At 42.8% G+C, this 72,089-nt stretch overlaps 1 protein-coding gene and 1 pseudogene across 1 annotated transcript; one reads left to right on the top strand and one right to left on the bottom strand.

The window, feature by feature from the left end:
• Nucleotides 1-13,650: 13,650 nt before the first annotated feature.
• Nucleotides 13,651-14,856, bottom strand: LOC117525878 (annotated as a pseudogene).
• A 3,650-nt stretch (nt 14,857-18,506) lies between these two features.
• On the top strand, nt 18,507-62,743 carry LOC117525824 (perforin-1-like). Its single transcript, XM_034187751.1, has 8 exons — nt 18,507-18,513; nt 27,989-28,257; nt 28,511-28,590; nt 31,611-31,656; nt 34,225-34,727; nt 34,830-34,924; nt 59,771-59,875; nt 62,049-62,743. Exons 1-6 carry the CDS (start codon nt 18,507-18,509, stop codon nt 34,849-34,851), a joined length of 927 nt encoding a protein of 308 aa, XP_034043642.1. The 3' UTR covers nt 34,852-34,924; nt 59,771-59,875; nt 62,049-62,743.
• Nucleotides 62,744-72,089: the final 9,346 nt, after the last annotated feature.

Here is a 72,089-nt window from a genome sequence, read left to right as displayed (position 1 = left end):
CAGCAGGGCATGTTCCAACTTGTCCTTAAGGCTTCCAACGGAGGTGTTTTTCCTGTGGCGGGCACGCCGCGCCTTCTGCGAGCCGACGCGCCAATCCGTCCGCACGTCTTTCATTAAAAAAATCTCCTTTAACAGTGGAATGTCCGGATAAACTGCTGATTCCGACCTCTTCTGAAAGTTCTCTGTTCTCTCACGACGTCCTGGGTCAACAGAGGCTTAAATTTGGAGGTTTTCAGCTTGAAACAGGATGACGATGTCGCCTCGGAGCGCTGCGCGACATCCCGCTCCGTGGGAAGTCCTTACAGTGATAGAAACAATCCAAAATCTCTCATCAGCCGTTAAAATTTTCACCGAAAACCAGCTGAATTTCTTGAATGGTCTCCACTCGGATGTGCCTCAGTTTTTGAAAAAATTTTGATCAAGCACATCGCCAGTCTCTCAGCAACTTCTCAGACAAAGGAATTCCAACAAGGGGGCTGGCCCACTCCTTCCACAAGGCGTGCTCACAGGCGAATGACGTCACCGACAGGCGTGAAAAAACTCTCGCATACCCATGAGGGTTCAAGCTTGGCTGATGTAATCACACATGATTCAAATCCATATGGTTTTTTAAAAAAATAATAAGGTCGGATACTTTTCTCACAGACCTCGTACTATTAGTACATACTCAGTGTGCCCTGCGCCATTACGCACAGCGATCAGTGAAAGCAGGAGCAGACGGAGAGCCTCTGATGACAATCTCACATGCTCAAACAGAGAGTGTGTAACTATCAGGATTGCTCCACTAGTTTGCATGTGAATGTTACTGGATAACTCTGTTGGTTTCTCTGCGTAAAGCACTGTTTACCATATCAATGAACAACAAAACGCATAGACCATTTTATATATATTGTTCAAAATGTGCGTTTGTGTTTATTGTTTGAACCTTTTTGTTGTACAGTCTTTCACACAAGACCTCAAATTACCTTTATAAAGTGTCATAACAGTTGTGTATTATAGTTTGCTGTGTGTTTTGAATAAATGTGTGTGGAAAATTATTTTTCGTTTTATTTCTTCCTTGCCATTTTTGATTGTAAACCTTTATTACACTTATAAAACACAACAAAACATATATATATTCTGAAAGCACAGGTTGTCCTGAAAAAAGAGACATAAAACTTGATTGTGGGATGCAGGGAGAGCTGTTAACAGCAATAATAAAGCATTTATGCCAGGTGAGTGAACTGTCCAAAAAATGCCCTCGGACCCTAGAGGGATAAATTCCCCAAACAATCACCTATTGCAAATTAGCGTTAGCTCGTCTTGTGACCAATTTATCACTTATTTATAAACATCCTGAAGTATCAGTATGAGAGATGAAATCACACTCAGAATTTAGAATGAAATCACTGTGGTTTGTTTTTAGAAACATGCACAACTTTATTTTGTGTTTAAAATATTACCCCAGAGTTGGGGTATATTATGATAGAATACGTTATTTTGCCCAAAGCAAAGTAGGGGGGGGCCGGGTGTAGATCAGGGGTCCTCCAGGATCAGAATGCAAAACACTAATGTTAGATTTCAATTGTATTGCCATTAATTCAGGGACAAGAAAAAGTGTTTGCAAGTGACAAACTTTATTTGTATCAGAAGTAACAATCATGATAGGATAAAAAAAATAATAATAAAAGGATCAATCTGTGAAGGCAGCAGGGGTTCCATCTGTCAGAGCAGTCACTACCCTTCCAGTATTTTGTGGTACTTCTGCCTGCTTCAACATTGATCTCTTGCCAGAAAACCTCTCACGTCTACTCTCTCCTTGTCAACATGTTAGAACCCGGCGTACTTGTGTCTTTACGGCAGTGACAGATGACACTCTGGCGGGTTGATTTTACTTTGTGCTCACAGCACACACTCGATTGCTTCGGGGATGTTCTGCTCTGCTTTGCACTGATATGTCACACCTCATAAACAGCAGTGTGCCGGCAGATATACCTCAACTGCACCTGCACTTTTCCTTTCTGATTTCACTGTAGCATGTCAAGACTGTTGGTCTCAAGATGTTTAGTGAAAATGGTCCCAACTCTTTACCCCAGTAATACTAAACAAAAACTTAAATTCAACCAGCATTCTTCATATCAGTTTACATCAATGTCTGATTTGCACACAAGATAACAGATTTATTCAAATCAAAATCACACACTGTTTATATATTATTTTGGATTATTATAGATTGTCAACATATATATATATATATATATATATATATATATATATATATATATATATATATATATATATATATATATATATATATATATATATATATATATATATATATATATATATGTTAGAAAGGAGCAATCTTAATGTTTTATGACACTTTCATGGGGATTTCAAGGAATTAAATATTTTTTTATGTTGGCTGAAGGATACTGAAGTAATTTGACTTTGGTATCCCTCTCCAAAGTGGTGAAAACTTTTGGGAGGGGTTAAAATGGGGTCAACAGAACACTACAATCTTGTTTAAAACATTCCAAATGACTCCTCATACATTAGTCAGGTCAGGCATGGGAGCATCATGTGCCGGTGTGTTACCACATCCACTGTCTTGGGTTCTAGATGGCAGCCACCCAGGCACACAACCGGTCCACCTCCAACTCTTGAAAGTAACCATCTATCTGCTGGAGCCAGATGAAACATGGATGTGCACTTGGCCTTCTCCAGCCTCTGGGGTCATCAACACTCAGGCACCAGAAACGTGGCACATGGCCAAAATGTCACAGTATTCTGTCCCAGTGCAAGTGACACTTCTCATCTGAGCCTGTCTCCGGTCGTTTCACACAGACAGAATTCAAAAATATTTATAACTTGTGCAATATCTAACCTTGTACTAAATCAGTCTGATTGGAAGCGTGGAAAGGTCAATCCATGTTTGGTCAAAGTTCAGATTTACCAATACTGTTCAGATGATACAGTCAGAGTTTGGTGTCTAATTATATGTTTTCTGACACAATATATTCAGCTGAGCTGCATCTAAAACAAAAATAAAGCCTTAACCTTGAAATTTCAAAATGGACACCAAAAGGAATGTTTTGAAATTGTAAAACAGTAGCAGCCATATTGAAATAATAAATCCCTTCGACTGCTCCCTTGTTTTCACTGGGGGTCACCACAGCAGACACAGGGTGGATCTGCATGTTGATTTGGCACAAGTTTGACACTGGATGTCCTTCCTGCCACCACCGCTGCTACCAGCCACATTGAAATATTTCCCAGAAATTATAAAATGAATAACTGTAGTAGCTTTTAAATGCAAATATCAGTTTATGTACAGCTGATAACATTATTGCTGATCCAAAAAATATCCAAATAGGACACTTTATTTTTTCTAAAAGTGTAAATTTTAACAATCTTTGATGGCCATCTTGGAATTTTAGGTGGTGTTTTTGTTTTTCCTTAGAAAGAGGCAGGTTCAGGAGTTTAGTCATACAAAATCTGATGTTTGTGCCACCATTTGAATGATTTTTCACTAAATCCGTTGCACTGCAGAGGAAGGTGTATATGATATATTTTTGGATTCTCTGAGAATACAGTTAATCTGCTTTACTTTTAAACAGGATGGGGTCAATTCTCTGATGACCCCCACTTGAGACCTACAAACAAACAAACAAACAAACAAACTAAAAAATGCTCACCACTCTGAAGAGGGACACTCAAGACAAACTGGTTCAGTTTCACAACCAAAAAACCATTTTACAACTTTGGCTCATGAGAAAGTGTCAAAGAACATTAAGATATCATCAACTCATTACTCATAAAGTTCTGATGTCATACTTGATTTCAGAAAAGCGATTTGTGAAAGTGTGCAAAAACAACAACAACAAAAAAACCCCAAAACAAAACCAAACCACATTTGTCATCATGGAGATGGTTTGTACTGGTCACACTTGTTCCCAGTCAGGTGGGTGTTGCAGGTCAGCGTGTACTGAAACAGAACGCTGCCATTACTAGAAAAGCAGGTGTAATAATGTGTCCCTGCAAACAGGGACCGGCCACATGACATCAGGAGCTTATCCTTGGCCACGTCTTCATCCCAGACCTCAATCCTCAGCTTGACATCTGCCTTCACCTTCATGAAAAAAAACATTTCATTATTATCCAACACTGATTGTCATCCATTTTTTATGTACATATGTTATGACCCTAAAAAATAAATAAATCGCAATCTCCTATTAAGATTTTAAAAGCAGTGTATCATTGCATATTAATCTTGGACCCATTGTGAGACTCTATACTGGTGCATTGGGTCCTGGGTTCCTCCTGGTGCACAACAATGCCCAATTTCATGTGATGAGAGTATGCAGGCAGTTCCTGGAGGATGAATGAGTTGGTACCATTCACTCATCTGACCTAAATCCAATAGAACACCTCTGGGACATTATGTTTTGGTTTATCCAATGGTGCCTGGTTGCACCTCAGACTGTCCAGGAGCTAAGGGATGCTCTGGTCTAAATCTGGGAGGAGATCCCCGGGACACCATCCATCGTCTCATTACGAACACACCCCAATGTTGTCAGGCACGCTTACAAGCATGTGGGGGCCATACAAACTACTAAGTACTATTTTGAGTTGCTGCAATGAAATTTAGGTAAAATCTACAAGCCTGCCACATCATTTTTTGCTTATTCGATTTTCAGGGTGTCTAAAGTCAATCCTCTGTAGGTTGACAATTTTTATTTCCATCAAACCATGTTGCATCCTTTCTTTTCTAACACATCACCCAGTCCGTATCAGGAAACAGCATGATTTTTTTTTTTCCATTTGAGATCTGATGTGCTTTCAAAGTGTTCCTTCATTTTTGATATATATATATATATATGTGTGTGTGTGTGTGTGTGTTGGTGATTCTTAGACTACGGGCACTTATTATGTCCTTTTTTCAGCATCATTATATGCAAATATTGCCGTTTTGTGCTGTCCCACACCCAGACTTTTGATCTTCAATGATAAAAATGAATGGTAAAGAAACGTTTTTTTCTAATGTTTTAAAATATCTCTGAATAAAATATCAGTAAAATAATCAAAACATAATTGGGGTATTCAATGTCATACAACTGTTGTGATTTTTTTTAAACAAAATGTAGTTGTCCCACACTATTGCCGTAATTTCCACCACAACACTAATGTCCCTTTAAACAGTTTGTATGAAAGATTGTTTGGGTAGTTTCTATGGAGATAAACAGTGATATCAGAGCACATGTATATAGCGCCAAATCACAACAAACAGTTGCCCCAAGGCGCTTTATATTGTAAGGCAATGGTGTGGTGGAAATTACATTTACAAGGCCAATAGTGCCCGTAGTTAAAGAATCACCCATGTATGCACATCCATTTTCAGATCTCTCCAGAGATGTTCAATCAGATTCAGGTCTGGGTTCTGGCTGGGCCACTCAAGGACATTCACAGAGTTGTCCTGAAGCCACTCCTTTGATATCTTGGCTGTGTGTCCTGGTGGATCCAAGCTTCTTCCATTTATGGATGATGCAGGGCACTGTGCTCATTGAGACCTTCAAGTCAGCAGAAATGTTTCTGTACCCTTCCCCAGATTTGTGCCTCGAGACAATCCTGTGGTCTGACATTCACTGTCAACTGTGGGACCTTATACAACAACAGATGTGTGCCTATTCAAATCATTTCTACATCAGCTGTAGAAACATGTCAAGGATGATTAGTGGAAACAGGATGCACCTGAGCTCAATTTTATCCTTCATGGTAAAGGCTGTGAATACTTATGTACATGTGATTTCTTAATATTTTAATAAATTTGCAAAAATCTCAAAGAAAAGCTTTTTCACATTGTCATTATGGGGTATTGTGTGTAGAACAAATGAATTTCATCCATTTTGGAATAAGGCTGTAACATAACAAAATGTGTAAAATGTGAAATGCTGTGAATACTTTCCAGATGCACTATATGTTGTACGGCTTAGACACAGTGGCACTAACAAAAAGACAAAGAGGCAGAGCTGGAGGAGGTGGCAGAGCTGAAGTTGTTGTAATTCACTTTGGGAGTGACAAGGATGGACAGGAGTAGAACTGAACATTTCAAATGGACAGCTTAGGTCAGACAGTTTGGAGGTAAAGTCAGAGAGGCGAGACTGAGATGGTTTGGACATGTGCAGAGGAGGGACACAGGGTATACAGGGAGAAGGATGCTGAGGATGGAGCCACCACGCAGGAGGAGAAGAGGGAGGCCAAAGAAGAGGTTTATGGATGTGCTTAGGGAGGACATGCAGGTGGATGGTATGATGAAGGAAGAAGCAGAGGACAGGGTGAGACGGAAAGCAATGATCTGCTGTGGCGACCCCTAATGGGAACAGCCAAAAGAAGAAGATATAAATAAAAGTTTGTTTGTTCCTGTCTTTGAAGGCACTTGTATGATATCTCTTGTTTTTTTGTTTTTTTTTTTGGGGGGGGGGGGGGGGTGCAGATTTGCAAAATGAAGTTTAATACTGACCATTCCGAAATGAAAAGTTTGATTCCAGTTAGGGTACTTTGAACCAATCACACAGGTTCTGTGTTCGATTGCCCCAAGATTCACCTTGACATACCTGCAAAGAAGGAGAAATAAAAATAAATTATTAAGTAACTTCACAGTTCCTGCTGCATGCTGAAGTCTTTGTCTACATACGCCTGAGTTGGACCCCAAACGTCTCCTGACAGATCCCAGGCATTCATGATGGTCACGCTGAGTTCCCCCACAGAGGCGCTGATAGGACAGCAGTTGGGAGCCAGGTTTGGGATTCTGTTCCCACACTGCTGTTGGTTTGATGATTTACTAATTCCGTGTTTTTTGTAAGTAGTCCTCAGTGGCAGCTTTCAGTCAGATCTGCTTTGTGTGATCATCATTGTTTGACACCAGCTCATAAATTGGCCTGAGATTATGCAGAACAACATCAGGATGATCCTTGAGGGTTTCCAGCCATATCTCATAGCCCACTGAGTCATTGTGGGTAAGTGAGAACTCCCCCGTCCAACCAGTGCCTCCAACCACTTCTGTGTAGTGTTGGTGGAGACCACCGCTGTACGAGACACGGTCACCCTGGTTCTGGAGGTACATTTTGCAAGAGCTGCTGAGAGAGGTCGCTGTCATCTTCCCAAGGCCAACACCAACACCCAGGGATAAACAGTGGTGTACCTGCAGGACACGAAGACAAAGAAAGTCATATTTATGTGCACAGACACACAGTAAATACAAGTCTTAGTACCTGAGTGGAAAAACACATTATAGTGCACTGTAGCTTCTCTAATATGTTACCAAGCTTTGGTTTGGATCCATTTGTTGTCTTTTAGAGTGAGAGCCTACGATGGATGATTTTAATCTGATGGGCGATCCACCCCCCCCCCCCCCGGTTGCTATGGAACAATAGAGAAAATAAAATCTACTGAACAAAATCCTGGTATTGCTTCTCATCTGGGCCTTTCCATGTGGAGTTTGCATTTTCTCCTCAATTTCAGTTTCAATTTATTTTCATTTATATATATATATATATATATATATATATATATATATATATATATATATATATATATATATATATATATATATATATATATAGCGCCAATTCACAACAGAGTTGCCTCAAGGCGCTTCACACAAGTAAGGTCTAACATTACTAACCCCCAGAGCAGCAGTGGTAAGGAAAATCTCCCTCTGAGGAAGAAACCTCAAGCAGACCAGACTCAAGGGGGTGACCATCTGCTACAGACATAAATTACAGAACAATTCACAAAAAACAAATATACAGGAAATGCAGAAGGTGCACAGGACAGGAGGGTCTTCAGCACAAATACCACACCCATCTCTGGATGGAGCTGCACCTTAAACAGAGAGAAAAAGCAGAATCAGGAATCAGAAAGACAAGAAATACAGTATAATTTGCCAGCATTAAACAACAAGAAAAACAGGAAATACTAAGGTGATCACCGGCCACTAGCCCTAAGCTTCACTAAAAGTTGAGGGCAGCGGCATGCGCTGTTTCCTAATAAAATGAATTAAAAGAGTAAAAAGAAAGAACTATACTATGCCAGTATGCTAGCCATACGAAAGAGAAAATAAGTGTGTCTTAAGTCTGGACTTGAAAGTCTCCCCGTGCTTGTGTGAGTTCCCTCTGGGTGCTCGGTTTCCTATCAATTCCAAAGACATGCAGGTTAGGTGGATTGGTGACTCTAAATGGTGATTCCAATCTGATGGATAAAAACATGTATTTCCAGACAGCAGTGGATCATAGAGTGACTAAAGACTGGGGTTTAATGTAAACTGAAGAAGAGTATGGTGAAAAACGTACGCAGTCTGTGTTCCCTTCTAGTCATTTATTTATTTTTTTACCTTGTAGCCCATGTTTGACTGTCACCCATGTTGTTTCCTCATCGTACCAACAACTTTGCACTTATATGCAGCAATATTTTGTCAAACCCTACAGCGTGTGTCTGTGTGTGTGTGCACACACCTGATCAGAGGTGAAGCCGTTAAGTGTGGCCAAACATGTCCATGCAGCTGTGACCCGTTTGAGACGCCCTCCAAGATCAACCTAAAGTGGAGAGCAGTAACACAGCTGAATTCATGATGCATTAAAGGCAAAATAGTGATACAACAACAGAGTGACATTGGTTGATATTTATTTACAGATATGCACATATTTGTTGGAGTAGCTTGACAGCAGTGAGCTGTGAACACAGAATAAATGCTATAAAAGCAGCTTTATGTTCAGTCTGTACATAAAACAACAAAGACTGCAGTACCATGCTGGTGATGGACTCAAATGTCACCACACTGCTGCTTATGCTTAATGTTTGTGCAGAGTTTGATCCAGTAGATGTTAAAATAAGACTGAACATTACTTTGGTATTAATGGTCAGGTTCTGCCTTGTAGTTATCCAAAAGATATTGTTTTGTGTAACATCACTTCAAAAACGTGCTCCATCATGTTTTTGGGGTCCCTCAGGGTTCTGTGTTTCTAAATTAAAGGCTTATTTGTTTTCTGTTTCTTACAACCGACACTGATTTAGTGGTATTGGTTTGCACTTTTGCTCCTTGTTTTGACAGTTAGAATTTTACTGTTACTAAATCTTATCATTTGTTTTCTCTGTTTTACTTTCATTTCTTTTACCTGTTAAAACAAAACCTTTTTATTGTTGTTCTACATTGCCGAGGTCACCAAGTAATATGGACCCTGCTCCTGTGAAGCACCTTGAAACGACCTGTGCTATTTGGTGCTATACAAATGAATTGAATTGTAATACATAATTTCAGTGATTGTGAGGAGTTACCTTATAGATGTGTGGACACTGTTATTCAGGTAATAACTGCAGCTGTTGTATGCTTGCCAGACCTGGACTGACAGGGGGAGCTAGAAAAGGTTAAACTTCATTGTTAGAATTTAAAGTATAATACATGTACTTTGAGGACAGTGAGAGCTCAACTAAGGATCACATGGTGGAAGCTGAAGGAGGAAGACTGTTGTGTGAAATTCAGTGAACAGGTGAGAGAGGCACTAGATAGAGGGGAAGTGATTTTAGACAACTGGAAAAGTACCGCAGATGTGTGATGAGGGAGACAGCTAGGAAGGTACTGGGTGTGACATCTAGACAGTGGAAGGAAGACAAGGAGACTTGGTGGTGCAATGAAGATGTCCAGGAAAGCATAAGGAGAAAGAAGTGGGCAAAAAAGATTTGGGATAGCAGGAGAGATGAAGAAAGTAAACAGGAGTACAAGGAGATGTAGCGTAAGGCAAAAAGAGAAGTGACAAAAGCTATGGAAAAGGCATATAGCAAACTGTACAAGAAGTTGAAAAGTAAGGAAGGAGAAAAGGACCTCTACCAACTGGAGAGACAAGGGGACAGAGCTGGAAAGGATGTGCAGCTGGTTAGGGTGGTAAAAGATGCACAAGGTAATGTGCTGACAAGCAGGGAGAGTGTGCTGAGAAGGTGGAGGGAATATTTTGAGGAGCTGATGAATGAAGAAAATGAGAGAGAGAAAAGGCTGGGTGATGTGGTGCAACCTGGTCTCATGGCAAGTCGTGATTCAGCAGCATGAAATATACATTAATCTATTGGTTTGTGATATTGTGATGAAAAGCGCCTCATTTTCGTCACAACAGCACAAATTCATTCTAATTCATTTCGTGATGTCTGCACGAAATTTCATTGTTTTTGAGAAAATGTCTGAATGGTTCACTGTGCAAAATGAATTTTGATGGGATTAATCCTTTGGACTAAAAATGTAATTACATATTAAAATATTTTTCTTAAAATATTTTTTTTTTTAATGGATATGCATAAATATTTAGGAAATGTGGCTGTTACTTTGATCAACTTCACTTTTATATCCATCCACACTTACTCCAGTTAAGGGTCACGGGGAGGTGGAGTCTATCCCAGCAGTCATAGCGTGTGAGGCAGGCTGCACCCTGGACAGCACACCTGTCTGTCACAGGGCCACATATACACACACACCTACTGTCAAAAGTGAAATGAAGTGAAGTGAAATAAAAATTTAAAAAGTCAACCATTACCTCTCATGGTGGTTGCAGATCTTGCGATGCAGGTGATGAGGAGACGACTGACCCACGACACTGGGACCACACAGTACTGTACTTTATAAGACCAATCATGTAGGTGGTCGTTCCACAAGTAATGGCTTTGGAATGACATGTGAGTATGATAGACAGGTACGATTAAGATCAGATACAAAAACAATTTAAGATCAGATTTTAAAAAAAATCAATGACATCAAATACAAAAACAGGAAGAACAGAACAGAACAAAGTGTTTCAACCAGAAAAGAAAAAAAAAATCCATCTTCGTTGCCTCCTCAACACATCCATCCATTTTCTTCCGCTTTATCCGGAGTCGGGTCGCGGGGGCAGCAGCTCAAGCAAAGCCGCCCAGACCTCCTGATTCACACACACCTCCTCCAGCTCCTCCGGGGGAACCTCAAGGCGTTCCCAAGCCAACCGAGAGATGTAGTCCCTCCAGCGTGTCCTGGGTCTTCCCCGGGGCCTCCTCCCAGTGGGACGTGCCCGGAACATGGTCGAGGGCGGGTGGCCCGGCGGTCCGGTCCATGCTCACAGCCCCTGGCTGTTGGGACGTGGAATGTCACCTCCTCAAGACAACTGGTGCTTAATGTGTGTTTGTTCTCTGGGCTTGTGCTTGTGTGATGTTTCAAAGCCGACACCACAGTCTGTCCTCACATATGGACCCCAGGAAGAATGGTCTTCACTAAGGTGATGACTAATGGGGATCCATAAACAAGTGTGGAAGTGTCAGGCCTGTGATGTGCCCCTCTGTGTTGTGTTGGACAGGAATTTTTTTTTTTGAGGGGCACAAATAGTTTAGCATGTCCTGCACTATATTTGTACATATGTTTTTGAGATTTACCATTTATATTTGCATTCTAAATCTTATTTTTGACATGTGATTGTTTTCTAAATAGTTTAGCATTAGCATTCCCTATTGTACATATGTTTTTGAAATTCTAAATCTTATTGTGAAATCTGTTTCGTAAATAATTGTACAAAAAAACCACCTGAAGCATTTCCTGCATTTATGTAAATAGTTGTATTTAACATATGTTTTTGAAATTTATAATACATTTGAAGTTATGAAAATGGTTCGTTAAACAAGTTTCACAACAACTCACAACAATCGCTGCAGGGTTGTTGTGAGTTTTAAGATCCTTTATGACTTCTAGAGCAGACCGCATATGATCTGCACCTAATTTTGATTTGTTCAATCTCACCTGGTCCAGATTTATGAGATTAGGAAGCAGGATGTAAATCTGTGGGCTGAATACTTTACAAGTTTTATAATCTACGTTAAGAAGGCTGATGGTCTCCATCGAAATACGACCAGGAACCTTTGAGCAAAAGTCAAACAGACTTGCTTGAAAGATATAACAGATAGAAATTCTGAGGAGCTGTCAAGTCTCTGTGTGTGTGTGTGTGTGTGTGTGTCCAAGCACAGTCATGTGAGAGGATCTTAAAACAGCTGATGAGCTATGTTATAACCACAGAAATAGATGTAGAATTAGTGAAATAACAACCAAAAAAAAAAAAAAAAAGACTTTGCTGTACATACATGTACCAAACTATACTGTGAGAAACTGAGGGCTCTGCAGCAACTGATTGAATTAACTTTGTTCTTGTCAGACGACTTTATGTGCAGAATGTTTAGGATGAGGATATTGTTTATGTTCAGGTACCTGAGCAGACGTTTCACATGAGCTCTTTTGTTGTTTGAGAGCTCGCAGACACCCAACAGGGTGTGCTGACATTTTATTCGTACTGTATCCTAAACACAGGAATCAAGATTGATGCCAAACTCAATTGTGTGACTGTGGTAAAATGATTAAAGTGTTGACGATTGTTTTACCTGAAAGTGTAATTGTTGTGGACTTGTTGGTGACTGTTTCAGGTCAAATGCAGAAACCTTTTGAAGACGCATCTTTTGCTCTCAAAGTGGGAGAAATGAGCGGTCCCATTTTTACTGACTCTGGAGTGCACGTCATTCTGCGCACAGGTTGAACGGGCAAGACAGCGCCCTCCATACGCAAGAATAAACCATTTGAAGTAATCCTTCATTTTAACGCCATCATCTAATCAAAGCCGATGGACTCAGTTATTGTTTGTATTTCCAATCATGTTATGTGTCGGACGCGGTCGGAGCACCGACCCAGCACGAAATAAGCAGAGCACGGTTCAAAAGATAACAGAATTTAATAATCATAATGAGTGCAGTGATAAACAACCAAAAATGTCCGCGGTCTGGTGAGGTGAAAACACGGCGCGCTCTCAGCAGCACAAACGGTCCGGAGCCACAGCAGTTCGGACCCAGGGACCCCGCCGACACCCCCCAGGTGGCCGCGACAAACCGAGTCTGTGAAGAAAGAAAACATGAGGTGAGTCCAACTCCACACAGAGAGACACAGCTCAAAGGTGCACACAATCAGCAAACACTTCCTGGCTTAAATATATATCAGCTTCTCACCCTGCAGGCACGGAACAACTCAGTTCAAATCTCCACTGCAGCAGAAGCTGATTAGACAATTAGCATAACGTGACAGCTCAATAACACAAGGTGTGAGGGACACCAAATCCACTGTCATTACTTCATAAAGTCACCAAAACCAAATTACCTCAGGAAGTGTGCTGAAGAGCGTGAGACCTCACCCAATCCTCCTTCACAGACTGTGGCGTCAAACCTGGAGCGGTCTCTGCGTCCGTAATGCTGAGATTGTTCTCCCGACACCGAGTCTCTGGCAATCACACACTGTGCATTCAAGGTTTAAGTGCAGCAATCTCTGATCAAGACAGAATACACCACAGCTGTGAGTCCTGATGACCTGCACGTGAAAACAAGCCTCAGGTGTTCAGGGTGAGGTCCTAATGCTCAGCCACTCAGTCCTGAATGCATACCACCTGGTGGGAGAAACAGAAAAACAAAAACCAAGCCAGCCAAACACCCCAGCACACAACAGTACCGCACCCTCACGGGAAGCCTCCTGGCGACCACACGAACCTGGGCCAGGAAAAACACCCCCCTCCAGGGACCATGGCTGGAATGTCGGCTGGGAGCAAAAAAAAAAAAAAAAAAACCACACACCTCCTGCAGCTTCAGTCTCAGCTCCGTGTGCTGACGATCCAGCTGGGAAAGCCTGTCTCCAAGAGCCGAGCGTTACTGCGCTCTGAAGACAGCTCCGTCGTCAGCTGCTCAACCTCATGTGAATTTCATCATGCGGTCATTGACCCTCTCAATGTTGAGCTTCTCTTCTAGTTTTTCCTTCAGCTGGATGATACGAGCTTCCACCCGCCTCTTCTCTGCCAACGGGGAACTCTGTGTTGAGACTATAGATCTCATCCTTTCACTCCCTGAGCCTGTCTGCAGTAGACGGCTCCTCCTGGATGTGTAACATGTCTCCCTCCATGGCTTTAAGCGTCTTATCACTGTCTTTAGCATCATTAACTGCTTCATCCCCGCACATTCACAGCTCTTCCAGTCCTCTCATCTGGTCTTTCATTCGGGCCTGCAGTTTCTTCAAGTGCTATATACATCCTCATCTCCTCCAGTCGCTGCTCCATGGCACGGTTGGACCTCTTCAAACTATGAACTCTTTCCGAAGTCATCCGTCTCGGTCTTGAGCACTTTATTAAATCGGTCAAGTTCATCTTTCAGGTCTGTAAGAGTCTTTAACTCTCTTGCCAGGGTCAACACTTTTGTCTCCTCCCTGGCCTCCGCTTCGGCACGATCATACTCCTCTGCATGTAGAGTAGCAATACGTTTGTCTTTGGCCCACATCTGGTCAGACTTTCTTTTTTGCTTCCTCTCCAGATTGGAGACGATCTGCCGAAGGTGGTCCTGGTCCACCAAGAGGTCATCCATTTCTCTTGCTGCAAACGGATCTCTCTTATCCAGTTTGTCCATAGGCTGAACTTTTCTACTCCAGCTGCCGCTGAACACCGTCCAAATTCCCACTGGACTCCTTTGAGGCCCTCTTCAGCCCCCTCTACTGACAAGGCGTTCTATCCTGACTTTGTCTTTCTTTCAGCCAGCTGAGTCTAGAGAGCAAAGACGTACTTCTCCACAGTCTTCTTGCTCTCGTTCTCTTCTTTCAGCTTCTCCCGCAAAATATACCCCTCATCCTCCATCTACCCTAGGCAGATGGAGAAGGAAGGTGTCTACTGGACTTCCTCTTGGAGCAGCTCCTGAATGTCCTGCAGCTGACGCTCCAGTGCAGAGATATCTTTTGTTAAATTTGATGGTCTTACCTACTGCTTCATTTAGCGGACCTATTAGCGTCTCCACCTCTGACTGCATCTTTGCATTTGTTTCTGTCAACTCTTGCTTCTGTCATTCACTTTGCACAGATTTGGCCAGGAGTTCATAAACCTGTGCATTCAGCCTTCTTTTGACCATGTTCAGAGTCTGCCTAGTCACAAAACAAGAAAAACACAAACAACCATACCAACACCCCCCCCCCCCCCTCCCCAGAGGACCGTCCCATCAAACCCTGGGAAGAGGAGAAAAGAAAAAACAAAACACAACCCAAACTTAAGCTTGCAAAAAAAAAAAAAATCTAACACCCCCCCTCCCCCGGACGACATGTAGGGACCAACACCCCCCAGCTCCAGGAGTAATAACCACAGCCGAGGTCCCTCTGGGATCCAAAGTCACCCATGGGGGCTCCTAGCGCCTCCCAGAGGACCGTTCCATCAAACCCCAGGAGACACCCCCCCATGACTAACAGACCCAGCCCCGGCCGTCTACGGCTACATGGACCCACAGTCATTTCCCCCCCAGAGGACACCACAGTCACACCCTGAGGGCGGAAACTGGAGGGAAAAAAAACAAACAAACAAAACAACAACCCCAACCCCACCCCCTCAGCGCAGGGGAAACTGGAAGTACGTCCAGTGTCACCAACCATGACTATACCCCAAAAGTCAACCGGGAGGAGTGGAACAGCGCCACCCCTCCGACTTTTAAACCAGCCACCAGCTGCGGGTATATTCCACTGCCCCAAACCTCAGCTACGCCGATGGCGTACGGCTCAAAGGCACGCTGAAGCCGGAGGTGGAACAGGGAATTAACAAAAAACACCCCTAAACCCCCCCCACCCGGGTGCAGAGGTTACCTGGGAAACGCCCAGCATAACCGAACTGCACCACCCCAGCAACGCCAATGGCAAACGGCACAGAGGCGCGCCAAGGCTGGAGGTTGTAAAGGGAATTAAAAAAAAAATACCCCAACCCCCCCCCCCCCCCAGGTGCAGAGGTTACCTGGGAAACGCCCAGCATAACCAAACTGCACCACCCCAGCAACGCCGACAACGTACGGCTCACACGGCTGGAGCCAGAGGAGAAGAGAGGGAACAACAAAAACAAAAAAAGGGAAAAAGAAAAAGCAACCCAATTACCCCCCCATCACCACCCAGAGGACCGTCCCATCAAACCCTGGGAGGTGAAACCAAAAGAAATAAAAAAGAAAGACCAACAGACAAACATAAAGTCACCTGGGTCAAACTATGCTCCAGACAGCCTGCATTTTCAACTCCACCAGACCACAGACAGTGCTTTAAAACCCACAAAAACTACAAATTAACCCCTGATAAAAACACCACATACTAAAACAAGAAACAGATAATAGACCAATAAAAAAAACCTAACATTGGCCTACATCGTCAAGTGCAAAGAATGGAAAACATTGTTTTCCATCCTTTGAACCTGGATGGTAATGTGACTCTGTCACCAACAGAGGGAGCCAAAGTGCCAAATAAGAAAATCCCCGTGGTAACAGAGTAAAAACCAATTCACACTGCTGTAAACGACAGCAGGTTATAACAAACAGCTTAAAGTGCAAACTAAATACCACCGGGGCTGCTACAACAGGCGTCGGAGCCAGCTGCACGGGCGGAGACGGGGCTACAGCCGTAACAGCGGGGTGCGACGCGACCCAAGCTGTAAACTCCGCCATGCGCGCATCAACTCGCACAACCCGGGCAGAGAGCACCCGCAACTGATCCCGGATCAACTCCAACATCTGCTGCAGCCTTCCCGGCAAAAATACCGTCTCTGCTTCCGCTGGTCCATTGTTAAAGGGCCAGAGACTACTGTTATGTGTCGGACGCAGTCGGAGCACCGACCCAGCGTTTGACAGGACCCAGCATAAAATAAGCAGAGCACGGTTCAAAAGATAACAGAATTTAATAATCATAATGAGTGCAGTGATAAACAACCAAAAATGTCCGCGGTCTGGTGAGGTGAAAACACGGTGCGCTCTCAGCAGCACAAACGGTCCGGAGCCACAGCAGTTCGGACCCAGGGACCCCGCCGACACCCCCCAGGTGGCCGCGACAAACTGAGTCTGTGAAGAAAGAAAACATGAGGTGAGTCCAACACTCTCCACCCAGAGAGACACAACTCAAAGGTGCACACAATCAGCAAACACTTCCTGGCTTAAATATATATCAGCTTCTCACCCTGCAGGCACGGAACAACTCAGTTCAAATCTCCACTGCAGCGAGAAGCTGATTAGACAATTAGCATAATGTGACAGCTCGATACAACAAGGTGTGAGGGACACCAAATCCACTGTCATTACTTCATAAAAGTCACCAAAACCAAATTACCTCAGGAAGTGTGCTGAAGAGCATGAGACCTCACCCAATCCTCCTTCACAGACTGTGGCGTCAAACCTGGAGCGGTCTCTGCGTCCGTAATGGTGAGATTGTTCTCCTGACGTCGATCTCACACGTCTGCTCACAAGGTCGAGTCTCTGGCCAATCACACACTGTGCATTCAAGGTTTAAATGCAGCAATCTCTGATCAAGACAGAATACACCACAGCTGTGAGCCCTGATGACCTGCACGTGAAAACAAGCCTCAGGTGTTCAGGGTGAGGTCCTAATGCTCAGCCACTCAGTCCTGAATGCATACCACCTGGTGGGAGAAACAGAAAACAAAAACAAAGCCAGCCAAACACCCCAGCACACAACAAATCAGCCTCTGTCTGTCTGTGCTCAGCATAAGTCCAGTCCTATTACTACCAGGGTCTTCAAAATCACAGGGAGCATTCTTGGGACACTGACCTTGGACAAGTTCAAAGGTTAGGAGGTATTCCAGGTACGTCCATTTGGGAGGAGACCTCGGGGAAGACCCAGGACTAGGTGGGGATATTATATTTCCACACTGGCCTGGGAATGCCACAGTATACACCAAGAAGAGGTGGTTAATGTGGCCCAGGAAAGGGAAGTTTGAGGTCTTCCACTTGAGTTGTTGCCCCCATGATCGATTCCAGATAAGTGGTTGAAGATGAGTGAGTGGTTGCAAGACAACTCTGTGAATGTCCTTGAGTGGCCCAGCCAGAGTTCAGACCTGAATTCGATTGATCATCTCTGCAGAGATCTGAAAATGGTTGTGCACCGACGCTCTCCATCCAAACTGATGGAGCTTGAGAGGTGCTGCAAAGAGGAATGGACAAAACTGTTCAAAGATACATGCACCAAGCTTGTGGCATCATATTCAAGAAGACTTGAGGCTGTAATTGCTGCCAAAGATGCAACAACAATGTATTGTGCCAAGGGTGTGAATACTTGTGTATTATTTAGTTTTTTATTTTTAATAAATTTGCAAAAATAAAAAAAAAACATTTTGTTCATCTTGTCATTATAGGGTGTTGTGAGTAGACGTTTGAGGGATGCACTGTACATTTTATGCCTTATTGGAGAAAATGTTTTGCTCTGCACACCTTTTCTACACTGTCTTGAAATGTGGTTTGTCCTGTTCTGTTTGTCATGTTGTGTTTTTCTTAAGTCATGCCTGTCTATCATATTCAACTGTCAGTACAAAGCCATTAATTATGGAAAGACCGCCCACATGACTGGTCTTATGAAGCACAGGTACTAAACTCTCCCTATGTTGTGGGTCAGTGTTCTTCTCATCACCCGCATCGCAAGATTGGCAACCACGATGAGAGGTAATTGTTGTTGTTTTTTTCATTTCAATTCTATTTATATTTATATATCACCAAATCTCAACATAAGTCACCTCAAGGTGCATCACAGGGGTAAGGTCGAACAAATAATACAACAAAGAATTGTCAAACATGCAAACAAATATAAGCACCATGAGAGTTGGTATCTTTTGGCTTATTATTAAATTTTAGTATTATTGATCAATTGTAATAAACAGTTGAATATTATATTTGTTTAAATTACAAGTAGTGTGTTGCCTGTGAGGATCCACAGGTTCTAGATTGGGTAGTGTTTATAAAATAGGTAGGTGACATTTTTCAAGGGTGGTAACAAATTATGCAAAGTTTCTATGATAATTTGGAATGGCGTGTGAGTCCAGAATGTAATTATCAACATCATCCATTGTTCACTGTTGTTATGTAATATCTTTAATTTTTCCAAAAATATTAATCCTATCAACATTCCATTTTGGCGTCTTAAAGAAGAAGCTACAGGTCTGTGAAAGCCAGAAATCTTGCTTGTTTGTGGGTGACCAAATACTTATTTTCCATCATAATTTACAAATAAATTCTTTAAAAAGTCCTGCAATTTGATTTCCTGGATTTTTTTTCTCTCATTTTGTTTCTCACAGTTGAAGTGTACCTATGATGAAAATTACAGACCTTTCTCATCTTTCTAAGTAGGAGAACTTGCACAATCAGGGGCTGACTAAATACTTTTGTCAATTTCTTCATGATCAAAGCCATACACACGCACACACAAATGCATGCATACAACCCCTGGCAAAAATTATGGAATCACCGGCCTCGGAGGATGTTCATTCAGTTGTTTAATTTTGTAGAAAAAAAGCAGATCACAGACATGACACAAAGCTAAAGTCATTTCAAATGGCAACTTTCTGGCTTTAAGAAACACTATAAGAAATCAGGAAAAAAAGATTGTGGCAGTCAGTAACGGTTACTTTTTTAGACCAAGCAGAGGAAAAAAATATGGAATCACTCAATTCTGAGGAAAAAATTATGGAATCACCCTGTAAATTTTCATCCCCCAAATTAACACCTGCATCAAATCAGATTTGCTCATTGACATTGACCCTATGCCATGACATTGACCCTATGTGTCTTTTTGCAAGGAATGTTTTTGCAGTTTTTGCTCTATGGCAAGATGCATTATCATCTTGAAAAATGATTTCATCATCCCCAAACATCCTTTCAATTGTCCAAAATATCAACATAAACTTGTGCATTTATTGATGATGTAATGACAGCCATCTCCCCAGTGCCTTTACCTGACATGCAGCCCCATATCATCAATGACTGTGGAAATTTACATGTTCTCTTCAGGCAGTCATCTTTATAAATCTCATTGCACCAAACAAAAGTTCCAGCATCATCACCTTGCTTAATGCAGATTCGAGATTCATCACTGAATATGACTTTCATCCAGTCATCCACAGTCCACAATCGCTTTTCCTTAGCCCATTGTAACCTTGTTTTTTTCTGTTTAGGTGTTAATGATGCCTTTCGTTTAGCTTTTCTGTATGTAAATCCCATTTCCTTTAGGCGGTTTCTTACAATTCGGTCACAGACGTTGACTCCAGTTTCCTCCCATTCGTTCCTCATTTGTTTTGTTGTACATTTTTCGATTTTTGAGACATATTGCTTTAAGTTTTCTGTCTTGACGCTTTGATGTCTTCCTTGGTCTACCAGTATGTTTGCCTTTAACAACCTTCCCATGTTGTTTGTATTTGGTCCAGCGTTTAGACACAGCTGACTGTGAACAACCAACATCTTTTGCAACATTGCGTGATGATTTACTCTCTTTTAAGAGTTTGATAATCCTCTCCTTTGTTTCAATTGACATCTCTCGTGTTGGAGCCATGATTCATGTGAGTCCACTTGGTGCAACAGCTCTCCAAGGTGTGATCACTCCTTTTTAGATGCAGACTAACGAGCAGATCTGATATGATGCAGGTGTTAGTTTTGGGGATGAAAATTTACAGGGTGATTCCATAATTTTTTCCTCAGAATTGAGTGATTCCATATTTTTTTCCTCTGCTTGGTCTAAAAAAGTAACCATTACTGACTGCCACAATCTTTTTTTCTTGATTTCTTATAGTGTTTCTTAAAGCCAGAAAGTTGCCATTTGAAATGACTTTAGTTTTGTGTCATGTCTGTGATCTGCTTTTTTTCTACAAAATTAAACAACTGAATGAACATCCTCTGAGGCCGGTGATTCCATAATTTTTGCCAGGGGTTGTATATACGTACACAGAGGCCACTTGGCTTTTAATATAAAGAATATTTATATAAAAGTGAAGTTGAGAAAAGTAAAAGCCACATTTCATAAACGTTTCTGCACATCAATTTAACAAGGAATAAATTTTAATTTTTCATGACATTTTTAGTCCAAAGGATTAATCCCATCAAATTGTGCACAGTGCACTGTTCAGACATTTTCTCAAAACTGTTCAATGAAATTTCCTTAAATTCCCTGGGGATGTTCCTTGGGGGCTTGTGTGGTCAGGGAAAATTGGACTTACAGATTGAATGAAAATTGGAGAGAGAGGCAGTTTTTATATTTACAAATTAATTATCACTGACAGAACTGATCTCATCTTTGCAATATGATGGAAGTGATAAAGAGCAGCCCTGGTCATTTCCTCAATAAAAGAAAGAGTCTGATAAAAGGATCGCATCAAGATTTTTAAAGGCATCACTGTGTTGAATCACATAATCACTGAAATATAAAACATCTACTCTGTCTATTAAAGTTTAAAAGCAGGAAGTTAGACTGACATCCAGCTCTGCACTGTAACCAGTCAGGCCTCCAACTTCACCACGTTAGACACATTTTCTGCACAAAAGTCCAGGAAGCTAAATGGTTTTCTATTGTTTCATGAAAAAAGTTTTCTAAATGATTAAAATACATTTTTACACATGACCAGTGCTTGTATGACTGTATCACAGTGGGTTTGTTATAACTCTGTCAATCACTGAATGTTTTAGTTTTGGTTTGTTTTTAATGTGCCAAATATCGAATGTTTAAAATAAACCTATCTCTGCCACAATCTAATTTTTTAACAGACTCTTCTAACTTACGCACATGTACTAAAAAAATACAAAACAAAACAATTATTATTTAATTTGTAACGGTACCAGGCACAGGTAGTGCTCGGAAAATGTATTCCTGCTGTAAAGTTGGAAGATACTGGAACCTTTTCTTGCATTACTGCGTAATTGTATCATGTTCATTACAATACAATATTGAGAAAATTAACAGTTCATAACTTTAATGTCCATACAAGTGCAAACTGTAAGTAAAACCACAGCGCAGTCCCCGAAAATATTATTTTACTAAACACCCGAACTATTGTTAGCCGGCAGCACAGTGGCTTAGTAGTTAGCACTGTTGCCTCACAGCGAGAAGGTCATGGGATCGATTCCCACCTGGGACCTTTCTGTGTGGAGTTTGCATGTTCTCTCCGTGTTTGTGTGGGTTCCCTTCGGGTGCTCTGGATTCCTCCCACATCCAAAGACACGCAGGTTAGGTGGATTGGAAACTTTAAATTGTCCGTAGGTGTGTGTGTGTGTGTGTGTGTGTGTGGGGTGGGTGTGGATGTGCTTGTTTGTCTGAATGTGGCCCTGTGACAGACTGGCATCCTGGGGTCCAGGATGTACCCCGCCTCATGCCTTATGACTGCTGGGATAGGCTCCAGCCCCCCTGTGACCCTTAATTGGAGTCATCGGGGATAGAGTATGGATGGATAAAAGTTAGCCTGACTCAAAAAGTTAGCCGGACTCAAAGAGAGGGGCGTGTTCAGGCGTCTTTCATCACACACTGATCCACACATACTCCACCTCATTATGCATTAATGAGGTCATCTGGAATCAGTGCGGCTGTTGCTGCCAGCATCTTGGCACCCAGATATGGGCTTCATATCAGCTGTTTCTCTATTGAAAAGATACAGGTGATGTTGTGCAGGCTTTGTCCAGTCTATACAGTCTATGGTATTTTTTTTACTTCATTTGTTCTTTTAACATTTAGCATACTAAACCATTTTGGGAACCTCCATGTTTAGTTCAAATTTATATTATTGCTCTTTTAGTCTTTTGCTATGGAACCACTCAAAATTTGGCAACAGCAGCCACCTGGCCCCGTCCAATTCACCCATTTATTTTTCCTACTTACAGAAGTTACATTTGACCTAACTGATCAGCACATATTGAAGCTCCTTTAAAAAAGAAGACGAAAGAAACCGAAACGACTGGTAAATATGAAAAAAGACAAAAATCCACTCAAATAAATTTATTAATTTTATTGATAAATTTCAAAATTACAAATGAATGAAAAATAAAATGAAATTTACCCCCAAACTGAGCAGCTATTCTAAATGTGCATACTGTACACATAGTAGAGAAGCTTAAATCTTTCACCCTAAGGACAGGATCCCTAGTTTCAAACAGAGCAATGTAGTGTATTCTATCAGATGTCAGGAAAACTGTAGCAAACACTACATAGGTGAGACTAAGCAGCCGTTGCACAAAAGGCTATACCAGCAACGCAGAGAGGGCGCCAGTGGACCTCAGTCTGCAGTTCATCTTCACCTTAAAGACACTAACCACACATTTGAGGACAAGGAAGTTAAAATCTTAGCCAGCGAAAAGAAATGATTTGAGAGGGGAGTGAAAGAAGCATTGTATGTGAAACAGTTGAAACCCAGCCTTAACCGGGGAGGGGGTCTGAGACACGCTTTGTCCCCTGTTTACAATGGGCAGTGATGCCGGTAACGCGTTACTCTAATCTAACCACTTTTTTAGTAACGAGTAATCTAACGCATTAATCTTTCCAAATCAGTAATCACATTAAAGTTACTTCTCCAAGTCACTGTGCGTTACTATTATTTTTGCATTGTGGGTCGATAGCAGCATTAAACTTGGTCCGTGGGCAGGAGGTCGGGGTTCGACTGAACTGCCCACTTGAAGCGAGCTGTGAGCTTTTCATCCACGGTTTTCTACAGCAGCTTGTCCTCACCTTTTAAAGCACAGTGACAACAGCACACCTGCACTGAGCTTTACAGAGACATTTTTATGCTTTTTTTCTCCTTTATTTGGAATTCTGAGCTGAGCTGCTCCATATCTGTTCATTAAAAACAGCTGATCCTCCGTGACACGTCAACAACTAACACTATTTTCCACTCAAATGCACCTAAACTCTCTTTCTGAGGAGCACATGATGTGAAAACGCAATAAAACTTTCTTACCTGTAAATCTGGTCCTGTTTTCTGAATAAATAAATGTTATCCATTCTTTGTGCTCAAACGCCAAAGCAGGGGCGAATCCAGATGGAATGGGGGCGTGGGGCAAGGATGTGCTCCCCCCCTCCACAACACCCCTAGATTAAAGGTCCAGTTTTGAAGCCTTTTTTTTTACTACAACTACTAATACTACTTATAATAATAATAATTTCGACAAGTAAAATGTTTAGAGAGAATTTTAATGTTAGAAAAATGTTAGAAAGAATTTAATAGTTATATTTATAAACAATGTAGGTTAGAAATTGCAAGTTTTAAATGGTAAATGGACTGCATTTTTATAGCGCTTTTCCATCTGCATCAGACACTCAAAGCGCTTTACAATTATGTCTCACATTCACCCCGATGTCAGAGTGCTGCCATACAAGGCGCTTACTATCAAATCCCCACCTGACTGGAAAATCACTAAGGGCCCTTGGGCAAGGCCTTTAATCCCCTATTGCCCCTGGTGTGTAGTGAGCGCCTTGTATGGCAGCACCCTGACATCAGGGTGAATGTGTGGCATAATTGTAAAGCGCTTTGAGCATCTGATGCAGATGTAAATGCGCTATGTAAATGCAGTCCATTTACCATTTACCATACACACCGGGAGCAATAGGGGATTAAAGGCCTTGCCCAAGGGCCCTTAGTGATTTTCCAGTCAGGTGGGGATTTGAACCCATGATCTTCTGGACTCAAGCCCAACACCTTAACCACTAGACCATCACCTCCCCTACGTTTTACTGTTACAGTGCTGTCAACAGTTAAATATGAGATCAAGAAAGAGGTCTTTATTTTATTTTTTATAAAACAAGTATTTATTTTCATTGAAGTCAAGAAAGGATGACTATAAAGTGAGTTTTGGCAAAACAGGTATCATTGTCATGTTGAGGTGGCAGAGAGTTGTTGTCGACAGCTGGGGAAAGTAACTAAAAAAGTAACTAGCAATCTAAGTTACTTTTACAATTGAGTAATCAGTAAAGTAACTAAGTTACTTTTTCAAGGAGTAATCAGTAATTGGATTACTTTTTCAAAGTAACTGTGGCAACACTGACAATGGGGTACTCAGGTCAAAGCAGTTGCAGTCTTTTGTTCATGGTAATGTGTCATTCACGTCGTCAGGAGAGGCGTCAGGAGAAGCGTCAGTCCCATTGTTAGGAGGGACAGCTCCCCTGTCATTAGGAGGGTGCTAACTAGAGAACAATAGGTGCTATTTAGAGCAATTGTTAGTACTAGCCAATACCAGTCTGCCTCTCGGTAGGAGGGGTCTGGTTAGGTTAAACTCCAGCTTTTGCTGGCTTCTGTTATTCTTATTCTAAGAGTCAAGACAGAAGTCAGACTATCAGAGCAAGAATTTTAGCTGAGGAAGCTTCTGCAATTAGAAGCGAAATGTACTCGCGTCAAGCAACCCAGTCCGGTCAAAGATTCAAGCTTCTCTATTATGGAAACCACCTGGACAACTGAGAGCCTTCACAGAAATAATGTACACATGCTGTAATTTTAAACACTGAGTGATTACAGAAGTTGCCCTGAACATGTTCAAGCAGAAGTCAATAAAAGTGTTTGCTAAGACACCAGGCTTTCATTGAGGAAGGAAGTAGAAGTTCGAATGAAAAACTAAGAGCTGGACAGTTTTTCTGGTGATTGCAAAGGTGTGTGGGAGGGGGTTTCTGAGAAAATTTAGATTTTTCTTTGGGTCTGTAGATAACTACTGGTTCATTTTCAGGACAATATTTAGAAGGAATATCATTATACATAATTTTTTTCAATTTCAGCAACATCGTATTTATTATTAGCAAGAGTTTAGGGCTGTAATATTTTCTGTTTTCCTTGACACATTATTTAAATGCCACCCCAATCAAAAATTTCTGTTACTGCCTCTGGAAACCTGAAAACACAGATGACACTCTCTGATTTACATGATATCAGTGCTCACATTCAAATCCTGATAAAAACCCAATTCCAAGTTGGGACATTGTGTGAAATATAAATAAAAACAGAATACAGTGATTTGCAAATCCTCTTCAACCTTTATTCAATTGAATACACCACAAAGACAACATATTTAATGCTCAAACTGATAAACTTTATTGTTTTTGTGCAAATATTTGCTCATTTTTGAAATGGATGTGTTATGTGTCGACGCGGGTTGAGGAGCGGACCTGCGTCAGACGGAACCCAGCGCTAAAAATAACCAGAAAGCGGTTCCAATAACAAAAACAATTGATTTATTTCACCCACTGGTGCACAACAAAGTGTAAAAACCAAATAGCGTCCTTCTGGTGGAGTGAAGGCTGGCACGCTCTCCAGCGCCCAAAAGGATCGAAGCCCGGCGCTCCTGGACCCACTACCACCGCCAAACACCCCCCAGGTGGACACGACAAACCGACTCTCTGCGAAGCATAGAAGAGGTGAGGTAAGTCAGCGGTTACAACTAATATCCTTCAAAAGACACACACTATCAGCAAAACATTCAGGTCTGTATTTTTTACTTTATGCAAATGAGCAGCTTCTCACAACAGGTGGAGGATCACTCGTCCGCACACCACAGCAGTGAGAAGCAAGCTGCACAATTCTCATCTCAATTCAAATATACTGCGTAACAAAATACCAAGTTACTATCAACAATTAGTCAAACACTTAATCATCTTTGATGTGTGCTGACAGCATGTGTCCCTCACCCTTCCTTGCTTCACGGGCTCGATGTGTCAAACCCAGGCGTGGTCCTCAGCGTCTCACAAACGAACATCACAAGGTCGAGTTCCCGGCAGTTCTGCTTAAATCACACATGACTTAAATGCAGAATGCCATCCAATTATCTGCTTCAGCTGAAAGTCTTTAAGGTTGCATGTGAGCACCATTCACAGGTGCTGCACATGATGTTGATAAGGGTGAAGGATTCTTCAGCCAGCACCTTCTCCACAGACAAATCAGTTCTCATGCCACCTGGAGAGCAAAGAAAAGAAAAGAACACCAAAATATCCAGCCACACCCCCCAACACACAACAGGATGCCTGCAACACATTTAAAAAAAGCTGGGACAGGGGCAAAAAAAAAAAAGACTAGGAAAGTTGATGAATGCTCAAAGAACACCTAATTGGAACATTCCACAGGTGAACAGGTTAATTGGAAACAGGTGAGTGTCATGATTGGGTATTAAAGGAGCATCCCCAAAAGGCTCAGCCATTCACAAGTAAAGATGGGGTGAGAATCACCACTTTGTGAACAACTGTGTGAAAAAATAGTCCAGCAGTTTAAGAACAATGTTTCTCAATGTTCAATTGCAAGGAATTTAGGGATTCCATCATCTACAGTCCATAATATAATCAGAAGATTCAGAGAATCTGAAGAACTTTCTACACGTAAGCAGCAAGGCCGAAAACCAACATTGAATGCCCGTGATCTTCAATCCCTCAGGCGGCACTGCATTAAAAACCAACATCATTGTGTAAAGGATCTTACCGCGTGGGCTCAGTAACACTTCAGAAAATCATTGTCAGTTAACACAGTTCGTCGCTACATCTACAAGTGCAAGTTAAAACTCTACCATGCAAAGTGAAAGCCATACATCACCAACATCAAGAAATGTCGTCGCCTTTTCTGGGCCCGAGCTCATTTGTAATGGAATTGGGGTTGTATTTCTGAGGGAGCATTTTTGCACTGAGAACCTGGCAGACGTTGATCCGCAGGCTGCTTCGAGTGGAGCACAGAAACCATCTGCTTCATTCACATGATCCTGCAGCTTTTTCTCTGTGCACAACTGCTTTATGTCGTCGTTACTTTTGCAGTGGTCCGTGGTGCCACTAAATCTTACTGTCACATTTTCTAATCAGCCTGTCTGAATATGTCTCAAGTCTCCTACATTGACCATGAGACATATGAGCCCATTTTCAGTTGGTGGATTATCAACTATCAAAACCAACTTTTTGGTTATCTGTCCCCACCACAGCTGATGTGGCTCTGCATTAAATTTCACAGGATGTGCATGAAGGATCACAGGCTTCACTAACATCATCAGTCAGCTGAAAGCATTTTGAGTCATTCCTTGTACAAGGAGTTGATATGATCATCACCCAACATGCTGATGGGAATCAAACTGTCCAGCTTCTGTGACTGTTTGCAGATCTCATCATCTTCATTCATTCATGTATATTAATGCTCCCTGTGATCTTTTTTGACCTCAGCCACACTCCACTTGTCCAAGCCGCCCGGTCTCGGCCTGACTCTCCTCGTCCTGCTGTCGTACCACTCTGTGGTATTTTTCTGCCAGACTGGAACTCACAGCCAGTGTGTGTCTGCTCCCTTTGTGCCTGGTCACAACCTTGCTGGAGAAGGTTTTGATATTGTCACCCTGGAGCGCAAAGGAGCCTATGTGATTGATGTGGTGACTTATCTTGACCGTGACACATGTACTCTTTGCGAAAACCCTCTTCAAAATGACCAACTGCAAAAGGTAAATAACAAACACACGCAGTTCAAAATGATCAAATATCAGGCGATGCACAGACTGAATGTTATATACAAATCATCAGAAAGGTGAAAAAAGCTTCACTTTGAGTTCATATTAATTTTTTGGCTTCAGCTATTATAGCTTGTGGCAGGAGAATAAAATATATTTTGTTGTTGTCCAAATATGATTTGGCCTGACTGTACACATTACATTTATCATGTTGTACATCCTTACAATGATGTTTCGCCTTGTTCAGCTCCCCCTGTCTGTACTGGACTGGCGTGTGTTAACCAGCTGCAGTTATCACCTCGAAAACAGTGTTCATGATTCTATAAGGTAACTCTTCACAATCACTCAAAGCATTTCAATTCAATTTTTTTGTATAGCGCCAAATAACTCAGGTCATTTCAAAGTGCTTCACAAGAGCAGGGTTATATAACCACAAAACCTTAACGTCAGACCTCATATGAACAGCAAGGGTGACCACAACTGGAGAAATGTGATCAAACCTTCTTCTCCTAGTTACAACTTCGTCATGGGAGCACGAAAAAAACAAAAAAAAAAACAAAACGTGAGACTGGGATGGGGTAGGAGTAGGGTTAGTAATGGTGAGTTAAACAAAAACCTGTCACAAAAATTTGACTCATTTCGTCACAGGAGCACGAAAAAAAAAGTGAGACTGGGCTGAACACAGAACCCTGTGGGACCCCGCAATTTGCTGGAATAGGTTTTTGATGCGATGTTTAAATCAGTCCCAGGCGGCGACAGACACAGATTTGCAGAGGGGTCTTGCATTGATCTGAGGGGGGCACATTTTTATTTTTTTTTAAGGCCAGAAGTGTAAAGTCCTATTTAATCAGGGGTTTCTCCCCCGGGATATTTAAAAATTTGAACAGTTGAATATGCAATTATAACATAGATGAGAAGGAAAGAGCAATCAACTCATGTCTGACTCACATGAACAAAGTGCAAAGCTGCAGGGCAAGCGCAGGTTAATGAGCGCACTTCTAATATCGGACGACTGAATAGGATTTAAAAACTTAATGCACCAAATGCAAGTTTGGCTGCACGCAACTCATACCCAGGGTGAGTTATCCGTAACATCCGTTTCACTCTCTCTTTCACTTTCTCATAATTACGATCTGGTAATTATGAGATCGGTAAAAGTGCCACATTGACCACTGCTTTACTCAGAACCACATCACAGAACCCCATAACAGATCCACATCATACAACCCCATAACAGAACCCCACCACAGAACCACATAACAGATCCCCATAAAAGAACCCCTTCACAGAACCACATCGCACAACCCTATAACAGAACCCCATGACAGATCCACATAACAGATCCACATAACACAACCCCATAACAGATCCCCATAAAAGAACCCCTTCACAGAACGACATCACACAACCCCATAACAGAACCCCATCACAGATCCACATAACAGAACCCCATGACAGATCCACATAACAGAACCACATAACAGATCCACATAACACAACCCCATAACAGATTCCCATAAAAGAACCCCTTCACAGAACCACATCGCACAACCCCATAACAGAACCCCATGACAGATCCACATAACAGAACCCCATCACAGAACCACATAACAGAACCACATCACAGATCTACATCACACAACCCCATAACAGATCCCCATAAAAGAACCCCTTCACAGAACCACATCGCACAACCCCATAACAGAACCCCATGACAGATCCACATAACAGAACCCCATAACAAACCACATAACAGATCCACAAAACAGAACCACATAACAAAACCACATAACAGATTCACATAACAGAACCCATCACACAACCACATCACACAACCCCATAACAGAACCACAAAACAGAACCCCATCACAGAACCACATAACAGAACCCCATCACACAACCCCATAACTGAACCACATAACAAATCCACATAACAGAACCCCATCACACAACCCCATCACAGAACCCCATAACAGATCCACATAACAGAACCTCATCACAGAACCCCATCACAGAACCCCATAACAGATCCACATAACAGAAACTCATTACAGAACCCCATCACGGAACCCCATAACAGATCCACATAACAGAACCTCATCACACAATCCCATAACAGAACCTCATAACAGATCCACATAACAGAACCCCATAACAGAACCACATAACAGAACCCCGTAACAGAACCACATCACACAATCCCATAACACAACTGCATCACAGAACCCCATAACAGATTCACACAACAGAACCTCATCACAGATCCACATAACAGAACCCCATCACAGAACCCCATAACAGAACCCCATCACACAACCCCATAACAGAACCACATAACAGAACCACATCACACAACCCCATAACAGAACCCCATAACAGAACCCCATAACAGAACCACATAACAGCCACCCCCAGCTCAGGGGGTGAGCCCATCTGTCATAATCACAATCAGGGACAAGGATGGGCTCACCCACAGCCAGGCGCACGTCAGTCTGGACGGAGCCCCTACCTGGAGGAATTTCATTCATTCAGGAACATCTTAGGGGAAAATCCACGCTGTGTCCAATCACAGAGCACCTTCTGCTCTTACAAATGGGCTGACTTTCAATGATGACTCGGGAACTCTCATGCTTGCCTTCACTGAGGGACTGGAAGCAGTGGACTTGCATGAAGATGTTTTCTTCATGGATGTGCGGTTTGTGGTTTTGAGCAAAGCAGTGGTCAGTGTGGCACCTTTCCTAAGCTTATAATTACCAGATCTTTTTGTCAAAAATTTGTCATTTTTTTAAATTCAGTGAACGCAGTGCACTTCTGTATAGTCAAAACTCTACACATATCATTTCTGTGTTACATTTCCATTTTCAGATCATTTCATGAACCAATCGAATCATTTACAATTATTTGAGTAAAAATCAGATAAAGCACAGTGTCTTTATCAATATTATTATGACTCATCTACATTGGAAATTTGTATAAACTGATAGTATTCATGGTGGCCTGCGATTTCTTTTTTTTTTTTTTTTTTTGGTACGTGAGTGACTGACAGACTCGTTCGTCCAGGGTGGACCAGCGGCCTCCGAGGGCAGCCCAGGCACCCTAAGACCCGCTCATTACACCGAGACTATCTGTTAGCTGCAACGCCAACCAAAATAGAACCCGACCATTAATATCAGTCAATTTCAAACAGATCTGACAGTGTGCAGTGATCTACTGGATCAAACGCTGCACTAAGGTCAAACATAAGCAGCAGTGTGATGACATCTGAGTCCACCACCAGCACTGTACTGCGTTCTCTGTTGTTTTATGTACAGACTGAATGTAAAGCTACATTTATTCTGTGTTCACAGCTCACTGCTGTCAAGCTACTCCAAGCACGACAGCTCTGACTGGCAGGTAGGAAATATCTCATAGCTGTTTCGCTCACGCAGATCACGGTGAAGGTGAAACATGTTATCATAAATCATGTGACATCATGATTTGTCTGTATTTGCGTGTGTGATAACTTGACAGTTGTAACATTTGTGCACTGAACCTCACAGGTATGTACCACAGGATGATATCTCAGATGGGTCTGAATATGGAGGTCATGAGTTCAGGTTACGGGTCGTATAGTCTTATACACTCCACAAAAACTGAAATGCAACACTTTAGTTTTTGCTCCCATTCTTCATGAGACTTTTACACACACCAAATATTATTGCCCTCAAATTGTGTTCGTGAATTTGTTCATCTGTGTTAGTGAGCAGGATGGATGATCCTGCTCACTAACACAGATGAACAAATTCACAAACATAATTTGAGACAAATAGACCTTTTGTGGGGCAGCACAGTGGCTTACTGGTTAGCATAGTTGCCTCACAGCAAGAAAGCAGTGGGGTCGATTCCTGCTTATGGTCTGTGAGTGAGTGAAACCTTTTGTGTGCATTTGCAATGCATGAAAAATGGAAATGGAAACAAAATAGCTGAGTTGTAACTAAAAGATCTTTTTTTTTTTTTCGCGCCCGACTGGAAAATCAACAAGGGCGTTCGAAGTTCAAAGTTCGACCACATTACACCCATTTTGGCATCTCTTCACTGGCTTCCTGTCCCAGTGAGATCAGATTTTAAGGTTCTGCTACTAACCTATAAAATTATTCATGGACTGGCACCTCCCTACCTAGCTGACCTAATTAAACCTTACGTACCGGCCCGGGCTTTACATTCTCAGGGTGCAGGACTACTTTGTGTCCCTAAGGTGAATAAGAAGTCTGTGGGTCACAGAGCTTTCTCTTATCGTGCCCCTGTTCTGTGGCATGATCTCCCTGCGTCAATAAAACAGTCAGATTCTGTGGAGACTTTCAAGTGCAGACTTAAGACGCACTTATTTTCCCTTTCATATGGCTAGCATACTGGTACAGTTTTGTTTTACGCTTTTTACTCTTTGAATTCATTTATTAGTAATTGGAGCGTGCTGCGGCCTCAACTTTACCTAAATTCTGTGTCTTTTAGTGAAGTTTAGGGCTAGCGGCCAGCGATCACCTTTCTGATGCCTGATTCTGTTTTTTTCTCTGTGTTTAAGGTGCAGCTCCATCCAGAGATGGGAGTTGTATTGTATTGCTACGATGAGGAAGCAACATGGCATAAATAGGTTTTTTATATATATATATATACTTTCCCAAGGCCACTTGATCCTGATGGTGAGCCTTTGACTCTATGATCTTGATCAAAACTGAGCAGGTAGTATCCAGCCTTTGATCTTGAATGCTTACTTTCTGATCCCAAGGCTGACACCTAATCCTTATTGCTGACCTTTGAGCTTCTCAGATGGTCACTAAAGAGTATAAACCCCCTGATCTGTATTTGTTTAGTTTTGGCCTGAATGCTGAGCTTTGATCCAGATTGATGATTGTACTGTTTTGTTGATGGAGGCTACGTGTTGCTATTTAGGTCAAAATTATAAGGTCAATATTGATTGTGATGATCTCGGATTTAATCCTGATTGCTAACCTTTGACCCTGCTCTTTGAACTTTATCAAAGGTCGGCAGGTAGTATCCAGCCCCGGATCCAGTTTGCTTACTTTGAAAAAATAAAAAATATGAATTACTCTCAAGACAAAAAACAAAAAACAAAACAAAACAAAAAAAAAACTCCTATTAGAGAATCATGGTGATCATTGGGCTTAGTGATCTTAATTTTTAAGAGGGTGCACCTTCAGTTCTAACCCACCAGGTGGTAGTGTCTATTCATTTGCAATATTTAAATGAATGTATATAAACTTACTATTACAAAATACAGCAGCCCCCTAACAACAATAGTAATAATGATGATGATGATGATGATGATACTACTACTACTAATAATACAGAAAAATAAAAATAGCCAGATAGTCTGGGGTTCAGGGGTTCACATTCAGGGAACTCAAACTTCACACTTGATGTTTGCGTATAAAATATTAAATGGCAAAATGGACTGCATTTATATAGCGCTTTTCCATCTGCTACAAACGCTCTAAACACTTTACAGTTCTACCTCACATTCACCCAAACACACTCACACAGTGATGTCAGGATGCTGCCATGCAAGGCGATCACTACACACCGGGAGCAACTAGGGGATTAAGGACCTTGCCCAAGGGCCCTTCATGATTTTCCGGTCAGGCTGGGATTTGAACTGAGGATCCTCTGGTCTCAAGCCCAATGCTTTAACCACTTGATGGGGTCTCAAGCAACCAGCTGTCCCTGTTGGAGCTCATGACCCTTCTACATGGGGGGAACCTTCCCATCAGGTTAAAAATGCTCCATCACAGGTTCTGACAGCATAAGAAAACAAATGGATCCAAACCAAATCATTGTCACATATTAGTGAAGCTACAGTGCAGTATAACGTGTTTCTCCACTCATGTACTGAGGGTTGTATTTATCGTGTGTCTGTGCACAGATCCTGCACATAAATAATACCTTCTTTATCTTTGTGTCCTACAGGCACACAGCTGCTTTACACTGGGTATCGGTGTTGGCCTCGGGAAGATCACATCAACATTTGAATTGGACAAGTGCAAAACATACCTACAGAACCAGGCTACCAATGTCTCGTACAGCAGTGGTCTCCACCAACACTACACAGAAGTGGCTGGAGGCACCGACTGGGTGGGGGAGTTCTCACTCACCCACAGTGACTCAGTGGGTTATGAGATATGGCTGAAAACCCTCAAGGATCATCCTGATGTTGTTCTGCACAATCTCAGTCCAATTTACAAGCTGGTGTCAAACGATGATCGCACAAAGCGGATCGGACTGAAGGCTGCCACTGAGGACTACTTACAAAAACACGGAATAGAGATTTCATCAAACCAGCAGCAGTGTGGGAACAGAATCCAAAACCTGGCTCCCAACTGTTGTCCTAAAGAGGCCTCTGTGGGGGAACTCAGTGTGACCATCATCAACGGCTGGGATCTGACAGGAGACACTTGGGGCGTGACTGAGGGGTAAGTAGACAAAGACTTCAGCATGCAGCAGGAACTGTGAACATCTTCAACAAAGGTTACTTCATAAATTATTTTATTCTCGTTCTTTTCTCCACACTGCAGGTTTGTCAAGGTGTTTTTTTGAGGGAATCGAACGCAGAACCAATATGATCAAGTCAAACTCCCCTAACTGGAATGAAATTTTGTATTTGGGAAAGGTTAGTATTAAACATAATTTAGCAAATCAGCACATTTCACAGGTGAGAACCCCCCAAGGATATCACTACTATTCATTATTCATTATTATTACTATCAATACTATTTTTATTCTATTTCTATTCTGTTTTATTGCATGCCATATATTGTTTTGTGTGTGTCTTATGCTGCTAATTTGAGTATGAAGAGCTGCTAAACTGCCTTTCATTGTTTAATGACAATGACAATAATATATATACATGCAACAAAAATATAAACGCAACACTTTTGGTTTTTCTCCCATTTTGTATGAGATGAACTCAAAGATCTAAAACTTTTTCCACATACACAATATCACCATTTCCCTCAAATATTGTTCAGAAACCAGTCTAAATCTGTGATAGCGAGCACTTCTCCTTTGCTGAGACAATCCATCCCACCTCACAGGTGTGCCATATCAAGATGCTGATTAGACACCATGATTAGTGCACAGGTGTGCCTTAGACTGCCCACAATAAAAGGCCACTCTGAAAGGTGCAGTTTTGTTTTATTGGGGGGGGGGGGGGGATACCAGTCAGTATCTGGTGTGACCACCATTTGCCTCATGCAGTGCAACACATCTCCTTCGCATAGAGTTGATCAGGTTGTCAATTGTGGCCTGTGGAATGTTGGTCCACCCCTCTTCAATGGCTGTGCGAAGTTGCTGGATATTGGCAGGAACTGGTACACGCTGTCGTATACGCCGGTCCAGAGCATCCCAAACATGCTCAATGGATGACATGTCCGGTGAGTATGCCGGCCATGCAAGAACTGGGACATTTTCAGCTTCCAAGAATTGTGTACAGATCCTTGCAACATGGGGCCGTGCATTATCCTGCTGCAACATGAGGTGATGTTCTTGGATGTATGGCACAACAATGGGCCTCAGGATCTCGTCACGGTATCTCTGTGCATTCAAAATGCCATCAATAAAATGCACCTGTGTTCTTCGTCCATAACAGACGCCTGCCCATACCATAACCCCACCACCACCATGGGCCACTCGATCCACAACATTGACATCAGAAAACCGCTCACCCACACGACACCACACACGCTGTCTGCCATCTGTCCTGAACAGTGTGAACCGGGATTCATCCGTGAAGAGAACACCTCTCCAACGTGCCAAACGCCAGCGAATGTGAGCATTTTCCCACTCAAGTCGGTTACGACGACGAACTGGAGTCAGGTCGAGACCCCGATGAGGACGACAAGCATGCAGATGAGCTTCCCTGAGACGGTTTCTGACAGTTTGTGCAGAAATTATTTGGTTATGCAAACCGATTGATTCAGCAGCTGTCTGAGTGGCTGGTCTCAGACGATCTTGGAGGTGAACATGCTGGATGTGGAGGTCCTGGGCTGGTGTGGTTACACGTGGTCTGCGGTTGTGAGGCTGGTTGGATGTACTGCCAAATTCTCTGAAACGCCTTTGGAGACGGCTTATGGTAGAGAAATGAACATTCAATACACAAGCAACAGCTCTGGTTGACATTCCTGCTGTCAGCATGCCAATTGCACGCTCCCTCAAATCTTGCGACATCTGTGGCATTGTGCTGTGTGATAAAACTGCACCTTTCAGAGTGGCCTTTTATTGTGGGCAGTCTAAGGCACACCTGTGCACTAATCATGGTGTCTAATCAGCATCTTGATATGGCACACCTGTGAGGTGGGATGGATTATCTCAGCAAAGGAGAAGTGCTCAATATGACAGATTTAGACTGGTTTGTGCACAGTATTTGAGGGAAATGGTGATATTGTGTATGTGGAAAAAGTTTTAGATCTTTGAGTTCCTCTCATACAAAATGGGAGCAAAACCAAAAGTGTTGCGTTTATATTTTTGTTGAGTACTCAACAAAAATACACACATGTCTGCAGGGACACATGTGTACAACTGCTTCAGCAAAGACGGCAACTTTAAGTTTCAATCCACTCTGATCTGTGACGACCATCTGACTGGCAGCAAGTGTGACGAATATAAATCATCTCCATTATGACAAATGTGTTTTTTGCACGTTTTCACAAATCACTTTTCTTTAATAAAGTATGACATCAGAAGTTTATGGGTAAAGAAATAAGAATATCTTTATATTCTATGACACTTTGATATGGGCCAAAATTTTAATGTGAATCTGGGTTGCAAAAAACAAATTTAGTTTGAGTGTCCCTCTACAGAGTGGTTAGCTTTTGTTTGTTTGTTTGTTTTGGTAGGTCTCAAGTTACAGAAATGGCCCATTCCTGTTGAAAAGTAAATCAAATTAACTGTATTCTCAAAGAGAATCCAAAAATATACCATTTACACCTTCCTCTAAAAAAATCAAGCTCAGATTTTGTGTTATTGAACTCCTTAACCCTCCTCTTTTTAAAGGAAAAACGAAATTCCAAGATGGCGTTTAATGTTTGTTAAAGATTACACTTCTGTCTTTTTACACTGTTTTTTGGATCTTTGTCTGGGTGTCTTGATGGCTTTCCTCACTGTTCTCCTTTTTGCACAGTCACTCAGTTTTTGAGAACTGTCTACTCCACACAGATTTACCATAGAGTGTCATACTGTTTGCATTTCTTCATAACTGATGTAAATAAAGTTCAAGACATATTCAGTGACTTGGAAATGTTCATGTATACATCCCCTGACTTGTCTGAAGAAAACTGGCAATAAAACTGATTATTTACAGGCATTATATCAAACGGGCTGATTACTTATGCAACCCATCATCTTGGCTTTTATATTTTTAATTAATTTATATCAAGTTGTCAAGATTTGTTTTCAGTTTGAGTCTAAGGAAGATACTTTTAGAAATTTTTATACTGAGAAGCCTGATTTACTTTTTGTATTTGAAACACCATAAACAAATTAAAATGCATGAAATACCAAGGGGCTGAATACTTTTGCAAGTCACTGTATATTTTGACAGGAAACACTATTCGGCTCAAAGCAAAGTAAGAGGCCCCGAGTGTAGATCAGGGCCCATATTCACAAAGCATCCTAAGGCTAAAATTAGCTCTTAGTGACATCATTCTAAGAAAAATCTTAGAATTCCTAAAATTCTATGACATTTCTTAGAATTTTCCCTTGGTAATATAAAAGTTATTCACAAAGCATCTTAGGTCTTAAGAGAGCTCCTAAGCTGATAAACTGTTAAGAGGAGGGAGGGGGACTTTAAAGAGTGTCTTAAACAGACAAGACTGCGGAACGACAGAGTGGAAGGAGAGACATTCTCGGTATGTTGAATGACAGTGATTCAGTAACACTCTGCCGACTTGATTGTGCAGGGGTAATGTTTGTGGTTGACCTCATCAGGAATGAGCTTACTTTTGCCACCTTTTCAAAGTAATAACATCTGAAATGAAGGTCATCACAACATTGTGATACCTGTCTACGGGAAAAATGTAAATTGCATGTAAGTTCTATAACATTCATGCAATTATTAATATCAAAGTAAGCGATGTCAGCAGCCAGAGCCTTGGTAGCCAACAACACTCATCTGTATCAGGAGAATGTCACTTGTGTGCTGCAATCTGTGCTCTTGCTTTCCCAGTTTTTCTCACACTCGTTAGTATTTTGGGGTACTTCTGCCTGCTGTAAAATCGTTTCCTTGCCAGAAAACCTCTCAACAATCAGTCTCCTATCTCAATGGCAACATGTAAGAACCCGGTGTACTCGTATCTTTAAGGGAGTGACAGATGACACTCTGATGTGTTGATTTTATATTGTGCTCACAACACACACAATTGTTTCTAGGACTTTCTGCTCTGCTTTGCACGAGACATCACACCTCATAAATAGCAATGTGTGGGTAGATATACCTCAAACGCATCTGCACGTTTCCTTTCAGACTTCACTGCAGAATGTCCAGACTGTTGGTCTCAAGGGCCCTCCACGAAGCATCCTAAGGCTAAAAATAGCTCCTAGTGATGTTATTCTAAGAAAAATGTTAGAATTCCTCACATTTTTAGACATTTCTTACAATTTATTATTTTGTATTATTAATATTATTTTCTTTTAATATTACTTCTATTTTGTCATTTGATTTTAAACGGACTACAATGGAAATAAGTGTTTTCACTTTCCTATGTCATGCATATATTTTTAACGTATTTACAATGATATTATGTACTCAGGATGGACGCACTAAATAAACGCACACATGCATGCATGCACGCACGCTTTAATATATAGAAAATCACCATGTGAATGAGTTACATTCAAACATTTTCAAGCTGTGTAACAATTTATTTAATTCTGCTGAGTTTCATCATCATAACAAAGTTATCCTGATGATTACACATCTTAATGTAGCTCAGCTTATATGATCGGTTGATTTCACTGTCCATTCATGACTAGGCGGCGGAGTGCATGTTTGTTTTTTTATTTCTCCTGCCCTATCTGTGACAACCAATCACAGCTCTTAGAGGGCTGTAGCATCCCTAGCAACAGGGTCAACCCCGCCTCCTCACAAAGATAGGCGGTTCTGTCAACTCCTTGCCCAGAGTTGCTCTCAGACAACTCTTGAATCTCTCTTAGTCGAGGATTCCTTGCCAGCAAATTTTAGGCTAAGTTAGGAGTGCTTTGAGAGGACTTTGAGTCACTTTGTGGATAAGAGCCAAGGTGTTTAGTGGAAATGGTCCCAGCTCTTTTCCCCAGTAATACTAAACACAAACTTAAATTCAACCAGCATTCTTCATATCAGTTTACATCAATGTCTGATTAGCACACAAGATAACAGATTTATTCAAATCAAAATTACACGCTGTTTAAATATATATATACGAGTATATATATATATATATTATAGATTCAGTCAACATACATATGTTAGAAAGGAGCAATCTTAATGTTCTATGACACTTTCATGGGGATTTCAAGGAATTAAATGGGTTTTTATGTTGGCTGGAGGATACTGAAGTAATTTGACTTTGGTATCCCTCTCCAAAGTGGTGAGAATTATTGGGTGGGGTCAACAGAACACTACAGTCCTGTTTAAAACATTCCAAAATACTCCTCATACATCAGGCAGGTCAGGTGTGGGAGCATCATGTGCGCCATGTGTTACCACATCCACTGTCTTGAGTTCTAGATGGCAGCCACCCAGGCACACAATCGGTTCACCTCCAACTCTTGAAAGTAACCATCTATCTGCTGGAGCCAGATGAAACATGGACGTGCACTTGGCCTTCTCCAGCCTCTGGGGTCGTCAACACTCAGGCACCTGTGGTCTGGATTGTGTCCGTAGAAACGCATCACATGGCCAAAATGTCGCAGCATTTTGTCCCAATGCAAGTGACACTCCTCATCTGAGTCTCACTAAGTCTCTGCTCATTTCACACAGACAGAATTCTAAATATTTAACTTGCATAATATCTAACCTTGTGCTAAATCAGTCTGATTGGAAGCGTGGAAAGGTCAACCCACGTTTGGTCAAAGTTCAGATTTACCAATACTGTTTAGATGATTCAGTTGGAATTATTTTGGTGTCTAATTTTATGTTTCTGACACCGTATATTCAGCTGAGCTGCATCTAAAACCCAAAATAGCAGCCTCAACCTTGAAATTTCAAAATGGACACCAAAAGAAAATTTTGAAATTGTAAAACAGGATCGTTACACAGAATATCGTTATTCGGGGTCATCAGGTCAAGAGTAGCAGCCATATTGAAATAAATCTCTTTGACTGCTCTCTTGTTTTTTCATTATATAACAGTATTTCATTATAAAATTAAATACTGTAGCATCTTTTAAATGCAAACATCAGTTTATGTACAGCTGATAACATTATTGTTGATCCAAAAAATATCCAAATAGGACACTTTGTCTTTATTTTTCCTAAAAGTGTAATTTCAAACAATCTTTGATGGCCAACTTGGAATTTTAGGTGATGTTTTTGTTCTGGGGCCAACGCCGTCATATACGATGGCTGAGACCAAGCTTTACTAAATTATAAATAACTTTTGAATGATATGAGATAGAAACCTCCTTTCTTTTTTTGCTGAAAAGTTAACTCCGCAGACTTTCGAGCCAATCATCAGCCATCTTTGTATTCCTCATAGAAGCTGTGTGATGACGTGCGTAATGTGAGTGTCCAATTGGAATTGGTTCACCTTCATATGGTTTTCCAAAATCCAATCGTAGGGCAGATTCACCTCACGTGAACAGTCAAAGATTGTTTTCAGGAGTGATATGTTACTAGTTGGCCCGTTTGAATAGCTCCAATGAGTACATACTATTAGTACATACTCAGCGCGCCCTGCGCCATTACGCACAGTGATCAGTGAAAGCAGGAGCACACGGAGAGCCTCTGATGACAATCTCACATGCTCAAACAAAGAGTGTGTAACTATCACGATTGCTCCACTAGTTTGCATGTGAATGTTACTGGATAACTCTGTTGCTTTCTCTGCACTGTTTACCATATCAATGGACAACAAAACGCATAGACCATTTTGTATATATTGTTCAAAATGTGCATTTGTGTTTATTGTTTGAACCTTTTTGTTGTACAGTCTTTCACACAAGACCTCAAATTACCTTTATAAAGTGTCAAAACCGTTGTTTATTATAGTTTGCTGTGTGTTTTGAATAAATGTGTGGAAAATTATTTTTCACTTAATTTTTTCCTTGTCTATTTTTGATTGTAAACCTTTATTACACTTATAAAACACAGCAAAAACATATATATTCTGAAAGCACAGGTTGTCCTGAAAAAAAAGAGACATAAAACTTGATTGTGGGATGCAGGGAGTGCTGTTAACAGCAATAATAAAACATTTATGCCAGGCGAGTGAACTGTCCAAAAAATGCCCTTGGACCCCAGAGGGTTAAAAAGAGGCAGGTTCAGGAGTTTAATCATACAGGATTTGATTCTTGTGTCACCATATGAATGATTTTTCAAATCCGTTGCACTGCAGAGTAAGGTGTAAATTTGATATTTTTGGATTCTCTGTGAGAATACAGTTAATTTGCTTTGCTTTAAAACAGGATCGGGCCATTTCTGTAATGACCCCCACTTAAAAAAAAAACAATAAAAATAAAAAATGCTCACCACTCTGAAGAGGGACACTCAAGACAAATTGGTCCAGTTTCACAACCCAAAACCATTTTACAACTTTGGCTCTTGAGAAAGTGTCAAAGAACATTAAGATATCATCAACTCATTACTCATAAAGCTCTGATGTCATACTTGATTTCAGAAAAACGATTTGTAAAAATGTGCCAGAAACACAATTGTCATCATGGAGATGGTTTGTACTGGTCACACTTGTTCCCAGTCAGGTGGTTGTCGCAGGTCAGAGTGTACTGAAATCGAACGCTGCCCTTCTTGGCCAAGTAGGTGTGATTGTGTGTCCCTGCAAACACGGACGTGTCACATGTCATCAGGAGATCATCCACCCTCACGTCTTTATCCCAGAGCTCGATCCTCAGGTTGACCTGTGTGTTCACCTTCATAAAGAATTATATCATTATTATCCAACAGTGACTGTCCTCCATCTTTAACATACATGCATATGTATTCTTATGACCAAAAAAAAAAAAAAAAAAACCTCCAATTAAGAAAAAAAGTATTATTGCACATTTATTCTGCTGTGGTTGCTTTTAGCTAATATTAGTATAGAATTTTTTTGTTTTGTTTTGTAAATTTTGGCATGTATATACGTATAGTGTTGTGCAAAGGTCTTAGGCTCGCAAAGTTATATTGAAAGTCCTTTTTGATGCCCCCCCCCACCCTTTTTTTTTGTATGTCATGTCAACGTAAAATCAGTTCCAACAAAAGTGAATATATAAGTGATATTTTTTTTATTCTTCTTCTGTTGGCTGTTCCTGTTAGGGGTCGCCACAGCAGATCAATTGTTTTCATCTCACCCTGTCCTCTGTATCTTCCTCTGTCACATCAACCACCTGCATGTCCTCCCTCAGCACATCCATAAACCTCCTCTTTGGCCTCCCTCTTCTCCTCCTGCCTGGTATCTCCATCCTCAGCATCCTTCTCCCTCTATACCCTGGGTCCTTCCTCTGCACATATCCAAACCATCTCAATCTCGCCGACTTTGTCTCCAAACTGTCCCACCTGAGCTGTACCTCTGATATGTTAATTTCTAATCCTGTCCATTTTCGTCACTCCCAACGAGAATCGCAACATGTTCAGCTCTGCCTCCTGTCTTTTTGTTAGTGCCACTCATCTACTTTCACCACCTCTACTACTTGTAACTGCACTATTCCTCTGGGCTCCCTCTTATCCACACACATGTACTCAGTCTTGCTCCTGCCGACTTTCATTCCCCTGCTCTCCAGAGCATAGCTCCACCTCTCCAGACTAGACTCAACCTGCTCTCTACTCTAACTTCCTGTGGAGTTAAATCTGTCTCATTAAAACCTGCAAAGGGTATTAATGAGGGTGATCTACAACTATTCCTTGATTTGCAAAACTTCTGCTCTTCTAAAATGTAAATATTGTTTTTGATTGATAGACAAGGGGCTTTATTGAACATGTATAAATTGTACGTAGGACAATTTGATCTTAATAATTAATTAAACAACTGCAAATTATAAAAAAAACACAACGCTCATACGGCTGAGAATATTTTGGCATTGCCTTATATTTTATCTTTTTATGCCATGTCGTTTCCTCATCATACCAATAACTTTGCATTTAAGTGGAGCAATATTTTGCCAAACCTTATAGCGTCGTGTATGTGTTTGTGCACACACCTGATCACAGGAGAGACCGTTAAGCATGGCCAAACACGTCCGTGCAGCTGTGATTCGTTTGAGACGTCCTCCAAGACGGGCCGAAAGTGGAGAGCAGCAACACAACTGAATTGACATAATAGTGATACAACAGAGTGACAATGGTTGATACTTATTCACAGATATGTGTTTTCTTTGGCACAGGACTGTTGGGAAAGTGTCGTGACACGGACCCACAACAGGGGGCGTTAATGAACGGACAATGGATAAGCCAAAAAGTAACAATTTAATGTTGTGAATCGCACAGTGAAGTACAGACAATAACAATATGGTGGAATGTCAATTATACACAAGGTGACGTGTGGGCAGGCTCGAAGATAGAAGACGTCTGGCGAGAGAAGAGCCGGATCCCACACAGCTTCCACCACCAATGGATCTGAAGAACACCGGAGCCGCCAAGCCCTGCGCCCCAGGTGGCCACTGTCTTCAGCAGTCAGACCCGGTACTGCTGGCAGAGAACAGAAACAGTATTGATGAGTGTGAGTTCGCACACTCAATAATCCCACAGTCTGTGTTCTTTTGGGAGGGAGCACCTCCACGTCCAATCACACACTCGTGCAGCTCCTGTTTAATCACTTATCTGATTGGGGTGTGAAGCGAAGCCGTCGCTGATCACACCAAACGCCAATCCCACAGATGAGGAAAACACCACAGGAAAATGGCTGCAAAGAAGTTCAGATTATTACTCAAGGTTTTGAGTCAGCAGAGAAAATTACCTGAATGGTAGCTGATTTCTCGGCGAGGAGATGGAGTTGCAGTCCGGCCTTTATGGTGATGGGTTGAATGAGTGACAGCTGGTGCTGATGAAGAGTGACAGCTGTCACTCCCAGTGGCTCCGGCGCCCTCTCGTGTTTGAAGCCCGCATTCCAAGCAGGGCGCCATCTGGTGGTGGTGGGCCAGCAGTACCTCCTCTTCAGCGGCCCACACAACAAGGACAGTGGTGATGTGTGCATTATGTACTGACCTGGCGGATATAGTGCGTGCCGTATTTATCTATGAGCCTCTGGTAATCCACTCTGGTGTTACCATTGTAGTTAGGAGGCTGCCTCATTACATCCTGCTGGAACTCGGTGCTGATCGGTGGATAATTCGACACTCTGTAACTATAACACAAAAGGTGGAATGATTAAAAAATTAACTCTGAAAATCCTGAAAACCCCTTAAATTGAGATGAAGTCTAAATGTTCTACCTGTAATGGGTACAAGTAGTTGTGGAAAGTGTAGTGACACGGACCCACAACAGGGGGCGCAAATGAACGGCCAATAGATGAGCCAAAAAGTAACAATTTCATGTTGTGAATGTGCACAACGAATATACAGACAATCTCAGAATCTGATAACAGTCAATCCACAAAGGTGACGTGTGGGCAGGCTCCAGGATAGAAGACGTCTGTCCTGAGAAGAGCCGGAACCACACGATTTCCACTGCCACAGAACCCGGTGAATACTGGAGCCGCCAAGTCCCGGATTCCCAGGTGATCACCGTCCCCGACTGTCGGATCTGGTACTGCTGGCGAGGAGCACAAACAGTGAGACGTGGGTGTGTGCATACCTAGTAACAAAAACAGTCAGATGGTGGAAAGTCACCTCCACCTCTAATCACACACTCATGCAGCTCCTGTTAAATCGCTTATCTGGAAGGAGTGAGAGGCGAAGACGTCGGCACTCTCACAAACCGCCAACCCAGCTGACAAGGCACCACAGGACAACGGCTGCTAACAGAACACACGTAAGTCACAATTACTTAATACAGCAGAGAATATTACCTTCACAGGTAGATGATATCTCGGCAACGAGGTGGAGATGACGTCTGGTCTTTATGGAGTGAGATGATGTAGTGTAGATGGGTGACAGCTGTCAAGAGATAATGAGTGACAGCTGTCACCCCCGGCTGTGTCTGTGGCGGCAGCGCCCTCTCGTGCCTGAAGCCCGCACTTCAGGCAGGGCGCCCTCTGGTGGTGGGTCAGCAGTACCTCCTCTTCTGGTGGCCCACACAACAGGACCCCCCCCTCAACGGGCACCAATATACCTGTCCTTGAGTTTCGAGGAGTCCACCTGGAGGGGGATGTCCTTCGTGGATAGCCACACCTTCTGCCCGGGCTGGTAAGCAGGGGCCGGGGATCGCCGGCGGTCTGCATGGGTCTTCGCCCTCGTCCGGGCCTTCAACAAGGCAGAACGGGTGGAGCGCCACACTCGATGGCACTTCCGCAGGTGGGCCTGGACCGAGGGCACACCGACCTCTCCCTCCACCACGGGAAACAATGGGGGCTGATACCCCAAACACACCTCAAATGGGGAGAGGCCGGTGGCAGAGGACACCTGGCTGTTATGCGCATACTCGATCCAGGCCAGATGTTCACTCCAGGCCGTCGGGTGTGCGGACGTCACACAGCGCAGGGCTTGCTCCAATTCCTGATTGGCCCGTTCTGCCTGTCCATTGGTCTGCGGGTGATACCTGGACGAGAGGCTCACAGTGGCCCCCAGTTCCCAGCAGAAGCTCCTCCAGACATGTGAGGAGAACTGGGGACCACGATCAGAGACGATGTCGGTAGGTATCCCATGCAGACGGACGACGTGGTGGACCAGGAGGTCTGCAGTCTCCTGGGCTGTGGGGAGCTTTGGGAGGGCCACGAAGTGGGCCGCCTTGGAGAACCGGTCCACTATCGTGAAGATGGTCGTCATGCCCTGGGACGGCAGGAGGCCTGTGACAAAATCCAGACCGATGTGGGACCAGGGGCGATGAGGCACAGGGGCGATGAGGCACAGGAAGTGGCTGAAGAAGTCCTTGTGCCTTCTGATGGTCTGCCTTGCCCCTGGCACAGATGGTGCAGGCCTGGATATACTCCCGGACGTCGGCCTCCAGGGACGCCCACCAGAAGCGCTGCCAGACCACTGCCACGGTCCTTCGCACCCCCAGATGACAGGAGAGCTTAGAACCGTGACAGAAATCCAAGACAGCAGCTCTTGCCTCCGGTGGGACCTAGAGTCTGTTCTTCGGCCCTGTTCCGGGGTCCGGGCTCCGTGCCAGGGCCTCCTGGACGGTCTTCTCCACGTCCCAGGTGAGGGTGGCCACGATAGTGGACTCCGGAATGATGGGCTCCGGTGGATCCAACAGCTCAGTCTTGACTTCGTCTTCATGCACCCGGGACAATGCATCCGATCTCTGGTTCTTGGTCCCGGGGCGGTAGGTGATTCGGAAGTCAAAACCCCCGAAGAACAGTGACCAGCGGGCTTGCCTGGGGTTCAGCTACTTGGCGGTCCTGATATACTCCAGGTTCCGATGGTCAGTGAAAACCGTGAAAGGCACAGACGCTCCCTTCAACAGGTGTCTCCACTCCTCAAGAGTGAATGCCGTCTTCCATTCGTCTCCCTTCCAGATCCGAACCAGGTGGTACGCATTCCTAAGATCCACTTTGGTGAAAATTTGGGCTCCATGCAGGGGCATGAACACTGAATCCAACAGGGGTAAAGGGTATCGATTACGAACAGTTATGTCGTTCAGCCCCCTGTAATCAATGCATGGACGGAGTCCGCCATCTTTCTTGCCCACAAAAAAGAAACCTGCACCCATTGGGGAGGTGGAATTCCGGATCAACCCGGCAGCTAATGAGTCCCGGATGTAGGTCTCCATTGATTCGCGCTCGGGACGTGAGAGATTGTACAGCCTGCTGGACGGGAACTCAACGCCCGGGACCAAATCAATGGCACAATCGTACGGACGGTGTGGGGGAAGGGTGAGCACCAGATCCTTGCTGAAGAAGTCAGCAAGATCGTGGTACTCAACCGGCACCACCGTCAGATTGGGAGGGACTTTAACCTCCTCCTTAGCGTTTACACCGGGAGGAACCGAGGGTCCTAAACAATTCCGGTGGCAGGTTTCGCTCCACTGAGCCACAACCCCAGACGGCCAATCAATCCGGGGATTGTGTTTAATCATCCATGGGAAGCCCAAATCACGCGGGAGGTAGAAGGAGTTACAAAAAACTCAATCTCCTCCCGGTGATTCCCAGACACTACCAGGGTTACAGGTAGTGTCTCGTGTGTGATAAAAGGGAGAAGAGTGCCATCTAGTGCTCGCACCTTCACTGGGGAAGAAAGCGCCACTAGAGGGAGCCCTACCTCCCTTGCCCATCTGCTATCCAGCAGATTCCCTTCTGACCCCGTGTCCACCAGTGCTGGGGCTTGAAGGGTTAAATCCCCACTCAGGATTGTAACTGGGAGTCGTGTTGAAAGATGAGTATGACCCACGTGAATGTTTTGACCCCCCCTCAGCCCAGTCTCTAAGGGCGGGCGTTTGTGTTTTGGCCGTTTGGGGCAGTCTCTCTGCTGATGCTCACTTGAGCCGCAGAGAAAGCACTCCCCGCGGACCAGCCTCCTTTGTCTGAATGTGGCCCTGCTCGTGTCCCTAGCATCGTCAGCAGGGGGAGCTGTAGCCACACGGAGCGCTGTGGCTGTGGAGCGTGGGGAAGACGGCTCCCTTTCGGACCCGGGAGGAAGAGGGACGGCTTGTGCCTGTCCGCGCCCTTCGCCTCGCTCCCGACGGCATTCTTCTAACTGATTGTCCAATCGTATAACCAAATCGATAAGCTCAGCCAAATCCCGCGGTTCCTCCTTAGCCACCAGGTGCTCCTTCAGGACCAACGACAGTCCGTTTATGAAGGCGGTGCGGAGCGCAGTCATATTCCAGCCGGATCTCACAGCCGTGATGCGGAAGTCGACTGCATATTCGGCTGCGCTCCGGCGCCCCTGTCTCATTGACAGCAGCACGGTAGATGCGGTTTCGCCTCTGTTAGGGTGATCAAAAACAGTTCTGAGCTCCCTCACAAACCCAGTATAAGAGGCAAGGAGCCGTGAACTTTGTTCCCAAAGCGCTGTAGCCCAAGCGCGTGCCTCACCTCGAAGCAAATTAATCACGTAAGCCACCTTGCTGGCATCAGACGTGTACATCACGGGACGCTGTGCAAAGACGAGCGAACACTGCATAAGAAAGTCCGCGCACGTCTCCACACAACCTCCGTACGGCTCTGGGGGGCCTATGTATGCTTCAGGGGATGGTGGGGAGGGTCGTTGAATGACCAGTGGAATGTCTGTATGCGGCACCGGGTTGGCAGGAGGAGGAGCTGCAGCAGCGCCCTGAGCGCGCGCTTCCACCTGTGCGGTGAGAGCCTCCATCCTACGATTAAGGATGATGTGTTGCTCGGTCATCAGGTCCATCCGAGCGGTAAAGGCGGTGAGGATGTGCTGCAACCCACCAATCACGCCTCCAGCCGACGCCTGTGCACCCTGCTCTTCCATTGGCTGTCCAACAGATGGTTGACGCCCCTCGGGATCCATGACGTTGGCCGAGATATCCTGTTGTTGTAACCCTAACCCTAACCCAGCTGACAAGGCACCACAGGACAACGGCTGCTAACAGAACACACGTAAGTCACAATTACTTAATACAGCAGAGAATATTACCTTCACAGGTAGATGATATCTCGGCAACGAGGTGGAGATGACGTCCGGTCTTTATGGAGTGAGATGATGTAGTGTAGATGGGTGACAGCTGTCAAGAGATAATGAGTGACAGCTGTCACCCCCGGCTGTGTCTGTGGTGGCAGCGCCCTCTCCTGCCTGAGGCCCGCACTTCAGGCAGGGCGCCCTCTGGTGGTGGGCCAGCAGTACCTCCTCTTCTGGCGGCCCACACAACACAAGTGGTCTCATGTGTGCTGAAGGTGCAGCGGTTGAGTCTACTCTGGGATGTAGCAAAGTTATACACCCTTGAACGTGTTCCTCTCATCTCCAGGTTGACAACGGTCTTATAATCTAAAAGAAACTGATAAAGAGAAGATTCTGGTGACTTACTCCATTAAGAATGCCAGATAATGTAAACTTAGTCTAAAATACAGACACTTGCTCCTATTAATTTAACCAGGTTAGTCCCACTGAGATTGAGACCTCTTTTGCAAGGGAGACCTGGACGATTATAAAGTGCACAATTCACCTAACATGTATGTCTTTAGCAGTGTTGTCAAAGTACCTTTGAAAAGGTACTTTCTTAGTTACTTTTTTAGTTGCTTTATACAGATACTTTATACAATTACTTCATTAGCAGCTTTATGCAATTACTTTATTAAAATCTGCCGAAAACTTGCAGCTAATAAGTAATGTAACTAATAAGGTAACTAGTAATCTAACTTGGTTACACTTAACTGACTGAGCAATCAGCAAAGTAACTAATCAGCAAAGTAACTAACAGTGGTGTCAAAAGTACACACAATTGTTACTTAAGTAGAAGTATAAATACTGCAGTTTAAAAACACTCTGGTAAAAGTTGAAGTATCAACTTGACCTCTTTACTCAAGTAAAAGTGAAAAAGTATGTGCTCCAAAACCTACTTAAAGTATAAAAGTATAAAGTAACCTTTAAAAAAAAAAAAAAAAAAAAAAAAAAGGTAGATGCCACTATATGAATTGAAAGCTTAATTTAAAAACTGATTTGTTCTACATGTGGCCCAAGACCCCAAACCCAAAATTACCCCCCAACACCACCTGCACGAAAATGTTTCAATTCTAGAAGCTCTGAAATGCAATCTGGGACTATTCCAGACAATAAACTGCAGTGAGTGCAGCATCAATTTAGTGAGAAAAAAAAAAAAACAACTTTCCTTATTCAGATTCATTCCAGTAGTATTCTGCTCTTACAAGGATGCAGCAGTTTTCTAGTTTGGCAGATAGTTCTGGAGGAAATCACTGAAGAAATTAACACATTGAAAATATGGTTTGACCGAAACAAACTGTCATTAAACTTAAATAAAACAGGGATGAAATGGAGGTGGAAGAGTCACTAGGTGTTCACAGGAAACATTTATTTCTGTATGTATGTATGTATGTTCATTAGTTGCTTTTATATTTTATTTTCTGTTGTGTATCTATTCAGGTTCTTTTTGTCTCTTTCTCTGAAATTGTATATAATAATCATTAGATTATTAATATATAAACAAAAATAAATTTAAGAAATATTCCAATTTGAAAACAAATGCACCCGAACGTGAAGACAGCTGGAACTGCTTCATGCTAACTTTTAACATTGAAAATGCCATAGACATGCTAACGCGTTAGCGTCGCTCCCGTTTTTAAGTTATAAAATACATCTATCAACTGTTTCAGAAGACCATAACAGGTCGGTTTAACATAGAAAAGGTAAATAATACTCACAGAAGTATGCTCTTTAGGGTTTTAGCGGGGGAAAATTAAGCGAAAGAAAGAATAAACGAAACAATAGGTCGAAGCATTGCTTCAATCTGCGAACCACTGCTTCGATCGGTTCAAAATCCATTCCTTTATCTTCATTGATCCATGTTTCTGATATAGCAATTATGTTAAATATTTTTTTTAAATTGACTTAAATATTCTTTAATGTTGTTAAAGTTTGCATACAGACTTCTGCTGTTGAAATGGATTATTGATAATTTGTTATCCGTTTTAATGATCCGATTAAACTGTTCATCTGTATAATAGCAACAACTGTCATTAATATTTGAGAAGAAATTATTGTCCGGGTCTATATCGTGCTCCAAGTCCAGTACATTGTGGCTGTGTATTTAAATGTTCTCAGTTCTAGTTTTCCATGATCAGCAATCCTTTGAGTTATATCCTTCTTGTCTCCAGATGTAGATGATGTAGTAGATGAATAGGTTCCTCTGGTCTGTGTCATGGTGTTGTGATGTGTTTGTGTCCTCATACCTTATTGATCGTATTTGTCCAGTTCCTCGATGTTCCTGATTACCATAACCTTCGCTTGTTCTGGTGTTCCGTTCAGTTTGATGAATGTTTTGCAGTTGGATGTCCATGTCTGTTGAATTTTTCCCTGCTTTTTTAAGAAACGAGCTTTCCTGGCAACGTCTGCGTTTCTTTTGGTCAGATGTTCATTGATGAATACGTTTGTTCCTTTGAGTTTCCGTCCCTGTTTTAACAATGCCATTTTATGTTTTCTGTTGACAAACCTCATTATAACAGCTCGCTTGTCTCCATCCTCTCTCCTGGGCAGGGGGTGGCACGCTTCAATGTTATTACAGTCCATTTGAATACCTTTAGACTGCAGGAAGTCAGCCACCTGTTGTTCCACTGAGGTTTAATATGAATTCCTATAATAATAACGTCGTTCATCCTTGTGTACTGTTCCAACTCCGCAACACGGTTCTCCAGGTGCACCAGATGCCGGTCTTTCTCGGCATTCTGGATCCGGAGAGCCTTCACTTCTTCCACCAGCTCCATAATGGATTTCTGCTGCATTTTAACAACAGAGATTTCCTCAGACAAAAAGTCCAGGGACTTCTTGATATCGTCTCCCTCCTCCGCCGTCAGTGCCTTCTTCGGACCCATGGTCAGATAAATCCGTGCTGGCACCTCGGTAAAGCCACGCCGGTGGAACTGCGCTGGCGCCTCGGGCTTCAGGTGGAGCCGCGCCGGTGGATGTGCGGTGTGCTAATAAAAGAATCAAAATAAAATGATCAGGAAAACAAGTAACAATGATTCAGAATCATCCAAATTACATCAAAAATCAGTCAGAACATTATTAAACTCAAAAATACCACACTATCTAAGGTGGTTAAAATTAAAGTCTGAAATATTAAAATGTTTAATTTCCTAATGATGTTGCCACCACCATGATTCACTGTAGGGATGGTGCCTGGTTTCCTCCAAACATCATGTCTGGCATTCATGCCAAAGAATTTAATCTTTGTCTCATCAGACCAGAGAATATTGTTTCTCATGGTCTGAGAGTCCTTTAGGTGCCTTTTGGCAAACTCCAGGTGGGCTGCCATGTGCCTTTGGAGTGGCTTCTGTCTGTCCACTCTACCATACAGGCTTGATTGGTGGATTGCTGCAGAGATAGTCCTTCTGGAAGGTTCTCCTCTCTCCACAGAGGAATGCTGGAGCTCTGACAGAGTGACCAGTGGGTTCTTGGTCACCTCCCTGACTAAGATCCTTCTCCCCCAATAACTCAGGGCAGTCAGCTCTAGGAAGAGTCCTGGTGGATCCAAACTTTTTATATTTATGGATGATGGAGGCCACTGCGTTCATTGGAACCTTCAAAGCAGCAGAAATGTTTCTGTACTGTTCCACAGATTTGTGCCTCAAGACAATCCTGTCTTGGAGGTCTACAGACAATTCCTTTGACTTCATGCTTGGTTTGTGATCTAACATACGCTGTCAACTGTGGGACCTTATATGTAGACAGGTGTGTGCCTTTTCAAATCATGTCCAATCAACTGAATTTACCCCAGGTGGACTCCAGTCAAGCTGTAGAAACATCAAGGATGATCAGTGGAAACAGGATGCACCTCAGGTCAGTTGTGAGCTTCATGGCAAAGGCGAATACTTAGATACATGTGATTTCATAGTTTTTTATTTTTAATAAATATGTAAAAATATATATAAAAAAAAAAAAATCTTTTCACGCTGTCGTAATGGGGTATTCTGTGTAGAATTTTGAGGGAAAAAATGAATTTCATCCATTTTGGAATAAAGTCAGACACAAATTGGCAGAACAGAATTGCTGGATTCCAACACCAAAGTGGAAATTCAAAAGGCTTTACTCATTTTCCAGGCAGGAGTCGGTACACTGGACAGCAAACAATACACAGCAACAGTGTCCAAAACATAAGGTGGCAGGCGAGGTCAAACAACAGGAAGACAGTGAGTACATGAACAGGTAACTACAACACTGAGACAAAAAGGCTGGAAATGCAGGCATAAAGCACAAATGATATGCCAGAGACATTTGGAAAACATGAGGCTTAAATAGTCAGTGTGAAGAGGGTTAACAAGACACAGGTGCGGGAGAACAAGCAGGAAGAGGACGTGGCAAACAAAAGGGACCAGACACACCCAGACCAAACCCCAAGCAAAAGACAATCAATCAATCAATCAATTTTATTTATATAGCGCCAAATCACAACAGACAGTTGCCCCAAGGCGCTTTATATTGTAAGGCAAGGCCATACAATAATTACGTAAAAACCCCAACGGTCAAAATGACCCCCTGTGAGCAAGCACTTGGCGACAGTGGGAAGGAAAAACTCCCTTTTAACAGGAAGAAACCTCCAGCAGAACCAGGCTCAGGGAGGGGCAGTCTTCTGCTGAGACTGGTTGGGGCTGAGGGAGCGAACCAGGAAAAAGACATGCTGTGGAGGGGAGCAGAGATCAATCACTAATGATTAAATGCAGAGTGGTGCATACAGAGCAAAAAGAGAGAGAAACACTCAGTGCATCATGGGAACCCCCCAGCAGTCTCAGTCTATAGCAGCATAACTAAGGGATGGTTCAGGGTCACCTGATCCAGCCCTAACTATAAGCTTTAGCAAAAAGGAAAGTTTTAAGCCTAATCTTAAAAGTAGAGAGGGTGTCTGTCTCCCTGATCTGAATTGGGAGCTGGTTCCACAGGAGAGGAGCCTGAAAGCTGAAGGCTTAATACTGCCTAAGGGAAGCATGTATAAAGTTTATAAAATTGGTCCTAGCACAGAACCTTGTGGAACTCCATAATTAACCTTAGTCTGTGAAGAAGATTCCCCATTTACATGAACAAATTGTAATCTATTAGATAAATATGATTCAAATCACCGCAGCGCAGTGCCTTTAATACCTATGGCATGCTCTAATCTCTGTAATAAAATTTTATGGTCAACAGTATCAAAAGCAGCACTGAGGTCTAACAGAACAAGCACAGAGATGAGTCCACTGTCTGAGGCCATAAGAAGATCATTTGTAACCTTCACTAATGCTGTTTCTGTACTATGATGAATTCTAAAACCTGACTGAAACTCTTCAAATAGACCATATCTCTGCAGATGATCAGTTAGCTGTTTTACAACTACCCTTTCAAGAATTTTTGAGAGAAAAGGAAGGTTGGACATTGGCCTATAATTAGCTAAGATAGCTGGGTCAAGTGATGGCTTTTTAAGTAATGGTTTAATTACTGCCACCTTAAAAGCCTGTGGTACATAGCCAACTAATAAAGATAGATTGATCATATTTAAGATCAAAGCATTAAATAATGGTAGGGCTTCCTTGAGCAGCCTGGTAGGAATGGGGTCTAATAGACATGTTGATGGTTTGGATGAAGTAACTAATGAAAATAACTCAGAACAATCGGAGAGAAAGAGTCTAACCAAATACCGGCATCACTGAAAGCAGCCAAAGATAACGATACGTCTTGGATGGTTATGAGTAATTTTTTCTCTAATAGTTAAAATTTTATTAGCAAAGAAAGTCATGAAGTCATTACTAGTTAAAGTTAAAGGAATACTCGGCTCAATAGAGCTCTGACTCTTTGTCAGCCTGGCTACAGTGCTAAAAAGAAACCTGGGGTTGTTCTTATTTTCTTCAATTAGTGATGAGTAGTAAGATGTCCTAGCTTTACGGAGGGCTTTTTTATAGAGCAACAGACTCTTTTTCCAGGCTAAGTGAAGATCTTCTAAATTAGTGAGACGCCATTTCCTCTCCAACTTACGGGTTATCTGCTTTAAGCTGCGAGTTTGTGAGTTATACCACGGAGTCAGGCACTTCTGATTTAAAGCTCTCTTTTTCAGAGGAGCTACAGCATCCAAAGTTGTCTTCAATGAGGATGTAAAACTATTGACGAGATACTCTATCTCACTTACAGAGTGTAGGTAGCTACTCTGCACTGTGTTGGTATATGGCATTAGAGAACATAAAGAAGGAATCATACCCTTAATCCTAGTTACAGCGCTTTCTGAAAGACTTCTAGTGTAATGAAACTTATTCCCCACTGCTGGGTAGTCCATCAGAGTAAATGTAAATGTTATTAAAAAAAATGATCAGACAGAAGGGAGTTTTCAGGGAATACTGTTAAGTCTTCAATTTCCATACCATAAGTCAGAACAAGATCTAAGATATGATTAAAGTGGTGGGTGGACTCATTTACATTTTAAGCAAAGCCAATTGAGTCTAATAATAGATTAAATGCAGTGTTGAGGCTGTCATTCTCAGCATCTGTGTGGATGTTAAAATCGCCCACTATAATTATCTTATCTGAGCTAAGCACTAAGTCAGACAAAAGGTCTGAAAATTCACAGAGAAACTCACAGTAACGACCAGGTGGATGATAGATAATAACAAATAAAACTGGTTTTTGGGACTTCCAAGTCAAGCTTTCAAATGAATTAAAGCTCTGTCTGGGTTTTTGATTAATTAATAAGCTGGAATGGAAGATTGCTGCTAATCCTCTGCCTCGGCCCGTGCTACGAGCATTCTGGCAGTTAGTGTGACTCGGGGGTGTTGACTCATTTAAACTAACACATTCATCCTGCTGTAACCAGGTTTCTGTAAGACAGAATAAATCAATATGTTGATCAATTATTATATCATTCACTAACAGGGACTTAGAAGAGAGAGACCTAATGTTTAATAGACAACATTTAACTGTTTTAGTCTGTGGTGCAGGTGAAGGTGCTATATTATTTTTTCTTTTGGAATTTTTATGCTTAAATAGATTTTTGCTGGTTATTGGTGGTCTGGGAGCAGGCACCGTCTCTACGGGGATGGGGTAATGAGGGGATGGCAGGGGGAGAGAAGCTGCAGAGAGGTGTGTAAGACTACAACTCTGCTTCCTGGTCCCAACCCTGGATAGTCACGGTTTGGAGGATTTAAGAAAATTGGCCAGATTTCTAGAAATGAGAGCTGCTCCATCCAAAGTGGGATGGATGCCGTCTCTCCTAACAAGACCAGGTTTTCCCCAGAAGCTTTGCCAATTAACTATGAAGCCCACCTCATTTTTTGGACACCACTCAGACAGCCAGCAATTCAAGGAGAACATGCGGCTAAACATGTCACTCCCGGTCCGATTGGGGAGGGGCCCAGAGAAAACTACAGAGTCCGACATTGTTTTTGCAAAGTTACACACCGATTCAGTGTTAATTTTAGTGACCTCCGATTGGCGTAACCGGGTGTCATTACTGCCGACGTGAATTACAATCTTACCAAATTTACGCTTAGCCTTAGCCAGCAGTTTCAAATTTTCTTCAATGTCGCCTGCTCTGGCCCCCGGAAGACAACTGACTATGGTTGCTGGTGTCGCTAACTTCACATTTCTCAAAACAGAATCGCCAATAACCAGAGTTTGATCCTCTGCGGGTGTGTCGCCGAGTGGGGAAAAACGGTTAGAAATGTGAACGAGTTGGCGGTGTACACGGGGCTTCTGTTTAGAACTACGCTTCCTCCTCACAGTCACCCAGTCGGCCTGCTTTCCCGGCTGCTCGGGATCTGCTGGAAGGGAACTAACGGCGGCTAAGCTACCTTGGTCCGCACCGACTACAGGGGCCTGGCTAGCTGTAGAATTTTCCATGGTGCGGAGCCGAGTCTCCAATTCGCCCAGCCTGGCCTCCAAAGCTACGAATAAGCTACACTTATTACAAGTACCATTACTGCTAGAGCAGGCCGAGGAATAACTAAACATTTCACACCCAGAGCAGAAAAGTGCGGGAGAGACAGGAGAAGCCGCCATGCTAAATCGGCTAAGAGCTAGTAGCTGCGTTAAGCTAGCGGATTCCTAAAAACACACAAAGTGAATAATGTGTAAATAATTTAGAGGTGATTCAGCAGAGGGAGTGCTTTAGTTAAGGCACGTGAAGATTACACTGTGAAACAAATCGTTATCTAGTTAACTAGATCAATCTAACTGCGCAGATTAAACAGCTAACAGATACAGAAAAACACCGCTGTGCTCCGGAACAGGAAGTGATACAGACAGAAAACCCCCAACCAGAACCCACGCATGAAATAATCACCCAGACAAAGAAAACCCACACATAAAATAAACACCTAGACGGAGCAAAACATTCCCGATTACAACCCCACAAGCTCAACCATGACAAAAAAGACTGTAACATAAAAAAAATGTGGAAAAAGTGAAAAGCTGTGAAAACTTTCTCGATGCACTGTAAATGACTGACTTCAGTTCTTTAGCATTTTTCATCTAATGCAAACATTTACAGCATTTTACAGTGACATCGCACACACACACACACACACACACACACATTCAAATACAGACAAATCATGATGTGATAGGTATGAAAACATTGTCACTCTCAGTGTGCTGTACACGTGGGAAACAGCTGTGAGATATTTCCTACCTGCCAGTTGCTGACTAGGTTGGAGTAGCTTGACAGCAGTGAGCTGTGAACACAGAATAAATACTACAAGTTCAGTCTATGCATACAGCAATGCAGATTGTGGTGCGAAGCTGGTGATGGACTCAGATGTGGAAGCTGCAGTGTGGTGAAGCACACTTCTGGTTGCTGGATCTGATTTGCACATTTTATTACTGTGAATTATTCAGTGTTTACTGTATATTATACATGCAGCTCAAACCGAAGTCAAATTCCTTGTATTCTGTGGATACTTGCCGAATAAAAGCTACTCTGATTCTGATTAGTGCAGTGCTTTATCCAGTATTCCAATAATTTACGGGGACCTGCAGGGTGCTGTGTTTGGTCCTTTGTTCCTCTCTATATATATTGCACCTCTTGGAGAATTTTTCTGAAGCTACGGACTTCCTTTTCACTGTTATGCTGATGACACCCAGCTTTATATGTCGATTCATGCTGATAATTCCTCTAAAATTGGGACATAGAAAGATTGTTAAGCATCAGCGAGATGTCCAGTAAATGCTTGCTCTTCAACTCCTACACAAATTAGTGGTGATTGTTCACTGGAGGCACAAAAACCAGTTAATACTGGATTCATGTGTCATCCAACAGAGTAATAACTTTAAAAAAAATGAGGGTGAACTCTGGTGTTATACTTTGCATTCTTTAATTGCAAGGATTCAGCGTCTCAGTGGTGGATGCAGAGACACTGATTCATGCCTTTGTTTCTTTTAGAATTGACTAGTTTTGTTTTCTAGATTGCCTTCTTCTACACGTGAGGTCTGATTTGAGGTTTGATTTAACATATAAAGTTCTTCATGGGCTAGCACATTCATCTGCATTTTAGAGCAATAAACTGAAGACATTTCAGAGAGACTTTCATTTGAAGATTTCAGAAAAATGTTGTAAAATACAGTATTTATTAAAATTCACAAAGTTACGTGACAATCTGGTACATAATATACAGTGCATTCAGAAATGCTACACATTTTCCACATTTTGTTATGTTACAGCCTTATTCCAAAATGGATGAAATTAATTTTTCCCCTCAAAATTCTACTCAACACCCCATATTGACAACATGAAAAAAGGTTTAATTTTTGCAAATTTTTTAAAAATAAAAACGGAAGAAATCAGGTTTACATAAGTATTCACACCCTTTGCTCAATACTTTGTTGATGCACCTTTGGCTGCAAGTACAGCCTCAAGTCTTCATGAATATGATACCACAAGCTTGGTGCTGCAGTAAACTGTGTCATATCTGTGTAGGCGCACGTCTCCAAATATGGTGGTTATGCAAGTACTCGAGTTCATAAAATATCTTGGGGTGAGCTGCCCCAGGTGGTGTTGTTCAGCATCTCAGAGCTAAGACTTTTTTTTTTACGCAAAATATATTACCCCCCCCCCCCCAACAAAAAAAAAAAAAAAATCTGGTCACACCTTTTTCCTGGAAAAATACATAGATCTACAAAAAAAAAAGAAAAAAAAAAGAAAAAAAAAAAAAAACAGAATTCTGGGAATAACCTGAAAACTTTCATGTCTGATGTATCCGTTCGGTCCATTCTCAGGATCATGTTTTGTTGTGTCTTCTGAGTGTTAAGAAGAGGTAAACTGGTTATAGGGACTTTTCTTATCAGTCACCTTTTTGTTTAAGGAACAGTTTGCAACTTGTGATAAGACTGTTTCTTACAACTAACACTCATTTAGTGGTATTGTTTTGCACTTTTACTCAATTTAATTGTTTGAATTTTATTGTAACTGAATGTTATTGTTTTCATTTTATCAGTTTTACATTCATTGCTGTTCATTGTCAAAAAAATCTCTTGTATTGCTTTTTGTTGAACTTTTACATTGTTGTGGTTGTCAACTTAGTTGGTTCTTCTCTAATATGATATGGCACAATACAAATAAATTGAAATGAAATATATACTTTCAGTGATTGCGAGGAGGTACCTTATAGATGTGTGGACTCTGTTGTCGAGGTGATAACTGCAGCGGCTGGATGCACGCCAGTCCTGGACAGAAAGGGGGAGCTGAAAAGGTGAAACGTCATTGTTACAATGAGTGAAGCCTTTCATTCACCTTTCTGATTATAAATGCTTGTATATGTACAGTGCATCCACTTTTTCCATAATTTATGTTACAGCTTTATTCCAAAATGGATGAAATTAATTTTTTTCCTCAAAATTCAACACACAATACCCCATAATGACAATGTGAAAAAGTTTTTTTTTTTTTTTTTTTTAGTTTTGCAAATTTATTAAAAAGAAAAAAAAATCATATGCACATAAATATTCACAGCCATTGCCATGAAGTTTAAATTTTAGCTCAGATATGGGTTATGAATTATGTTATGGATTATGGTAAATTAAAACCAAATGCGCAAACAAGATTACTCCAAAGGATGAGGTAATTATTTAGTGGTTTTTAATAGGGCAAGACAATGGAAAAATGTACTCCAGATTGTGAATCCAAAATCATAACACTGAGGAGGCAAAAATACAAAAGTCAGAGGAGCAAAGGCAGGCATGGACAAGACATCTGGTGTACCGGTGTCACCAACCAAACGGTCCCCCTAAAAATCGGTCCCCCATGATGACGCGTTCATGATGCAGTTCATGGATTAACACCTCGTTTCTGCTTCAAACTGCACACCAGTCATCATCTATCTCAGCGACAGATATCTGAAGCTTTTGTACAACAATCATTTCCACATAAATTCAGCATTATTTCATCATAAAAGGTGGCAGAAGCCACGGCTAAACGAGCTGCTAGCTGATGTGGTCACTGCGCTTCGGGCATTTCAATGTGTCATGGAATTTTGCAGAGTTTCTGCTTAAAACAGCCTTGTTTCTGCTTAAAACTGACTTTAGAATGATTTAAGAGGTTTTACCTTTATCATCTGATGGTTAATAATCCCATTAATCCATTTGATTGTTTTGGTGAAGAGACTCTGCTGCTGTGGTCCGAAATGACGCATGCGCAGATGCAAAAGGCGGGCCGATTTTTAGGGATGGACTGGCAGTGGTAGGCATAGCTAACCAAAAAGTTAGCTTCGATAACCGCAAATCCACTAATTGAAAAGTTTACTTTTATAACGCTAAACCGATAAACCAATAAAAAATTTAGCGGAAGCTACAGCTAACTGTCAGCTACTGACAAACTGGTTTTGAGTTTAAGCACCGCTGACGTTTCTGAGTAAAATCGAAGACAATCACAAACCCAACACAAACAATGAGTCAGAGCTTGACTTTGTGCGCCCTGCCCACTGCTATAAGGAAGAGTCATTTACATTCAACATACAATGCCCCAGACGTGTGGCAGGTGAGATCAAAGGCAAAGCAGTTTTCACTTATGGTTTTAATTTATAAACAAAACTAATTCCAGACAGTTCATCGACATTAAGGTCAACTCTGTCATTTTTATAAAGTGAAAATATCACAATATCTTTTAGTTTTCAAGTAATGCACTAATTCTGAAGGTTTGAGCATTAAAACTCACAGATGCCATAAGGCATTTTGGGAAAATGAGCTTCCTCTGATTACTGGTTGGTTGGTTTATTTATTTGTAAAAATGTCATTTTTTTTCATTTGGAAAAAAAAGGCATTTGCAAAACTGAAAATTTTGTTTGTTAAGTGTGTGAGCGCACCAAATAGCAACTGTGTGACAGGTGGATGCTATTGACACTCCCATCCAGTAGATGGATTTTGACCCATCTACTTGATCATAGGTGTCAAACTGATTCCAGAAAGGGCCAAGAGGGTGCAGGTTTTCTTTGTAACCACCAACTCCACCAGGTGATTTCACTGATGAACGTCACTTTGAGCAGATGGGAAGAGTTCATCAGTGAAATCACCTGGTGGAGTTGGTGGTTACAAAGAAAACCTGCACCCTCTTGGCCCTTTCTGGAATCAGTTTGACACCTATGTACTAGATGGTCACACGGTCCCCCCCAAAAAATTACTGTATTTTGTAATAAGGCTGTAACATAACAAAATGTGGAAAAAGTGAAGCACTGTGAATATTTTTTGGATGCACTGTAACTTTCAGTCTTTGGCTGTGTATCACCTGATATTTAATCATTTTAAACTGTGTGCCTTTGTGATTTACCTTTTGCAGTTGGTTGTCTTGAAGAGGGTTTTGCAGAGAGTACATGTGTCATTCTTGGTGTTATAACTCGTCACGTCAATCAAATAGGCTCCTTTGCGTTTCAGGGTGATGATGTCAAAACCTTCTCCGGCGAGGTTGTGGCCAGGCACAAAAGGAGCAGACAAACACTCGCTGTGAATTCCGATCTGGCAAGAAAATACCACGGAGTGGTACGACAGCAGGACGAGGAGAGTCAGGCTGAGAGCGGGCGGGTTGGACAAGTGGAGCGTGGCTGAAGTCAAAGAAAATCACAGGGAGCATTAATATACATGAATGAATGAAGATGTTGAGATCTTCAAACAGTCACAGAAGCTGGACCCGTACTACAGTAACTACATAAAGCAGTTGTGCATAGAGAAAAAGCTGCAGGATTGTGTCAATGAAGCAGACAGCCTCGAAGCAGCCAGATCAACGCATGCCAGGTTCTGAGTGTGAAAATATTCCCTCTGAAATATCAGGATTTGAATATAAACACTGATTTCATGTAGATCAGTGTGTGTGCAAGTGTCTACAAGCCATCCTGGACCACTGGCAGCAGCTAGATGTTCTCTAATCAACATCAAAAATGATTTTTGGCAAGTGTCATTAACATTATCATTGATAATGAATTATCCAAAGTCTACAGTTTATCAACGTTCAGAATTTTTGATGTGCTGATGTTAATTTTTGATGTGTTTGAACCTGAGGACAATGGACTCATTTCAACGTGTTAATGAATTTCTAACCCACCATCAATGTTGATTAAATATGATGCATTGCACCAATGTCAGATTTGTGTATTTGTGAAGCTTCTAAGCTGGTTAAAGCCATTAATGTATATCCTATGTTTTTGTACTACTACTCAAAATGAAATGTTTCACATTCAAACTGTCCAGAAATATTTTTTTAAACAATTTCATTCACGTACCTCAAGAAATAAAGTCATAATGTGAATGCACTCTTCAAAGGGAGGCAAAAGAAAATTTTGATTGAGGTAGTATTTAAATAATGTGTAAAATAAGACTGCCCTAGATTCTTGGTAATGATAAATACATTATTACTGTAATTTATAAATTAAATATAATGACATTCATTCTTAATGTTGTCCTGAAAAAGCACCATAAGCTATCAACAGACCCAAAGAAAATCAAAATTTTCTCAGAAACCCCCTCCCACTCACCCTTAGTAATTGCCACTATCGCCAGAAAAACTGTCCAACTATCATGTTTTTTATTTGAACTTCTACTTCCTTCCTTAAAGTGCATATCTCTGGTAAATGAAATGCAAAATAAGCTGACAATTTTAAATAAAGAAAGAATTATGAAAATATTGGTGTATTGTTTTATTTTTTGGTGCCATGTGCCCTGCGAAATTAAGTAATAAACATGGGGAAATTTGCTTGATTTCATCTGCAGCTAATAAATTTTAAAAATTAACTTTTCTTGTCATGTCACCAGAGGTGTCAAGTAACGAAGTACAAATACTTCGTTGCTGTACTTAAGTACACTTTTTAGGTATCTATACTTTACTCCTTTACTTATTTTTCTGCCTACTTCTGACTTCTACTCATTACATTTTCACACAAGTATCTGTACTATTTGCAGCACGGCTTTGCTTTGAACCGTGAACCAGTCCAAGCAATGCTTCGACCTATTGCTTCGTTTATTCTTTCTTTCTTTCGCTTAATTTTCCCCCGCTAAAACCCTAAAGAGCATACTTCTGTGAGTATTATTGACATTTTCTATGTTAAACCGACCTGTTATGGTCTTCTGAAACAGTTGATGTATTTTATAACTTAAAAACGGGAGCAACACTAACGCGTTAGCATGTCTATGGCATTTTCAATGTTAAAAGTTAGCATTAAGCAGCTCTCATCACGTTCGGGTGCATTTGTTTTCAAATTGGAATATTTCTTAAATTTATTTTTGTTTATATATTAATAATCTAATGATTATTATATACAATTTTAGAGAAAGAGGCAAAAAGAACCTGAATAGAAACACAACAGAAAATATAAAAGCAACTAACAATGAACATACATACATACATACATACATAAATAAGTGTTTCCTGTGAACACCTAGTGACTCTTACACCTCCACTTCATCCCTGTCTTATTTAATAACAATTTGTTTCGGTCAAACCATATTTTCAATGTGTTAATTTCTTCAGTGATTTCCTCCAGAACTATCTGCCAAACTTTTTTTTTCTGTTTTTCTGTAATTGTTGTGTGGCTCTTGCCTTACAATATAAAGCGCCTTGGGGCGACTGTTTGTTGTGACTTGGCACTATATAAATAAATAAATAAATTTGATTTGATTTGATATTCCGTTTGTTAGCTTACAAGCTATAGTTACGTTGCGCTAGATGAATTGTTTTCGGTTTAGATTGCGTCAGATTTATTTTCAGTTAGTTTTAGATTGTTTCAGGTAGGTTTTCCTGGAGCTCCACTCACTTTGGTTTTGACTAGGTTGGCTTTGTGTTTTTGTTGTTATTGTTTTACAACACAGATATTGTTTATTCAAGTATGGCAGTGGTAGGTCCATGACCTATACGGGATCTAGGCGCTCCCGCCATCACGAGCCTCCCAGCTGACTGGGTTATAGCAGTGGGTAGATGGGACTCATTAGCCCTGTTAAGGCGGTCCACCTAGGGGAAGGAAAACCCTGATGTTAAACCCCCAGCCTGGGTTACTGCCCCCGTGGCTCCGAGGAAGGTTCTTTAGCCAGAGGCTAGGAGAAGGTCACTCTGATGTAAAACCTACAGCCTGGTGGTCGCCACAGCCGTCTCAGCTTGTCTGTGCCACTGTGGAGTGCCACCTTGCCTAAAGAGTGGAACTGGTGTGCGCGAGCTGATCCACACTTTAAGCAACAAGCGCAGGCGGGAAGGAAAGCCCTGCAGCGATGGGAAGAGGCGAAAACAGCAGGTGCATGATGGCAGTGGGAGCTGCAGTCTCGATCCTGCATGCAGGCGGCTCAGGAGCTATGGTCGTTTGATTGCTGACCCGAGACAACAGCATCATCCGGCAGGGCCCTGGGTGACCAAGCAGCCCTGTTTAGGGATAGCCCTGCTTGCTCCACATGGAGACAGACCTAGAAAAGGTGGTCTAAACATGGCTTGTCTCACTAGACCCGGTTGGCATCACTACATGCAGTGCAAAAAGTAAAACAAAGAACCTGAAAATTGCGTGCTGGAATGTACGCACAATGATGGACTCAGACAATAGCGATCGTCCTCGAAGACGCTCAGCCTTAGTCGCCAAAGAGCTAGCAAGGCTTGACATAGACATTGCTGCACTCAGCGAGGTGCGCTTTGCAGACCAAGGGTCACTCACCAAGGATGGCACAGGCTACACACTGTTCTGGTCAGGGAAGGCTAACGAAGATCGTCGACTCTCAGGGGTCGGGTTCATGATTAAGAGCGCCATAGCACATAGGTTACACAGTTTGCCAGTTGGACATTCTGACTCGTCACTCCGGCTCCCCATCAACAACAAGGATTTTGCCGCTATTGTTAGTGTGTATGCCCCAACCATGCAGGCCGACATCGGAGTTAAGGAGGCTTTCTGTAGCGATCTGCACAACCTTCTACAGCGCGTCGACACCCAGGACAAGCTCCTCATCATGGGAGATTTCAACGCCAGAGTGGGCCGCGACTCTGATGTATGGAAGGACGTGCTAGGGAAACATGGCATAGGCAACTGTAACGACAGTGGCCGCCTGCTGCTGGAGTTCTGCTCTGCACATGACTTGACGATCACCAACAGCCTGTTCCAACAGAAAGAGAGATTCAAAGCAACCTGGAGACACCCACGCTCCAAACACTGGCACCTTCTCGACTACGTTCTGACGTGACAGCATGATAGAAGAGACGTACTACATACCAGGGTGATGCCTAGCGTGGATTCCTATATGGATCATCGCTTGGTCCGTTCCAAGATTGCTTTCACTTTCAAGCCCCCTCCTAAGAAGAAAGGCCCACAGTTTAAGAAGCTACAAGTCCACAAGCTGCAAGACATAGACACCAAAATGGAGTTCCAGGCCAAACTAGAGGAGAGACTGGGTGGAGAAGAAGGCCTGCCTGACGACCCTGAACAACAGTGGATGAGATTAAAGACCAGGACCTTCAGGAGATGGCAGCAGAAGTAGTGGGCTTCTCAGCCAGGAAAAATAAAGACTGGTTTGATGAGTCTGATGCACAGATCCAGGAATGACTAGAAAAGAAACGTGCATGCCACAAGACTCTTTTAGCTAAACCTGATGACCACTCTGCCAAGACAGCTTACAGAAATGCCTGCTCCACACTGCAAAGCAAGCTCCGCATACTGCAGAACGACTGGTGGCTAGCTTTTGCGGAGAAGACACAACAACATGTCGATGCCGGAGACATGCACTCCTTTTATGAAGCCCTTAAGACCATCCATGGGCCAGCACATCAAGTGCAAGCACCCCTGCGCTCCTCAGACGGCTCCACCTTTCTGACGGACAAGGAAACCATTATGCAGCATTGGTCAGAACACTTTGAAAACCTCTTCAGTGACAAGCGCACTGTGCAAGAGTCATCAGTCGAGAAGATTCCCCAGGTGGAGGTGAAATGGGAACTTGATGACCCCCCAACACTTGAAGAGATCCGAAAGGCCACCACACAGCTGAATCCAGGGAAGTCTCCTGGCATAGATGGCATCCCAGCAGAGGTGTACCAAAATGGAGGTGAGGCAGTCCTCGACAAGCTTCAGATTCTCTTCTCCAGTTGCTGGGAAAAGGAAATGGTTCCACATGACCTTCGGCATGCGGTCATTGTCTCCCTGTGCAAGAACAAGGGCGACAAGTCCGACTGTTCTAATTACAGGGGCATCACTCTCCTCTCAATAGCAGGTAAGATTTTGGCTCGAGTGCTGCTCAACAGGCTTACCCCTACCATAGCACATGAAAATACTCCCAAGAGTCAGTGCGGATTTCGGGCCAACAGAGGAACCACCGACATGATCTTCGTCCTGAGACAGATCCAGGAGAAGTGCAGAGAACAGAACATGGCCCTTTATGCAGCCTTCATAGACTTAACCAAGGCTTTTGACACAGTCAGTCGTGAGGGTTTGTGGAAGATTCTTGCACGCCTTGGCTGCCCTCCAAAGCTCCTCACCATCATCCGCCAGCTGCATGAAGGCCAGATGGGACAAGTGAAGTACAACGGGACTCTGTCCGGCAGCTTCTCCATCTCAAATGGCGTCAAACAAGGTTGCATCCTCACGCCCACTCTGTTCTCCATCTTCTTCAGCATGATGCTTCGTGAGGCCAAAGAAGACTTGACAGACGGCATCTATATCCGCTTCAGAACCGACGGAAGTCTGTTTAACTTGCGGCGCTTTCTGTCCCACACTAAGATCACAGAACAGCTAATCATGGAGCTGCTCTTCGCAGATGACTGTGCCCTCGTCACCCATACGGAGCAAGCCTTGCAGCACATTGTCAACTGTTTTGCTGAAGCAGCAAGAGCCTTCGGCCTTACCATCAGCCTGAGAAAGACAGAGGTGCTATATCAACCGGTCCCCCATACAGCATATACCCCACCCCAAATCAACATCGAGGGTACCAGCCTGAATGCAGTAGAGCACTTCACGTGTCTCGGTAGTGTTATCTCAAACGACGCATCTGTTGCCAAGGACCTAGACAGTCGCCTTGCCAAGGCCAGCAGTTCTTTTGGTCGACTCTCAAAGAAAGTCTGGCAGAATCATGCACTGCGCCTTTCCACAAAAGTGCAGGTCTGCAGAGCCATTGTGGTCCCTACCCTCCTGTATGGAGCTGAAACCTGGGTTCTGTATCACCAGCAGATCAGATTACTGGAACGCTTTCATCAGCGTTGTCTCCGAAACATCTTCGGGATCAAGTGGCAGGACTACGTCTCAAATGAGGACATCCTTACCAGAGCCAAATTGCCCAGCATGGAGTCTGTTATACTCAAACAACAGCTTCGTTGGGCAGGTCACGTAGCCAGGATGGATGATACACGCATGCCGAAATTAATTCTCTTTGGCGAGCTCAAGGAAGGGAGACGAAACCAAGGGGCCCCCAAAAAGCGCTATAAGTACCAGCTGAAGAAACAGCTCTCCCTTGCAGGCATTCAGCATCAGTCATGGCAGCATCTAGCTACAGATAGACTCAGCTGGCGTTCCAGCATCAAATCCGCCAGCCTGAAGTTTGAGACAGAAAGAAGTGAGGCCTCACGCCAGAAGCGTCAAAGACAGAAAGAGCGGGCAGCAGCACAAGCCCAGCCTACTCAAGTGTTCATTTGGCCCAAATGTAACAGGTCTTGTGCATCCCGCATCTGACTTTTCAGCCACCAGAGGGCTTGTAGAAAATAAACTAAAAAAAAAAAACCAACAATCTGCCAAACTAGAAAACTGCTGCATCCTTGTAAGAGCAGAATACTACTGGAATGAATTTGAATAAAGAAAGTTGTTTTTTTTTTTTTTCTTCACTAAATGGATGCTGCACTCACTGCAGTTTATTGTCTGGAATAGTCCCAGATTGCATTTCAGAGCTTCTAGAATTGAAACATTTTCGTGCAGGTGGTGTTGGGGGGTAATTTGGGGTTTTGGGTCTTGGGCCACATGTAGAACGAATCAGTTTTTAAATTAAGCTTTCAATTCATATAGTGGCATCTACCTTTTTTTTTTAAAGGTTACATTATACTTTTATACTTTAAGTAGGTTTTGGAGCACATACTTTTTCACTTTTACTTGAGTAAAGAGGTCAAGTTGATACTTCAAGTTTTACCAGAGTGTTTTTAAACTGCAGTATCTATACTTCTACTTAAGTAACAAATGTGTGCACTTTTGACACCACTGCATGTCACCAAAGTCAACATTTCTCACAGAAATGTTGACTTTGTTGACATCACTTTGGGAACCGCCCCCTCAGACCCATTTTGCCATTTTTATTAAAATGAATGGGAAAACCAGAATTTCTTGCAGCTAGAAATCAGTGTTTTTTGTGAACATTGACAGTGAATATGTCAAAATGGTGAACAGGTATGTTTTTATCAAGGTCCAGCAATACCAGTCATGATGTTATGGTCTGTCCCCTGTCTGTGTCTTTCTGTTCATTGTCATTGTGTTTCAGTCCTGTGTCCATGCCTGTTAGTTGTGTTGTTTCCCTGATCGCACTCTTTTACATATTTGAGTTCCATGTTTCTGCCTTTTCTTCCTTGGTTTTGTACTTGGTTATTTTTCTGTTCTCCTTTCAGTGTGACTATTAATATGGTGTGTCTTAGTTTCGACTCACTCCCAGGGTTTCTTGAGGTTTGTAACACTTTTGTCTTTGTCAGTTTCTGTGTGTGTGTGAGTGTGTTTGTAGGTGTGCCGTTGTCACCCAGTCTCCCCTACAGCTGTTTCTCATTTTCAGCTCACACCACCTGTCGCTTGTCTGTTCATTTGTGTTCACTATTTTGGACTGCACTTTTTCCTTTTCCGTTGCCAGATTATTCTTTTACACCTCTAGTGAGTTTTGATATTTGTGACATTCTCTGTGCGAATTGCTCTTTGTTTAACCCGGTTGTTTGTTGCCATCCTCTGCCTACGTTTTGGTTTGAATTTTACATTTACTCCTGTTGTGCACCTTTGCTGCATCGAGCGGACTCTCAGTGATGGTCACAGTAAGAGGCGGAGACACTCTGCTGAGCCGCTGTCACTCAAAGTGACCACGCCCACAGTAACACAGAACTTTATGGCTTAAACGTTTTGTTTTATATAACGGCTGAGTGGATCCTTGTAGTGGCTGGCGTGCCTGGCTGGCTTTTGTTTGTCTTCTGTTTCTGTCTCTTGGTTTTCCTTCCAGGTGGTGCGCATTTGGGACTGAGTGGCTGTGTGGCTGAGTTACCAGGACCTCACCCTGATCACCTGAGGCTGATCAGGTGCAGCTCGTTCAGGACTCACAGCTGTGGTGCATCTACATGGATTGGAACATGGTAGCATTTAAGTCTGGAGTACACAGTGTGTATTTGCCAGACGGGTGAGATCGTCATCTCTAGAGCCATCTCCCATCAGTGGATGCAGAGAACGTCCAGGTTTGATGCATGGTCTGTGAAAGAGGAGGGGGTGAGGTCTCACGCTCATCAGCACACTTCCTGAGGTACGTTTGGTTTTGTGACTAACATTTATACAGTCAGTAAATGTGGTGTCCCTCACACCTTATTGTATTGAGCTGTATGTTAGTCGTTTAATCAGCTTCCACTGCAGTGGAGTTTTGTGAACAGGGTGTTCTATGCCTGCAGGGTGGGAAGCTGATTTGCAATTAAGCCAGGAAGTGTTTGCTGTTTGTACACCTTTGAGCGGTCTCTCTGTGTGTGGAGTGTGGACTCACATAATGATTTCTTCTTTCACAGACTCGGTTTGTCGCGGCCACCTGGGGGGTGTCGGCGGGGTCCTTGGGTCCGAACAGTTTCTGGCTCCAGACCGTTTCTGCTGCTAGGAGCGCACCGTGTCACCACCACGCCAGACCGCGCACTCTTTTGTTGTGTTTTTTATCACATCACTGTTATGTATTAAATTCAGTTATCTTTTGTACCGTGCTCTGCTTATTTCATACTGGGTCCTTCAAACGCTGGTCGGTTCTCCGGGCTGCGTCCGACACATAACAGTAGTCTCTGGCCAAACATCACGGACCCAGCGGTAGCAGAGACGGTAACGCGCCGGGAAGGCGGCAGCAGACGTTCAGAAGTTATCCGGATCAGTTGCGGGTGCTCTCCGCCCGGATGGTGCGCGTTGGAGAACCCATTATTGAATACTGATTTGAGCGCTCATGCAGCCGTGTTCCTGTGTGTGCCTTATCCGTGGGTCGTGGTGGAGTGTGACTGGCGATGGCTTCGCGTCACACTTCGACCGGATAAGAGGTTTAAACGGGAGCTGCAGGAGTGGGTCTGTAATGGGTGAACGCGCACGGCGGAGCTCTGTGGCACGGGTCGCGGTGCTTCCTGTGTTACAGTCGTAGCCCCGTTTCCCCGGGTAATGATAGCTACTGCGTCTGTTGTGTCAGCTCCGGTGTTATTTAGTTGAATCACATTTTTGGTTGTGTGTTGCACACAGCTGCGCACAGAAAAGCAGGTCGAGTTTGTTTTCTCTGTCACCAAAGGGGGTTTTTCATTTTTAGCACTCTGGCTCCCTCTTGTGGTGACTGAGTCACATTACCGTTAAGCTCTTAAGTTGGAACAGGTGTGTTCGATTTGTTTGAGCTTGACGGTATAAACCACTGATTAGTTTTGTGTTGGTTCATTTCTTGTGGGTGTTTTTTGAGTTGGTTTTTGTGTGGGATTTTATTTTTTTTTCCACTATTAGTGTCTGGGGTTGTGACCCTGCAGCCTGTTTGGAGCAAAAACGAAGACCCAAGCAACTTTATGTTAGTCTGTTAGTCTTTCCTTTTATTTCTTTTAGTTTCATCTCCCGGGGTTTGATGGGACGGTCCCCTGGGGGGTGATGGGGGGGTTATTGGGTTGTTTTTTTTTTTTTGTTTGTTTTTTGTTATGCCCTCTCTTCTCCTCTGACTCCAGCCGTGTGACCTGTACGTGTCGGCGTTGCTGGAGTGGTGCAGTTTGGTTATGCTGGGCGTTTCCCAGGTAACCTCTGCACCTGGGGAGGGTTGTTTTTTTTTTTTTTTGGTGATTCCCTGTTCCACCTCCGGCTTCAGCGCGCCTTTGAGCCATCTGCCATCGGCGTGGCTGAGGTTTGGGGCAGTGGAATATACCCGCAGCTGGTGGCTGGTTTGGAAGTCGGAGGAGTGGCGCCGTTTTGTGCCGTCTGCCATAACCGCTGTTCCACTCCTCCCGGTTGGCTTCTGGGGTATAGTCACGGTTGGTGACGCTGGACGTTCTTCCAGTTTCCACTGCGCCAAGGGGGTGGGGTTGGGGTTGTTTTGTTTATATGTTTTTTTTTCTTTCCTTTTGTTTTTCCCCCCGGTTTCCGCCCTCAGGGTCTGACTGTGGTGTCCTGTGGGGGGGAAAGGGCTGTGGGTCCATCTAGCCATAGACAGCCGGGGCTGGGTCCGTTGGTCATGAGGGGAGGCGTCTCCTGGGGTTGATGGAACGGTCCTCTGGGAGGCGCTGGGAGTCCCCGTGGGTGACTTTGGATCCCAGAGGGA

This window comes from Thalassophryne amazonica, chromosome 15 (genome assembly GCF_902500255.1).
Source record: "Thalassophryne amazonica chromosome 15, fThaAma1.1, whole genome shotgun sequence".
Lineage (NCBI taxonomy): Eukaryota > Metazoa > Chordata > Actinopteri > Batrachoidiformes > Batrachoididae > Thalassophryne > Thalassophryne amazonica.
The sequence above is the reverse complement of the archived record's forward strand: the minus strand, read 5'-3'. Positions and strand labels throughout refer to the sequence as shown.

Coding starts and splice junctions, on each gene's coding strand:
- LOC117525824 (XM_034187751.1), top strand. Junction 31,657..34,224: donor ACGACAGCTCTGACTGGCAG/GTAGGAAATATC, acceptor TGTGTCCTACAG/GCACACAGCTGCTTTACACT. Junction 34,728..34,829: donor ACTTGGGGCGTGACTGAGGG/GTAAGTAGACAA, acceptor TCCACACTGCAG/GTTTGTCAAGGTGTTTTTTT.